We start from the raw sequence: 72,089 nt of genomic DNA on the forward strand, positions 1-72,089 counted from the left end.
GTAAGTTTTTTTTCACAAATACACATGCATAATACTTATGTTGAAGGTATACATGTCTCTTTTTGGCATGGCTATTTTCTTGTGTATGTTTTAAATAACCTTGATTGTTAAAAGAACCGAGAGAATAATCCTTCGGTAAAAGAATATGACCTCTAAAGACAAAATAATTGAAATGATCCTTCGATAAGAAAGGTGATCGACAAACTTTTGGGATAAGAACCTTTAGTAAAAAAGAGGACTCCCACCACTTTGTACCGGTTTGAACTCAATACCTTTTATAAAAGCTACGAAAAAAGTAATGAATAGTACAAAGAAAAATATAATTATATTTTTGTTTTTTTTTTGGCATGATTGAATGTGGTAATGTTACCGTTATTTTCTTTAAAATTTCTCTTTTCTATGTTGACTAAAAAGGATTATAGTACATGCTATGCTTTTCTTTTTAAAATCTCACAAATAGGTTGGAGATAGATATAAAGGTGTTTAATAGCACTCCTACTGAGACTTTTGAGTTATCACCCCTTCTTTTTTCGATACTATCTCTAGAGGACTATGGCGCATCAGGTGGAGATGACACAGCGCACTAAGGGTGACGTCTGAATATGACCCTTCAAAGCACACGTGGGTAGTTACGACCACTACTACCGTACTCCAGACCATCTATTTAGATCGTAATAGTGTGGAAGAAAGCCCCAACTATCTGTCATCACTTTCCTAGATACGAACATTCCAGTGTCCAAGAAAGAGTCGCCAAAGCGGTCTACCTTAATTCGGATTCTGAGACAGAAGAGGACGAGCCTAACAATGTTAGCCAAGAATTAGGAGAGGAGGATGACCCAATGGAGGAGTATTCAGAGGAAAAAATCTTTTTCTATGAGCCTAAGAATTGAGTACGTGTCATATTCTCCAGTTTTGGCGTGATATTTCACCACAGACGGTATATCAGGGTCTTTACCCCTCAAAAAGGTGTTAGAGGAGGATTACTGGTGCCCAGATTTGTGGAGTACAATAAGATGATGGGAGTTTCTTTAAAAAATTTAGTCTATGGCACATTCTATTTTTCCTAGTTATTTCTCTTTGGGATATTTGACTGCGTTATATAATTTTATTTGACTCTCCTTACGTACTCATCTCTTTTTTTCTTAAAGCTTAAGGGAGATTTTCTTCCCAATAAGTGACACCCTATCCAAAGACTTTTTAAGGATATGTTTGATTTTTAGGGTGTTATATTATTGGAATTGGAGCAAATTTATTTCTTAGGAACCCTATTATAGGATTATGACTAACAAAATCTCTTTCTATGGCTATCCATAAATAGGAAATTATGGAAAGTCATAGACACCCATGTGTCTCAAACTCTAGCTCTTCAAACTTGGCAAAGTACATGAAGGATATGACAAAAGCGATAAAAGAGAAAGCCCGTGCTACAACCTTGATGTCCCAACAACTATCCAATGTTAATGGGGACACTAATACTCATAGATTGGACATGGGACAAGTACAACATTCATTGACTTCAAGAAAATAGGCTCGCTCGAGTTTCGTAGAACTCTCGAACCTGATATGGCAAAAAAGGCTAATAGAAATAGAAAAGATGTTCATAATTTTTCCATGCACTGAAGGGCAGAAGGTTAGTAACGCTACTTTCATGCTCAAAGTTGATACCGAATTCTAGTGGGATGGAACAAAACAGTTGTTAGAGAATGTTGGGACAGATATTAGTTGGGCTACCTTCAGGAGGCTTTCTACAAGAAATAGTTTTCTCTTTCTATTTGAGAGTCCAAGGAGATGAAATTTCTGCAGCTGAGGCAAGAAAGGATGAGTGTTGTGGAGTACACAAAAAAATTTGAAAGACTGTGTAAGTTTTTCTGCCATGTATACGACTAATCCAGATGAAAAATAAAATGCATAAAATATCAAGGAGGGCTTAGAGAAGAGGGTTTGACTACAATAGCCCCACTAGAGATTCGGCATTGTTGCTCCCTTTTTAGCAAGTGCTAAGTGATCAAAGAGTGCACTAAAAAGCTAGCGTCAAAAAGAGCGAAGCTTTTTAGAAGAGGCAGTTGAACCAAAGACTTTCTCAACAACCACCACAAGAAAAAGTATTTCTTGGGAAACCTACAAGAAGGCAAACTCAACAGGATACGGATTACGAAAAAACTTCCACCGACATCCCACAAAAGGCCAACGAGCTTAAGGATTGTGCTTCATGTGGAAAGCAACACAAGGGTAGATGCCTCGTTGGGCAAAACATTTACTTTCAATGTTTCCTGCTGGGGCATGTTTTCAGGAAATGCGTTGTAGTTCCTTCACTCTCCATGCTCTGCTACAATGCCAAGGGTGAGTCTTTGTCCTCAGCAGTGAGGAAACCCACAAATCAGAAGATCAACTTGAGGGTAAGTGCGAAATTAATGGGGCCTCCTTAGCTATTCTATATGATACTGATTCTTTTCATTTATTTATATCTCTCTCCATTGCTAGTAGAATTAGCTTACCTATAACCAAATTACCATATGTTCTACTAGTATCCACCCCAGCCAGTAAGAATGTCAAGACTCAGCAGGTCTATCTGAAAATTTCTATACTCATTTTGGGTAGGTCGTACCTTACTAACATCGTATGCCTCCCTTTAATAGGACTGGACATCATTTTAACAATTGATTGACTCAATAAAAATCGAGTCTTGTTAGATTGTTTTGAAAGAAAAATCATCTTTCCCCTGGACCTATGCAAATCACAATACCAATAAACCTTATGTTGTTTTTTTAAGATCTTCAAAGGGTACGGATAAAAGGAAATAATGTACCTTGCTAACTTTGATAAAAGTAGACTCTATTTAGAACTTGTATGAGATACCGGTTGTAAGAGACTTTCCAGATGTCTTTCCCGAAGATATACCCACCTTTTTCCCTAAACATGAAGTTGATTTTTCCATAGAAATGGTACCCGGAACAGGGCCAATCTCCATAGCCCCTTACTAAAAATGGTCTCTTTGGAACTTGTTAAACTAAAGAACCAATCAGAAGAACTGCTGCAAGAAGAATTTATCATAACAAGGGCCTCTTTCTAGGGAGATCTAGTACTATTTCGAAAGAAGAAGGATGGTAGTATGCGCCTCTATATGGACTATATACAACTTAATAAAGTCACCATGAAGAACAAGTATCCCTTTTGATGGACCAATTATAGGGTGCAATAGTATTCTCTATGATTGAATTGAGATCAAGGTACCATCAAGTAAGGGTAAAGGAGGCAGACATTCCAAAGATAGCATTTTGAACGAGGTACTGGCATTATGAATTTACAGTAATGTCTTTTGGACTGGCCAATGCTCCTGCCATTTTTATGGACTACATGAACATGATTTTTTAATACTATCTAGACAATTTTGTAGTGGTATTCATAGTCGATATATTGATCTATTCCATGAGAGAAGAAGAGCATAATAGCACATGCGTATAATACTGAAGACCTTTCGAGAAAAGAAGTTGTACGCCAAACTATCCAAGTGAGAATTCTGGATGGAGGATATTTAGTTTCTTGGACACATGGTTTCTCGCAACGGGATATCGATAGACCCGAATAAGATAGAGTATATGTTAAATTGGGAGATACCAACATCATTTTTTAGGATTGGCAGGTTACTACAAAAAGTTCATAAAAGGATTTTCTCAACTAGCACTACCTTTGACTCGCTTAACCAGGAAGGACACCATTTTATTTGGACACCAGATTGTGAAAGTAGCTTTCAAGAGTTAAGGATTGCTTGACATCTGCCCCAGTGTTGGTCTTACCTAACCCTGACATAGTTTTTGAGGTTTATTATGATGCCTCTGGACAAGGGCTGGGTTGCGAACTGATGCAAGACAAGAAGGTGGTTGCATGTGCATCAAGACAACTGGTGTAGATTTTGAATATCCACAAACTAACCGGCAAGTGCACCGGGTCGTACAAGTAATACCTCAAGTAAGTGAGGGTCGATCCCACAAGGACTGAGGAACTGAGCAACAATGGTCAACTGATTGGCTTAGTCAGGCGAACAAAAAGGTTGATTGTGTGGCTTTTTAAAAGCATAAAACAATAAAACAAGAGTAAAGAGAGCAAGTATGCGTTTGGTGTAGAATTCAGTAAGAGAAACAGTTAAGGTATCAGAGATGTTACTTTTCCGGATTTAGGTTTCTTACCAACTATTTTAATTATGCAAGATTTATTTCATGGCAAACCGTAATTGACTAAACCCTAATCTCTTAGTGATTTAGTCTCCTCTAACCTTCATCAGCCGCCAATCTCTTGGTCTCTTGATTCTGATTAGAGGGTTAAGTGCAAATCTAGTTTATGGCCACAAAAACCCTAATTACCCGAAGCTAAAGGGATTATATGTCACGTATCCAGATTAGTTCAATTAATTAACAATTTAGGAGGAGTTTATTTTCAAGTTGTTATTCATGTGAGAGACTTCTCTCGAGGATCACAAGAGCGCATCTAGAATAAGGGTCATACCCTCGTTCCACCCAAATTCATAAAATTAAGAACGAAAGTAATCATTGAAATTGAATCAGTACATTAATTAAAATAGAAAAGTAATATTCTTAATCCATAGAAATAAACAGAGCTCCTAACCTTAACCAAAGAGGTTTGGTGGCTCATGACTTATAGAGAAAAACTAGGGTTCTGAAAAATGTGGAAGAGAGAAGATTCCAAAGCTTTCTCTAAAGGATGAATATTTTCCCTTTTATACTAACCTAATTTGATTTGAAAATAAAATAAAATAATAAACCTAAAACTAAAAGATATTGTTTGTAAATAATAATTACAAAAATAAAATATAAGATAACTGATAAAAGGTAAATCCAACTAGAGATGCTCCAAGAGTGGGACTTCAACTTGGACTGCCTGGCGCTAAACGCCAGTTGGGCGTTTAGCACCCAAAAGGGGGCAGGGACGTTGTTGTTTGTGAAGCTTGCCGCTGGCGTTTAGCGCCAGAGGGAATGCTTCAACTTTTCTCCTTTTAGCTTAAAACTCTGCCAACTTGCTCCGAATTTCACTTGAAATCATAAAAACACTAAAACAACTTAAAGTAGTATCCAAAGAGGATTTTTGTACTAAAACATAATAAAATTTAATAAAACCATTAGAAAATAGAGGGAAAAAGGGTACAAGATGCTCACGCATCAACAACTTAATACTCATGGAGTCAACTATCCACCGCACAACCTTGAGCTAGCCGCAATATTATTTACGCTAAAAATATGGAGGCATCACTTATATAGAGTTGGGTTTAAGGTGTTCTCCAATAAAAAAAATTTAAAATACTTGTTTACCCAGAAGGAGCTTAACATGTGTCAGAGGAGATGGATGGAGTTTCTTAAAGACTATGACTTTGTTCTAAACTATCAGCCAAAAAAGCTAATATGGTGGCTAACGCTTTGAGTAAAAAAGTACTCAATGCATCATGGCTGATGATAAAGGAAGCAGAATTAGTAAAGATCTTCAAAGACATGAATCTATAAGTCACCCTCGCCCTAAATAGCGTACGTTTGGGTCACCTGGTGATGACAAGTCAATTCAAAGAACAAATAACCAAGACACAGGACTCCAACCCAGAATTTAAAAAAACCATACGCCTTATCAAGGAAGGAAAGATGAAGGGCTTTGCCAAGGGAGAGGACAAGATGTGGAGGTACCAAGGTTGAATTTGTGTACTAAGAGAAGGCGATCTTCAGAAAAAGATTGTGGAAGGTCATAAGAAAAATTTCACCATTCATCCTAGTATGACGAAGATGTACCATGATTTGAAAAAGATATTCTGGTGCGGAAGGTCATAAGAAAAATTTCACCATTCATCCTAGTATGACGAAGATGTACCATGATTTGAAAAAGATATTCTGGTAGCTAGGGATGAAAAAGAATTTGGCTAAAGGATTTGGCAACAATGGTGAATAAATGTCTGGTTTGTCAGAAGGTAAAAATTGAGCACCAAAAGCCCTCAGGAGTATTGCAATCCCTTAGCATCTCAAAATAGAAATGGGGGGATATATTGATGGACTTTGTTATGGGACTACCTCGTACTTGAACTGGATGCGACGCCATATGGGTTATTGTAGATCGGCTGATAAAGACTGCCCATTTTTTGCCCGTCAAGACGACCGACTCATTGGAAAAGTTAGCCATGCTCTATATCAAAGTGATCGTAAGGTTACACAGAGTGCCATCAACCATAGTCTCGAATAGGTATTCAAGGTTTACATCAAGGTTTTGGAGTACTTTGCAGAAAGCATTTGGAAACGTCATATCACCCCCAATCAAATAGATAGACAGAAAGGACCATCTAGACATTAGAAGATATGTTGAGGACTTGTGTTCTAAATATATAAACCAGAAAAATAGAAAAGTCACCTACCACTAATTGAGTTTACTTATAACAACAGTTATCATGCTAGCATCAGAATGACACATATGAGGCTCTTTACAAATGAAAATGCCAATCTCCTTTGTGCTGGTATGGACCAGAAGAGAAAGGACACTTAGGGCCAAAACTAGTAAGACAGACCATAGCAGATATTAGGAAGATAAGGGAAAGAATACGTACAGCTCAAGTCGACAAAAGAGTTATACAGACCAATGGAGGAAACTCTTTGAGTTTTAAGAAGGTGATCATGTGTTATTGAAAATCACCCCACCACAGGGGTGGGAAGGGCTTTTAAGGTGAGAAAATTGAGCCCTCGATACTTGGGTCCTTTTTAAGTCCTCTGACGCATAGAAAAGTTGGCATACTAGATCGCCTACGTCCGAATTTATCAAGACTGCATAGTGTGTTCCACGTGTCTCAATTCCAAAAATACCAGCATGACCCAATGTGTTACAGTAAGAGGATGTAGCCCTTAAAGACGATCTAAGTTTTAACTTACCAGCCGAAAAGATCTTAGATAAAAGCATGAAGCGATTGAGGAACAAATCTGTACGACTTGTAAAAGTAGCATAGGATAGTGATGGCTCAAGGGATTACACGTGGGAACTGGAGGCAAATATGAGACAAATGTTTCCAAAATTGTTTATAGGTAACGATGATGAGAAAATTTTTTCTCTCCCTATGATAAGGGTTTACAAACATAATACTTAGATTACCTAGTAATCTTTATCGACCATTTTAGGACATGGAATTTGGGAGCAATTTTTTTTACGAGGATGGAAAATATAATAACCATCCCTACTTCATTACCTTCTTCAAAACTATAATTTGAAATTTAAAAAGTCAGTTAGAAGATAGACTTAGAATTTTAAAATTTGAATAAAGGTCTAACCACCACCCCAAACCCTTTTTTTTTTAATTTAAAATACCTTAGTTACACATGCTACTAAAAATATATAAATAGAGGTAGACCAAAAAGTGAAGGCTCATCTCTCTCAACACTAATCTTCTCCTTCATTCTTCTACAAAAATATTCTGTGTGCAAATACAAGAGTCAATCCTATAAATTAATCAAGAGACGTTAGAAAAAGTAGGGATTCTTTGTTTTTTTTTTTAATTTTATATTGGCATGGATTATATTTCTCTTGTCATTGTTATGCCAAATTCTTATCATCTATGCTTTACTATACATCCAATGCTTTATTTTTTCATCTCTGATATATTTTTTTATGGCACTTATCCTTTCTCTTTTTGCACACATATGTACGAAGCTACTCGATTCATCATCCAAATTTCTATCACATACAAACTTATCATTATATAAGACTTTTTAATTAGGAGTACAGGCATATTTTTATGATTTTTTTATTGATACCATTTTTATAAGGTGAGCTCTAAGGTGTAGAAAGAACATTCTTTCTATACTTGTATATTTTTGTTGGCAATACCATTTTTAGACAAATTTCAGAGAGAGAAAGTGGCTAAAGACAATTTGTGCCACTTGCAGCTTACAGACATGTAGTTTGTGTTTAAGGCCACGGCACGTGATTCTTGAGTATTTTAACTAATTAACTTTATTTATTAAGACTAATTAATAAAGATAATATTGGGACTATTTTTTTTTTTTGGATTGGTCTTGTTTGAGTAGGTGAAGATGAATTTTAAATTTGAATATTGTAATACCCGGTCTAACCGAAATTTAGTAAATAATAAGTTAAATAGGAGTGAATATGGTTGGAAGATTTGGCAATTGGAATTTGATAATTTAAATATGATATTTGGATTCAGTGAATTTTTCCGAGTCGGAAAATATAGTTTTCTGCGTAAAAGTGCGCAGTGAAATTTTGACCGGCAGTACCGGCTGAGATCTGTCTGGTACTACAACTGAGAAAATTGATTATGGGTAAATAAGATTAAGAAATGAGGAATTATAATTAGGGAAGGTAGAAATATTTAAAGTGCGATTTAGAGCGCTAATCTTAAAGGTTTTGGCCCAAAATTGGGCCAATGGGCAAAAATAAGTGAACCGGACCTAAGTGGGCCCAAGACCCAACATATATAAACATTAGTTGTGAGTATTTCAGCTCATTTTACCCTAAAAAGAAGGGTTGGGGCGCTGATTTGAGAAGAGAGAAGAGAAGAGAGAAAACCTAACTCTCTTTGATCTTCAAACCACCATAACTTGAGCTACGGAGCTCTGATTGACGAGCCGTTTGCGGCCACGCGTTGCTCTTCTCATCCTCCGATCTCACCTCTTATGTATTAAATCATTCTGATATGCCTAGCAATGAGCTAGGGGATGTGGTAACTTGCGAGTGAAGCAAGGTGAAAAGTTATGATCAATGATGATCAAAGATGATTATATGAGATATGGAGGATGACGGTGGAAGTACCGTGTATGCCATGAGCCGGAGGGCTATATTTATTGATAAATGGCCCGTTCTTGATTGGACCATGAGCCGGATGGCTGAGTTATTGCCGGGTTACGGCAAAGCCATTATTGTTTATGGCTGAGTATAAATGCATATATGATTAATGAATGTATATGTTAAATGGATAATAATGAAAAAATATTGAAATGTGATGTGCGACCCCGGGTAGTAGGCAGTGGCGTTGTCTACTTGCTCCGGGTATGAGACGGGAAAGGAGGATTATGATAAACGAGTTTAATCGTGGGGTTTTGAATAAATGTGTATTTGTGATACCTGGGTAGTAGATGGGGTCGTGGTTCGTCCCGCTTGCTCCGGGTCATTGTCTGAGGATTGATAATAATGAAGGGTGATTATGAATAAATGTTTATTTGTGATACTTGGGTAGTAGCAAGGGTTGTGGTTCGTCCCACTTGCTCCAAGTTAATGTTTGAGATTTGGTAACAATGAATGTTGATAATATGAATTGAGATTGAATGAATATATGTTTGAGATGCCTGGGCAGTAGCAAGGGTTGTGGTTCGTCCCACTTGCTCCGGGCCAATGCTTGAGATACCTGGGTAGTAGCAAGGGTTGTGGTTCGTCCCACTTGCTCCAGGTCAGAGATTGCGACGCCTGGGTAGTAGCGGCAGTAGTGGTGAATCCACTCGCTCCAGGTTGAGCTTTTAGACACCCGCCTGGGTAGTAGCCGCAGTAGTTATTATTTCACTGGCTCTGGGTTGAGCGGGCAGTAGCAAGGGGGTTGTAGCTCAAACCTACTTGCTCCGCAAGGGGTGTTTCTGTCCAATAGTTAGCTACCAGGACATGTCGGGTTGGCTATATAACCGACAGATGATATCATCAGCCATAGGGCAGGCATTCATCATTTGCATATGTTTGAATTATTTGGGTTTGCCATTTGTCTTGGATTTCTACATCATATATGTCATGTTACCTGACTATATGCTACTTGTTCTACTTGTATCATGTTTGTGTATTACTTGCTTGTATTGCTTGTGTTTGTACAACTGAGAGGCCCCTCATGCTGGTGTCGGTGGGTGTGAGGGCTGTTCTTGATGGGATGAATTGATGATGCGATTGCATGATGATGTATTGATATAGAACTGCTGAGGCAGAACAACTGGTGATGGTTTTGCTTATGATTCTGAGTCTGATTCGTGGAAGAGTCAGCGAGTTGGGAAACATGTGAAACATGAATTGAATTTAGCACTCCCTTATGATAGTTGCTTATTCATGGATTAGCGAGAACCTAGGATGAATAATTGGTGAAGAAGTTTAGGATGCTTAGTGAGTTTTTGTTGCAGTACATTGAATTTATTTGGCACTTTTACCGTACTGGGAACCCATGGGCCCGGTGTTCTCATTCCGTATATATCTCTTATTTTTTCAGATACAGGTCCAGGTGCTCAGAAGTGAGTTGTGGGTCGTCTGAGAGACGACGAAGATCTTTATTTCCTCTACTTTGTGTTTTGATTAGAATCTCTCCACCTTTGTTTTGGAAAGTTTATATTATGTATTGAACTCTTTGAATTTGCCTATAGAGGCTCTCATGTTTCCTTCGGGAGAGATTAGGATATACTGTTGTCAACTAATTTCATAATGTACTCTAGCCGACCTAAACTTCGTGGGTCGCGATTAGTAGCTATTTACTTATGTTATATATATATATCTGTTATCTATCTCTTAATCTCCTCTACGCCTTGTCCGTATATCGTTTTCGGCTTCACGGTTTATCTTTTGTTGTCGAAACGTGAGAGATACGTCTTCGTGATTTTATTTCTACTCTTTTCAGGCTTCTCGATTAATACTCCTTTCGAAATTACCTATATTTATTTATTAAAAATCCACCTGAGAGTCGTACCACCGTAATATCATTGACTTATGACTCGAGCATAAGGATTTGAATATTAGGGTGTTACGTTATGGTATTAGAGCAGTTCGTCCTCGTGAGCCTGAGGGATGGAACTGCTTATGCTTCAATGTATACTCTGAGTCTGTGCCTGTGCTAGTTAGGGTATCTAATCGATACATCTAGCATGAAGTCCATGAGTGTACATTTTGTACTTTGAAGCACTATACTTCCGATATTGAGACTGATCAACTTGATATCGATTGTTTGGTGTGTATAGGAACCAGATGGCACCTCGTGGACCCGGTCAGGGACGTGAAAGAGATCATACTAATACGCAGGAACCGGAAATCAACCCGAATAACCCGGTAAACCTTATGGCGGCGTTGGAGAATATGGCTGCTGCTATGCAGGACACTACGGAGGCTCTTGGGCAACAGATGAACAATAATGGCAATGGCGGAAGGGAAGCTCAGGGCCCGATGACACTGGCAACCTTCTTAAAGGTTAATCCACCTAAGTTCAAGGGAACCACCAATCCGACTGAAGCTGATACTTGGTTTCAGGCCATGGAGCGAGCACTGCAAGCGCAGTTGGTGCCTGAAGAGCAGCGTGTTGAATTCGCTACCTATCTACTCACGGGGGAAGCATCGCATTGGTGGCAAGGGGCTCGACGTCTCCTGCAACAGGGGAATGATCATATCACTTGGGATGCCTTCCAGGTGGAATTCTATAAGAAGTACTTTCTGAATTCTACCAGGACAGCCAAGGAATTGGAGTTACTGCAGCTAAAGCAAGGTGCTATGTCCATATCTGAGTATACAAACAAATTTGAGGAGCTATTCAGGTTTTCCCGCATGTGTCAAGGAGCTCCGGGAGACTTCGAGGAATGGAAATGCATTAAGTATGAAGGAGGGCTCCGGAGCGACATCTTAAGTTCAGTGGGACCAATGGAGATCCGAACTTTTTCAGAGTTAGTGAATAAGAGCAGAATTGCTGAAGAGTGTGTGAAAAGGAGGGTTGCAGAGAAGGGAAGTCATAGAGAGCACAACCAAGGATTCGCACCAAGGGGTCGAGAGTTTAAGGAGAGAGGATACGTACAACACTTTCCCCAAGGACAGAATAACTTTGCGACGAGTAAGGAGTCCCAAAGGAATGGTAAGGGAAAACGGGCAGCGGCTACTTCTGATGTTTCAAGCTGTCAGAGATGTGGAAGTCATCACCCAAATAGGCCGTGCCGATTGGGGTTAGGTGTATGTTACAAGTGCGGGTTACCAGGGCATGTATCAAGAAATTGCCAACAAGGAGAGAGTCAGGATGCGGGCCGATTGTGACAGTAAGATTGAGGTAATTGCCTTAATACAAATGGATAAATGCCTGTGATGTAAATGACTTTCTGTTGAGAATGATGTGTTGTGTTTGTTATGTAGTTGGTTGATTTTTGGATTTTTGGTGAAATGGATTGAACTCGTGACTTTTAGTTCCTTTGATTTAAATAGATAAGGGATGGTCCTAAATGATGGATTTGGAAACGTTAATTTGAATTGTCGGTCAAGTTAAGTGGTGGTTTAGTACTTGAGGAAATAAGTGATGGAACTAATACTTGACGAGAAATCAAGGTGGCATAGCGGAAGCTTGCTAAAGCGTTAGCATAGTATGGTAATAATAAGGAAAAGTAGAGCATGATTGGAAATGCTTTATGCTTTGAGTACTTAAAAGTTTAGTGAGCTTATGCAGATAATGATTCTAGGTAATTAGAATTAATTGCGGCTGTGCGCCTTGATGGTTCTGAAACAGATGAGGAAATTATCATTGATGCATAATTGGATTTAGATGATGAGAGAGTGCGAGTTGTCGTGTTTGAGAGATGAGTACCATGATGTTTGGTCATAGTGACCTTGGAATTAGATTGAGATTTATAATGATTGGTTTTGAAAGATGAATGTGAAAGCCACTAAATTGAAATACAGATGCAGTACTGAGATTGGTTTGAGGGAGCCCGTGACGGGTGGTAAACTCCAATTTTTGGGGAGATACTGTTGAAAATTTTTCTCCAAAAAATTTGAAAGAGTGCTGGTTATGGTTTTGAGGATAATTTTTTATATGAGTAACTTTAACGAAAGAGATGTGTCTCGAATGCTTTTATAGATTATTAAAGGAAAGCGGATTCTCATGATTTTTGTTAAATTGTTATTTCAAACTCATTTGCTATCTAGAAATAAAAGGGGTTTTTGATTGATGAGTCAGAGACTTTATAACAGCAAGTCATGTAGAAATTCGAAGGTTTGAGAATAAGAAAGTAAGTTTGGAGGTTATGCTTGGAGTTGAGCTGTGATTAGTGGTAATTGGCTTGGCAGAGGGAGAGGATAGTGATGGATGGAATTTTCGAGGGCGAAAATTTCTGTTAGGGGGGTAGAATGTAATACCCGGTCTAACCAAAATTTAGTAAATAATAAGTTAAATAGGAGCGAATATGGTTGGAAGATTTTGCAATTGGAATTTGATAATTTAAATATGATATTTGGATTCAGTGAATTTTTCCGAGTTGGAAAATATAGTTTTCTGCGTAAAAGTGCGCAGTGGAATTTTGACCGGCAGTACCGGCTGAGATCTGTCTGGTACTACAACTGAGGAAATTGATTATGGGTAAATAAGATTAAGAAATGAGGAATTATAATTAGGGAAGGTAGAAATATTTAAAGTGCGATTTAGAGCGCTAATCTTAAAGGTTTTAGCCCAAAATTGGGCCAATGGGCAAAAATAAGTGAACCGGGCCTAAGTGGGCCCAAGACCCAACATATATAAACATTAGTTGTGAGCATTTCAGCTCATTTTACCCTAAAAAGAAGGGTTGGGGCGCTGATTTGAGAAGAGAGAAGAGAAGAGAGAAAACTTAACTCTCTTTGATCTTCAAACCACCATAACTTGAGCTACGGAGCTCTGATTGACGAGCCGTTTGCGGTCACGCGTTGCTCTTCTCATCCTCTACAATTATATCTAAGTTTGGTAGTGAGTATTTTATTCATCTCTGCCCAGTTTTCGAAATTCCCCACTGTTACACGTTTTTGGGTAGTTAGTGTTGAAATATTGTGATTTTTGGTGTTTAGGGATACTCCAACATGGATTCTAAGTGGGTTCTATCCCTACTTCATATGGGCTAAGGTAAGAAGTGCTCAAATTCTTGTGATTTGTCATTTTAATGAGCCCTAGGTTGATGTATGTATGTGACATTGGTTATGTTAGTGTATTTGGTGATGTTGGTGCACAATTGGGAGATTGGTATTGCTTGAGGAGCTTTGGTAAGGCTTGGAGCTAAGGTTGGTGAAGAATTCCAAAGAAGAGGCTCAATTGGTTTGGCTACAAGAGGTACGGTTTAAGTTTCATTTAAATACCGTGTGTTGTGATGAGAATTCCTAGGCTAGATGCCCCTAGGATTAAGTTTGGATTGTGTAAATGGTTGGTGCTAATATGCATAGTTGATATGTAATGTGAATTAATGATTGGGTTGAGAATTGTGTGACCTTGTATGCTTGGTGTATTGAGAATTTGATGTACTGGGTAATGAGTATTGATTTGTGGTTTATGCATTTAAATTGTGAAAATTGGGCCGGAGGCCGTGAATTTTGGGCCGGAGGCCGGAAAGAGACAAGAAAGGTAAGTCGATGTGTGCATTGTATGACGGCACAAGTGATTGGATGAATTTCAGATAATGAATATATGAATGATTAGGTTGGTTATTGAATAATAAGGTTTGAGAAGTTGAAGTGTAGAATTTGATAATTTTGGGTGAAATTATGTAGACGAGGTATGTTTGGTTCGGTTGAGATATATTATGTGATCATATATGTGATTATGATTATTGATGCCTTGATGGTATGATGATGCATTAGAGATATGTATGTTGTGATATATGCTTGGGGAATGATTAAGGTTGATTTGTGGGTGAAATCACGTGATAGTGAGTATGATATTGATTACGTATAATGATGGTTGATTGGAAATGGTATTATTGGAAATTGGGATGAGGAAGGATGTATGACATGATATTGTATTTGTCCTTTAGCCATTTGATTGAGAAGTGTTAAAATGGTTAGATGTGGTTTTGGGAATTTTTGGTAAAGTGTCAATGTGTGAGTTGAGGATGGCTTGATGTAGATTTTGGTACATTTTGATTGATTTCAAAAAGGGTTGAAATTGGCATGTTTTGGTTGATTTTGAAAAGAGTTGAAAATGGCTTGTTTTGAAAATGGCACCTAGTGGTTTTGTATGAAAACATGGTTTTTGGGCATACTTTGACGGGACATAACTTGGAATACGGATCTCTGTTTTGTGCCAAATCTATTTAGAAATGAAATTGGATCCGGGATGTCCATGCCGTTTGAAGAACGGGTGAAAAATGATTTAAAATGAGAAAGTTATGTCCGTCGGAAGATTGGGGGTTGAATCTGTAAATTCTGCAGCTTTTAACTTAGAAAATTTTTAGCAGAATGACCCTCCATGCGTAGGCGCACTTGGCGCGTACGCGTCGTTCTTCAAGAAGGCACTATCTACGCGTGCTCGTGGTGTGCGCGGGCGCATCGATGCGCTGCACCAAATGCCCAGCTATTTTCCCGAGAGTTGTGCCAGAGTTGTGCCAGTTTTGTGCCTGGGGGCGCAAGAGCACCCACGCGTACGCGTGGCTGACGCTTGCGCGTCGTTTGGCTATTTTTCAACCCGCGCGTCCGCGCGTATGACGCTTGCGCGTTGATGAGTTTTGTGGCCATCCACGCGTGCGCGTAGAGTGCGCGTACGCGTGGCCCTGTTTTCATGCCAAAGTTGATTTTTGAGTTTTAAAAGCCAAATCTCATACTTCTAAGCCTCCGATCTCACCTCTTATGTATTAAATCATTCTGATATGCCTAGCAATGAGCTAGGGGATGTGGTAACTTGCGAGTGAAGCAAGGTGAAAAGTTATGATCAATGATGATCAAAGATGATTATATGAGATATGGAGGATGACGGTGGAAGTACCGTATATGCCATGAGTCGGAGGGCTATATTTATTGATAAATGGCCCGTTTTTGATTGGACCATGAGCCGGATGGCTGAGTTATTGCCGGGTTACGGCAAAGCCATTATTGTTTATGGCTGAGTATAAATGCATATATGATTAATGAATGAATATGTTAAATGGATAATAATGAAAAAATATTGAAATGTGATGTGCGACCCCGGGTAGTAGGCAGTGGCGTTGTCCACTTGCTCCGGGTATGAGACGGGAAAGGAGGATTATGATAAACGAGTTTAATCGTGGGGTTTTGAATAAATGTGTATTTGTGATACCTGGGTAGTAGCAAGGGTCGTGGTTCGTCCCGCTTGCTCCGGGTCATTGTCTGAGGATTGATAATAATGAAGGGTGATTATGAATAAATGTTTATTTGTGATACTTGGGTAGTAGCAAGGGTTGTGGTTTGTCCCACTTGCTCCAAGTTAATGTTTGAGATTTGGTAACAATGAATGTTGATAATATGAATTGAGATTGAATGAATATATGTTTGAGATGCCTGGGCAGTAGCAAGGGTTGTGGTTCGTCCCACTTGCTCCGGGCCAATGCTTGAGATACTTGGGTAGTAGCAAGGGTTGTGGTTCGTCCCACTTGCTCCAGGTCAGAGATTGCGACGCCTGGGTAGTAGCGGCAGTAGTGGTGAATCCACTCGCTCCAGGTTGAGCTTTTAGACACCTGCCTGGGTAGTAGCCGCAGTAGTGATTATTTCACTGGCTCTGGGTTGAGCGGGCAGTAGCAAGGGGGTTGTAGCTCAAACCTACTTGCTCCACAAGGGGTGTTTCTGTCCAATGGTTAGCTACCAGGACATGTCGGGTTGGCTATATAACCGACAGATGATATCATCAGCCATAGGGCAGGCATTCATCATTTGCATATGTTTGAATTGTTTGGGTTTGCCATTTGTCTTGGATTTCTACATCATATATGCCATGTTACCTGACTATATGCTACTTGTTCTACTTGTATCATGTTTGTGTATTACTTGCTTGTATTGCTTGTGTTTGTACAACTGAGAGGCCCCTCATGCTGGTGTCGGTGGGTGTGAGGGCTGTTCTTGATGGGATGAATTGATGATGCGATTGCATGATGATGTATTGATATAGAACTACTGAGGCAGAACAACTGGTGATGGTTTTGCTTATGATTCTGAGTCTGATTCGTGGAAGAGTCAGCGAGTTGGGAAACATGTGAAACATGAATTGAATTTAGCACTCCCTTATGATAGTTGCCTATTCATGGATTAGCGAGAACCTAGGATGAATAATTGGTGAAGAAGTTTAGGATGCTTAGTGAGTTTTTGTTGCAGTACATTGAATTTATTTGGTACTTTTACCGTACTGGGAACCCATGGGCCCGGGGTTCTCATTCCGTATATATCTCTTGTTTTTTCAGATACAGGTCCAGGTGCTCAGAAGTGAGTTGTGGGTCGTCTGAGAGACGACGAAGATCTTTATTTCCTCTACTTTGTGTTTTGATTAGAATCTCTCCACCTTTGTTTTGGAAAGTTTATATTATGTATTGAACTCTTTGAATTTGCCTATAGAGGCTCTCATGTTTCCTTCGGGAGAGATTAGGATATACTGTTGTCAACTAATTTCATAATGTACTCTAGCCGACCTAAACTTCGTGGGTCGCGATTAGTAGCTATTTACTTATGTTATATATATCTATCTGTTATCTATCTCTTAATCTCCTCTACGCCTTGTCCGTATATCGTTTTCGGCTTCACGGTTTATCTTTTGTTGTCGAAACGTGAGAGATACGTCTTCGTGATTTTATTTCTACTCTTTTCAGGCTTCTCGATTAATACTCCTTTCGAAATTACCTATATTTATTTATTAAAAATCCACCTGAGAGTCGTACCACCGTAATATCATTGACTTATGACTCGAGCATAAGGATTTGAATATTAGGGTATTACAAATATGACCTGACTTGATGCCCTGAATCCTTATCCTAAACCTTAATGTGTTGTTACCCATTGGGTTTGGTCTAGTGTGTCCAGTAAGAAAGAAAAGATGAGTGATTGTCTTGAATGTTCCTGTTGTCCATTCTATCATTCATTTACAATGGTTGCATTAGAAAAATATTATCATTTACTAAAATATGATCAATTTTTTTAATTTAAATAAATCCTAAAATCCTAATCCTTCCAATCTTAAAACTAAAATAATAAACCATCAAATTCTAAATGATAAATCATTATATCCAAACAACTCTAATCCTAAACAATAAATTACAAATCCTAATTCTTTAACTATAAATCCTAAACCAACCTTAAAGGCTTAAACTCTAAACCATCCATGACTAAACCCTACCGTTTAAACAATATAACTTTAAACTTTGAAACATAAACTATCTTACCACTACAAAAGAAACTTAATAATTACGGTAATTTTTTAGGGTTATTACGACAGTTTAAATTGTCATTATTACCTTAAATAGTGGTTAAGAAAAACCGCCATAATTCTAAGCGCCATTTGGTTATTACGATAGTTTTTAAAAAATCGACACAATTTTCATGGTTAAAACAACGATTTTTTAACATGTTAAAACAGCGGTTCAAATCGCCATTATTTCCATATAAAATAGTATTTTTTGTTGGTTAAAACGGCGATTCAAACCACCGTTATTTCTAAATAAAATGAAATTTTTTAGTTAGTTAAAACGGTATTTTTTAGTTGGTTAAAACGGCATTTATGAACTGCCATTTTTACCCTGATAAAGTAGCGTATTTATTGTTTAAAAATGGCAGTTTGAAACTGCCATTTTTACCGAGTTAAAATAGTGTTTTAATTGTTTAAAATGATAGTTACAAATCGCCTTTTTACTGGATAAAAGTGATATTTTTTATCATTTAAAATGGTATTTTTAACCATCATTTTTAACGCGTTAAACAAATAATTTTTTGTTTAAAATTTCACAATAACAAAAAATCATAACTCATAAACAAAATATTACGTAACTCGTAAATAAAACATTAAACATAATATATAATTTTAGTATTAAAAATTAAAAGTAATAACTTCTGTACAAATAATTAAGCAAATCATATCCACTAATTATTAGTTTGAGAAGTACTAAGAGCATAGACATGCAAAAAAAAAGCTCAAAGGACATGAGACGTGAGCTAAAATGTCCACTTTGGCATAATAACATTCTGGTAGGTGGTAGCATCCTTGAGGCTTCCTTCATCTCATCCATATGCATGTTTAAACTTTTCTCAGGTTCTAAATTATTTCTCTTGTATTTAAAAAATCAATAAAAATTGCCATTTTATGTAAATTAATTATGAGAACACCATAAAACGTGATAATACTTGAATATTATGGCGGTTCTTTAAAATTACTGTAATATAAATATTATTTTAAATCTTTTTTTGTAATATACATTAAATTTTAAACCAACAAATACGATATCTTAAACCATCTTATCCTAAATACCAAAATCTAAATCTTAAACTTTAAATTTAACCCAAATTTCTAAACCATAAATCTCAATTTATAAATTCTAACAATTAAATCTTAAATCCTAAAATATAAATCTCGAATCATACTCATTAACCATAAAGATTAAACCCTCCATCCATAAATCTTGAAAAAATATATATTCTTTAATTATGTAATCCTAAATCCTAATTACTAAACAACCTTTTTTTAAAATAAAATAAATTAATTATTTACTCAATTAAATAAAATTTTAAAATTTTGTAGTTTTAAATATTTATGTATGATTTCAGCACAAACAGCAAAATAAGAGATTACAAAGTTTGCACAATTATTGACAACAAAATCCACAAATAATAGAAAGTGCACGATTGCACTTTCATTGCTAGCAAATTGAGTACATGTACTCGAGAGACATATATTATTGTAACGATTTAAATACATTATATATTCGTATGGTTAATTAAATAATTGATTTAAAAAATAACAATTTAAATTTTTTAAATTAAAAAATTAACATTAAAATTATGCAAAATATTTTTAAATAATTAATTTATTTTATTTAAATAAAAAAATCAACTACTAAATTTTAAATCTCAAACACTAAATTTTAAATATTCAATTTTAAATTTTAAATTCTAAACTCTAACTCCGCAATCCTAAATCTTAAACCCTATATTTAAAATAAAAAACTGTTTATTTTTGTATTATAAACATAAAAAATACTCATATTTTTAGTATATATTCTAACATATATAATGCTAGCCATCAAGTAATTATTGCTTTTATATTTTTTTGGATCAAAAGTAATCAAGCTTTCTACACACGTATTTGGGCCGCATATTAGATAAGGGCATTTTTTTGAAGTCCATAACAAAAATCAGACATCCCATTATATTTACGATCTAATTTCCTTTTTTTTTTTTGCAATATAAAACTCTCTCACGACCCATATTTACACATACAAATTAAACTAACATGGTTTGGCCTATAAAGAATGGTTTCTATCCACGAAAATAAAAACGTCTATCATCATCTTTCATAAATAATAGGCTAAAGCATAATTAGCATATTAATTGTTGCAACTTAGACAACCTTCACGTGCTCTGAGGGGAACAGCCAGTTGAACACACCTGCAACATGTACTTATAGTAACCTCTCTTTGGACACTTGTCTTACAATAATATTGACAGTCAAAACTCTACACTGTAAAATTCATCTTCCTATAATTATTGTTATTATATTATTACAAGTCATTTAGGCATAGAATACCTATATTTTATGATTCTATATGATTATTTGATTTGCATTATTACTATTATTAGTATATATCCTAAAAGTATTATCTTACATTATTATTTATTTGTGCCATTATTATTATTATTATTATTATTATTATTATTATTATTATTATTATTATTACAAATCTTTAAATCAGTGAATACATATATATTTTATGTGATTTGTGTTACTAATTTTTATTATTACATTTTCTCTTTATTAATACATATAAAATTTGGTATTTGCTTCGATATAATGATAAATTCATACGTATCGGTACAATAAAAATATAGATAAATTAAAATATGACATCTATGTAAATAATTAATTTTTCTATTTTTAAATATATATCAATATTTTTACTAAACTACTCTTATATTTTAATAAAAATTTAAAAAATATTTTTTATTTAATTTTACAAAAAAACTTAAATATCTTTTTTTATATTGAACAAAAACTATCCTAATCTTTTTTATTTAGTGAAAATTCAATTAACTTTAGTTTTATAGTTTTAAATTTGAAACAATTTAACAATTAAAACAAAAACATATATAAAAAATAAAAAAATAAAAAAAGCTTTTGATCTTGTTTAAGGTTCAGTGTTCTTTTTCTTTGGAAAAAGAAAAAAGATGAAGGTGTCTTCATCTCCTCTTTGTTCTTATTTCTTTAAAGCTATCTTCGTCTCATCTTCACTCTGCTATTCTTTCTCTCAAACTCTATTTGTCTCGTCTCTAGTGAAGAAGAAGACGAAGCTCTGTTCGAATCATCTCCCCTATGTGCTTATTTGTCTCTGGCAAAGAAGAAGAAGAACTTAGTTCCTCCACGACCTTTCTGTCAATTTTCTGTTCCTCCACGACTCCCCGTGTACGCACTCAGCAACCTGTCAGAGGAGTACTTGCAAGTTGCCGAAGCCTCCATCGGCAAGAACCTCGGCCTCTTCTGCTTCAACGAAGACGACGCCCAAGCCTTGCTCCGCCAAATTCTCTACATTGATCTAAACTCATTGTAGTTATACCTCTGGTGTGCAATGAATAATTGACTTTATTGAAAAATCCAATAATAAATTAGCATTTAAAAAATTGGTGGCTTTTGAATCCAAATCATGCTCCTGTTAGGATAGTGAAATAGTTTTATATGCTTATAGAACATATGCTTATTTGGGATGTTTTGTTTATTATCAAGATTTGTCTAAAATAATTTTTGTAAGTGTTTGAATGTTATATTTACTGCTTTGAAAGTTTTGTTATAGAGTAACACATAATTCGGTGATAATAATAGTAATGCAAGAAAATAATTGAAGGACACTCCTTTAAATTTTAGTTTATATGCACCCGTCTGAATTATTTTATATATGCAATTTTAACACCCCCTAATTTAGATGACTGAATGAAGTAAAATATAAATGGATGTGCTAAAGAGTTTTGCACATATTCTCTGCCCCTACAAATTCGTTTAGAATAAGCATTTTGCTAAAGACTAAATTTACTTATATGAAAATACTAAAATTTTCAATGTCCTTTGTATTAAAAAAGTGTAGAAGCAACTTAAATGGAAGTTTTTAATAATTAAGAAGAAGCTAAGAAGTTACAAGTTTTCATTTTTGTCGAAATATGTCCAGGAGTGTGTGAACAGCTTCTTGAAAAGCATATGTATATAGAATTTAGTGACTAAGTAGATGTCAAATTCTATGAAATTCTTAAATTAAAGTACTTAGTAATTAATTTATGTATGTTAGTTTCATATCTTTCACTTAAAAGGTTATTATGCATTATATTTTCTATGGACCTTTCTGTCGACATTATATGAATAATTTACAAAACTAAAAGTTAGAATTTTAATTTGCATTTTTGTGGGCTTGTGTTTGCAAAATATTTCACATAGATAAATTGCAAGACAACATCCAACCAACTATTTTTCAATTACAAATTTGGATATTAGAATGCTAACCGTAATGGTGGCTGCAACAATAGTTAACTGATGAGCGGATAATTTATATCTTTTTTGGCATTGTTTTTACATAGTTTTCAGTATGTTTTAGTTACTTTTTATTATATTTTTATTAGTTTTTATGCAAAAATTATATTTCTGGACTCTAAACTATGAGTTTGTGTATTTTTCTGTAATTTCAGGTATTTTCTGACTGAAATTGAGAGACCTGAGCAAAAGTCTGATTCAGAGGCTGAGAAAGGACTGCAGATGCTGTTGGATTCTGACCCTCCTGCACGTGAAGTGGATTTTCTGGAGTTACAGAAGCCCAATTGGCGCGCTCTCAAATGAGTTAGAAAGTAGACATCTTGGGCTTTTCAGAAATATATAATAGTCCATACTTTGCCCGAGATTTGATGGCCCAAACTGGCGTTTAAACGCCCACTAGAGACCCTTTTCTAGCGTAAAATACCAGAACTGGCACCAGAACTGGAGTTAAACGCCCAAACTGGTATCCAAGCTGGCGTTTAACTCTAGAAAAGGCTTATGCACGTGTAAATCTCAATGCTCAGCCCAAGCACACACCAAGTGGGCCCCGGAAGTAGATTTCTGCACTATTTGCACTTAGTTACTTATTTTCTGTAATCCTTAGTAACTAGTTTAGTATAAATAGCACTTTTTACTATTGTATTCGGATAACCTTTGGACTGGGAGGCTGGCCACACGGCCATGCCTAGACTTTTTTCTCTTATGTATTTTCTACGTGGAGTTTCTACACCTCATAGATTAAGGTGCGGAGCTCTGCTGTTCTTCATGAATTAATGCAAGTACTATTGTTTCTCTTTCAATTCACGCTTACTTTTTCTCCAAGATATACTCTTGTACTTAATTCAGCTAAGTCAGAATGAAGGGTGACCCGTGACAATCACCCACTATCTTCGTTACTCGCTTAGCCAAAATCCCCGTGCCTGACAACCACAAGCGGTCTACATGATGTTCAACGTAGTCATTGGACGACAGCTGGAGTATAGTCTCTTGGGTCTCTGATTCACGAACCGAGTCTGTGAGATTAGAACCTTCGTGGTAGAGGCTAGAACTAATTGGCAGCATTCATGAGATCCGGAAAGTCTAAACCTTGTCTGTGGTATTCCGAGTAGGATCTGGGAAGGGATGACTGTGACGAGCTTCAAACTCGCGAATGTTGGATGCAGTGACGGTGTGCAAAAGGATAGAGAGATCCTATTCCGACATAAGTGAGAACCGACGGATGATTATCCGTGTGGTAGCTGTACCTGGTATTTTTCATCCGAGATGAGAAATCTGACAGTTGATTAGCCGTGCAGAAACCGTACTTGGACCATTTTTACTGAGAGGATCATACAGCTTGCCATGGAAGGGAGCACGCATGATTGGAAGAAGACAATAGGAAAGCAGAGGTTCAGAAGCAACAAAGCATCTCCATACGCTTATCTGAAATTTCCACCAATGAATTACATAAGTATCTTTATTTTAATTTACGTTTTATTTATCTTTCAATCATCAAAACTCATAACCAATTGAATCCGCCTGACTAAGATTTACAGGATGACCATAGCTTTCTTCAAGCCGACAATCTCCGTGGGATCGACCCTTACTCACGTAAGGTATTACTTGGACGACCCAGGGCACTTGCTGGTTAGTTGTGCGGAGTTGCAAAGGTGTGATTGCAATTCTGTGCACCAAGTTTTTGGCGCCGTTGCCGGAAATTGTTCGAGTTTGGACAACTGACGATTCATCTTGTTGATTAGATTGGGTAATTTTATTTTATGTTTAAGCTTTTTATTTTTATATACAAAAAAAAAGTTTTCGAAAAAAAATGTTCTTCAGAATTTTTAAGAATGAATTCTAGAGCTTCATGATATATGCTGAAGCCTGGCTAGCTGTTAAGCCATGTCTAATCTTTTGGACTGAGGTTTCCACTTTCCATTGTAGAAAGGACATGTCTGTATTTGTTATGCTAAAGCTTGGCTAGCCATTTGGCCATGTCTAATTCTTTTGGACCGAAGCTTTAGACTAACATTGCATGAATCCTGGAATTCTTATTAAAAATCTTTGAATTTTTTTATTTTCTTTTTCCAAAATTTTTTTTTCGAAAAATATACAAAAAAATTAATAAAATCATAAAACCAAAAAAGAATTTTGTGTTTCTTGTTTGAGTCTAGTGTCAAATTTTAAGTTTGGTGTCAACTGCATATTTTTAATCTTTCTTAGATTTTCGAAAATTCATGCATTGTGTTCTTCTTTGATCTTCAAGTTGTTCTTGATGATTTTCCTTGTTTTATCTTTACAATTTCTTGTTTTGTGTCTTTTCTTATTTTTCATATGCATTTTCGAATTAGTAGTATCTAAAGTTTAAAAATTTTTATGTTTGGTGTCTTGCATGCCTTTCTTTTCTTAAAAATTTTTAAAAATATGTTCTTGATGTTCATCTTGATCTTCAAAGTGTTCTTGGTGTTCATTTTGACATTCAAAGTGTTCTTGCATGCATTATTTGTTTTTATCTTAAATTTTTATGTTTTGTTTCATTTTGTTGTTTTTTATCTCTCCTCATTGAAAATTCAAAAGTAAAAAAAAATATCTTTTCCTTATTCTTCTCATAATTTTCGAAATTTTGAGTTGACTTGGTCAAAAAATTTTTAAAATTTAGTTGTTTCTTATTAGTCAAGTCAAAATTTCAATTTAAAAACTTTATCTTTTCAAATCTTTTTTCAAAATCAATACTTTTTCATTTTTTCTATGATTTTCGAATTTCATTCTTAAAATTTTTCAAAATATTTTTCATTTTTCTTTTAATGTTTTTAAAAATTTTAAACTAAATTTTCAAAATCTTTTTCTTATTTTTATTTCACATTTTCAAAAACTTAACTAACAATTAATGTTTTGATTCAAAAATTTCAAGTTTGTTACTTTCTTGTTAAGAAAGGTTCAATCTCTAAGTTCTAGAATCATACCTTTTAGTTTCTTGTTAATCAAGTCATCAACTTTAATTTTAAAAATCAAATCTTTTTAATTTCTTTTTCAAAATAAATTTCAATAATATCTTTTTAAAAAATTTTAATTTCAAAATCCTTTTCTAACTTCTTATCTTTTCAAAATTTATTTTCAAATATTTTTTAACTATCTACTTGACTTGTTTGTTTTAATTTTAAAAAAATTTACTATTTCTTGTCTTTTTCAAAACCACCTAACTACTTTTTCACTTCTCATTTTTGAAAACAACTAACCACTTTTTCAAAATTCTTTTTAATTAATTAATTATTTTAAATTCTAATTTTATTTTATTTATTTTAATATTTTCGAACACTAACTAAATAATTAAAATAAAAACAAAAATATTTTTCTTTTATTTTACTTAAAAAAATTCGAATACTCTCTCATCTCTTTCTATTTATTTTATTTAATTACTAACACTTCTCTTTTACTCATAATTCGAATCCCTCTCTCTTCTCTCTGCTCGAATTACTCATCTCCTCTCTCTTCTCATTCTTTTATTCTTATACTCACATAAAGGAATCTCTATACTGTGACATAGAGGATTTCCATTCTCTCTTTGTTCTCTTCTTTTTCATATGAGCAGGAACATGGATAAGGACTTTCTTGTTGAAGCTGATCTTGAACCTGAAAGGACTCTGAAGAGGAAGCTAAGAGAAGCTAAAGCATAACACTCCGGAGAGGACCTTACAGAAAATTTCGAAAAAGAAGCAGACATGGCAGCCGAACCTGAGAACAATGGTGGAGATGTAAGGAAGGTGCTTGGTGACTTTATTGCACCAACTTCCAACTTCTATGGAAGAAACATCTCAATTCCTGCAATTGGAGCAAACAACTTTGAGCTTAAGCCTTGATTAGTTTCTCTAATGCAGCAGAATTGCAAGTTTCATGGACTTCCATTGGAAGATCCTCATCAGTTCTTAGCTAAATTTTTGCAAATCTATGACACTGTTAAGACCAATGGGGTTGATCCCGAGGTCTACAGACTTATGCTTTTTCCTTTTGCTGTAAAAGACAGAGCTAGGATATGGTTAGACTCACAACCTAGAGAAAATCTGAACTCTTGGGAAAAGTTGGTCAATGCTTTCTTGGCTAAATTCTTTCCACCTCAAAAGATGAGCAAGCTTAGAGTGGAAGTCCAAACCTTCAGACCGAAGGAAGGTGAATCCCTCTATGAAGCTTGGGAAAGATACAAGCAATTGATCAGAAGGTGTCCTTCTGACATGCTTTCATAATGGAGCATCTTAAGTATATTCTATGATGGTCTGTCTGAATTATCCAAGATGTCATTGGACCACTCTGCTGGTGGATCTCTTCATCTGAAGAAAACCCCTGCAGAAGCCCAGGAACTCATTGAGATAGTTGCAAATAACCAGTCCATGTACACTTCTGAAAGAAATCCTGTGAATAATGGGATGACTCAGAATAAAGGAGTTCTTGAGATTGATACTCTGAATGCCATATTGGCTCAGAACAAAATATTGACTCAGCAAGTCAATATGATTTCTCAGAATCTGACTAGATTGCAAGATGCATCCGGCAGTACTAAAGAAGCCTCCTCTGAAGGAGAAGCTTATGACCCTGAGAATCTTGCAATGGAAAAGGTGAATTACATGGGAGAATCCTATGGAAACACCTATAATCCTTCATGGAGAAATCTTCCAAATTTCTCATGGAAGGATCAACAGAAGCCTCAACAAGGCTTCAATAATAATAATGGTGGGAGAAATAGGTTTGGCAATAGCAAGCCTTTTCCATCATCTTCTCAGCAACAGACAGAGAATTCTAAGCAGAGCCTCTCTGACTTAGCAACCATAGTCTCTGATCTATCTAAGACCACTCTCAGTTTCATGACTGAAACAAGATCCTCCGTCAGAAATTTGGAGGCACAAGTGGGTTAGCTGAGTAAAAGAATTACTGAAATCCCTCCTAGTACTCTCCCAAGCAATACAGAAGAGAATCCAAAGAGAGAATGCAAGGCCATCAATATATCCAAAGTGGCCGAACCTATAGAGGAGGAAGAGGCAGTGATTTCCAGTGAGGAAGACCTCAATGGACTTCCACTGACCACTAAGGAGTTCCCTAATGAGGAACCAAAGGAATCTGAGGCTCATACAGAGACCATAGAGATTCAATGGAACTTAATGCTGCAGTTCATGAGCTCTGATGAAGATTCTTCCTCTGATGAGGATGAAGATATTGTTGAAGAGCAAGTTGCTCGGTATCTATGAGCAATCATGAAGCTGAATGCCAAGTTATTTGGTAATGAGACTTTGGAGGATGAACCTCCATTGCTCATCAATGAACTGAATGCCTTGGCTCAGCAGATATTACCTCAGAAGAAACCGGATCCCGGAAGGTTCTTACTACCTTGTACCATAGGCACCATGACCTTTGAGAAGGCTCTGTGTGACCTGGGGTCAGGAATAAACCTCATGCCACTCTCTATAATGGAGAAACTAGGGATCTTTGAGGTACAAGCTGCAAGAATCTCACTAGAGATGGCAGACAAATCAATGAAACAGGCTTATGGACTTGTAGAGGATGTCTTAGTAAAGGTTGAAGGCTTGTACATCCCTGCTGACTTCATAATCCTAGACACTGGGAAGGATGGGGATGAATCCATTATCCTTGGAAGACCCTTCCTAGCCACAGCAAGGGCTGTGATTAATGTGGACAGAGGAGAGTTAGTCCTTCAATTGAATGAGGATTACCTTGTGTTTAAGGCTCAAGGATCTTCTTCTGTAACCATGGAGAGGAAGCATGAAAAGCTTCTCTCAATACAGAGTCAAATAGAGCCCTCACACTCAACTTCTAAGTTTGGTGTTGGAAGGCCACCATTAAGCTCTGAGCCTTTGTGAAGCTCTCTAAGAGCTCACTGTCAAGCTATTGACATTAAAGAAGCGCTTATTGGGAGGCAACCCAATGTTATTTAATTATATTTATTTTTTATAGACATTTGATTTCCATTGCCATGTTATGTTTTCTTTAGGTTGATGATCATGTGGAGTCACAAAAACAGCTGCAGAATTAAAGCGGAATAAAAAATAGCATAAAAAATAGCACACCCTGGAGGACAAGCTTACTGGCGTTTAAACGCCAATAAGGATAGCAGAATGGGCATTTAATGCCCATGCAGGCAGCATTCTGGGCGTTCAAAAAAAAACGCTCAGTAGAGAAGGATTCTTGGCGTTTAATGCCAGCCAGGGTATTTGGCTGGGCGTTAAACGCCCAAAGAGGCAGTCAAGTGGGCGTTTAACGCCAGGATGACACAACAGAGGTAATTTTGTTTCCAACTCAATTTTTTTCAATTTTTCATATTTTAATTCATAATTTTTTGCATCAAACATATTTTAAACGTTCATCTTTCAATTTTTATTTTCAAATATTAATAATCTTTCCAATTCTTTTTAAATTCTTTTTTTTTTCTTTTCAATTCCTTCCAAAACGTTTTCAAAACTTACATATCTTTTCAAATTCTTTTCAACTCTTTTTAATTTTTCTTGTATACAGTAATAAGTTTTCAAAATTAATTGCATCATTCTTCTTCTACTCCCTTCTATCTTATTTTGCTCGAGGACGAGCAAACCTTTTAAGTTTGGTGTGAAAAAAAGGCTCTGCTTTTTATTTTTTTTTCCATAACCATTAATGGCACCTAAGGCCGGAGAAACCTCTAGGAAGAGGAAAGGGAAGGCAGTTGCTTCCAACTTCGAGTCATGGGAGATGGAGAGATTCATCTCAAAAGTCCATCACTAGAAAGAGGATGGAGCAAACAAGAGAGCCCACTCATGGACCTCAACAAGAGCATGAGGAAGTCCCTTATCAAGAAATCCCTGAGATACCTCAAGGGATGCATTTCCCTCCACACAACTATTGGGAGCAACTCAACACCTCTTTAGGAGAATTGAGTTCTAACATGAAAAAACTAAGGATGGAGCACCAAGAGCACTCCATTATCCTCCATGAAATCAGAGAGGACCAAAGAGCCATGAGAGAGAAACAACAAAGGCAAGGAAGAGATATTGAGAAGCTCAAGCACTCCATAAGATCTTCAAAAGGAAGAACTAGCCGCCGTCACTTAGGTGGACCCATTCTTTAATTTCCTTGTTCTTATTTTTCTATTTTCGGTTTTTTATGCTTTATGTTTTGTCTATTTTTTTGTCTTTATTACATGATCATTAGTGTTTAGTGTCTATGTCTTAAAGCTATGAATGTTCCATGAATCCTTCACCTTTCTTAAAATGAAAAATGTTTTCTGAAAAAGAAAAAAAAAGTACATGAATTTCGTATTCTATCTTGAAAATAGTTTTAATTATTTTGATGTGGCGGCAATACTTTTTGTTTTCTGAATGAATGCTTGAACAGTGCATATTTTTTGATAGTGAAGTTTATGAATGTTAAAATTGTTGGCTCTTAAAAGAATAATGAAAAACGAGAAATGTTATTGATAATCTAAAAAATCATAAAATTGATTCTTGAAGCAAGAAAAAGCAGTGAAAAGCAAAAGCTTGCGAAAAAAAAATGGCGAAAAATAAAGAAAAAGAAAGAAAAAGAAAAAGCAAGCAGGAAAAGCCAATAGCTCTTTTAACCAAAAGGCAAGAGCAAAAAGCCAGTAACCCGTTAAACTAAAAGGCAAGGGTAAAGAGGATCTAAGGCTTTGAGCATCAGTGGATAGGAGGGCCCAAAAGGAATAAAATCCTGGCCTAAGCGGCTAAATCAAGCTGTCCCTAACCATGTGCTTGTGGCGTGAAGGTGTCAAGTTAAAAGCTTGAGACTGAGCAGTTAAAGTCGTGATCAAAAGCAAAAAGAGTGTGCTTAAGAACTCTGGGCACCTCTAACTGGGGACTCTAGCAAAGCTGAGTCGCAATCTGAAAAGGTTCACCCAGTTATGTGTCTGTAGCATTTATGTATCTGGTGGTAATACTGGAAAATAAAATGCTTAGGGCCACGACCAAGATTCATAAAGTAGCTGTGTTCAAGAATCAATATACTAAACTAGGAGAATCAATAACACTATCTGAATTCTAAGTTCCTATGGATGCCAATCATTCTGAACTTCAAAGGATAGAGTGAGATGCCAAAACTGTTCAGAAGCAAAAAGCTACTAGTCCCGCTCATCATCTAATTGGAACTAATCTTCATTGATATTTTTGAAATTTATTGTATTTTCTCTTATTTTTATCCTATTTTTTTAGTTGCTTGGGGACAAGCAACAATTTAAGTTTGGTGTTGTGATGAGCGGATAATTTATACCTTTTTGGCATTGTTTTTACATAGTTTTTAGTATGTTTTAGTTACTTTTTATTATATTTTTATTATTTTTTATGCAAAAATCACATTTCTAGACTCTACTATGAGTTTGTGTATTTTTTTGTAATTTCAGGTATTTTCTGGCTGAAATTGAGGGATCTGAGCAAAAATCTGATTCAGAGGCTGAGAAAGGACTGCAGATGCTGTTAGATTCTGACCCTCCTGCACGCGAAGTGGATTTTCCGGAGCTACAGAAGCCCAATTAGCATGCTCTCAATTGTGTTAGAAAGTAGACATCTTGGGCTTTCCAGCAATGTATAATAGTCCAACTTTGCCCGAGATGTGATGGCCCAAACTGGCGTTTAAACGCCCACTAGAGACCCTTTTCTGGCGTAAAACGCCAGAACTGGCACCAGAACTAGAGTTAAACACCCAAATTGGCATCCAAGCTGACGTTTAACTCTAGAAAAGGCCTATGCATGTGTAAAGCTCAATTCTCAGCCCAAGCACACACCAAGTGGGCCCCGGAAGTGAATTTCTGCACTATCTGCACTTAGTTACTTATTTTCTGTAATCCTTAGTAACTAGTTTAGTATAAATAGCACTTTTTACTATTGTATTCGGATAACCTTTGGACTGGGAGGCTGGCCACACGGCCATGCCTAGACCTTTTTCTCTTATGTATTTTCTACGGTGAAGTTTCTACACCTCATAGATTAAGGTGCGGAGCTCTGCTATTCTTCATGAATTAATGCAAGTACTATTGTTTCTCTTTCAATTCACGCTTACTTCTTCTGCAAGATATACTCTCGTACTTAATTCAGTTAAGTTAGAATGAAGGGGTGACCCGTGACAATCACCCACTATCTTTGTTACTCGCTTAGCCAAGATCCGCGTGCCAGACAACCACAAGCGGTCTACATGATGTTCAACGTAGTCATTGGACGACAGCCGGAGTATAGTCTCTTGGGTCTCTGATTCACGGACCGAGTCCGTGAGATTAAAACCTTCGTGGTAGAGGCTAGAACTAATTGGCAGCATTCATGAGATCCGGAAAGTCTAAACCTTGTCTGTGGTATTCCGAGTAGGATCTGGGAAGGGATGACTGTGACGAGCTTCAAACTCGCGAATGTTGGATGCAGTGACAGTGTGCAAAAGGATAGAGAGATCCTATTCCGACATAAGTGAGAACCGACAGATGATTATCCGTGTGGTAGCTGTACCTGGTATTTTTCATCCGAGATGAGAAATCCGACAGTTGATTAGCCGTGCAGAAACCGTACTTGGACCATTTTCACTGAGAGGATCATACAGCTTGCCATGGAAGGGAGCACGCATGATTGGAAGAAGACAATAGGAAAGCAGAGGTTCAGAAGCAACAAAGCATCTCCATACGCTTATCTGAAATTTCCACCAATGAATTACATAAGTATCTTTATTTTAATTTACGTTTTATTTATCTTTCAATCATCAAAACTCATAACCAATTGAATCCGCCTGACTAAGATTTACAGGATGACCATAGCTTTCTTCAAGCCGACAATCTCCGTGGGATCGACCCTTACTCACGTAAGGTATTACTTAGACGACCCAGTGCACTTGTTGGTTAGCTGTGCAGAGTTGCAAAGGTGTGATTGTAATTTCGTGCACCATTAACACATCTTAGATATTTATGTGTTAGTTTCATTATTGCTATAATCAAAATAGTTACAATAATTTTAATTTTTAAGCAGACTGAGCTCAGTTGAACAATGTCTTATTTGGCAAATTAAATTGCATGTGAATAGATTCGGCCTTCAACATATAGAAACTTTAAAGTTTGAGCATGTATTTAGCACTGAAAACTAAAATTGCAATTAGATATGTATAATTTATAATCTTTTTTCTTATTGAAATTAAAATTGAAAACTATTTTTTATTTATCTAAAATATGAAATAAACCATATTATATATTAAGATAAACAGTGCAAAATTGAGAAGAATGGGGCTCAAGTACCATTTTATTATATCTCAATCGTACTTTTATATTTTGGTCTTCTTTTTTACTTTATTTGATTAATTAGTATCTTAAAAGAAATTTGTGAGCTATTTCTTAAATAAACTATTAAAGTTTACGTGTTTTGTACTGATGATTATTAAATAAGATGTAAAATTTTTCAATTGAGAGAATAACTGTTGAAAAGTACAGATGATTAAAATCCTCTAAACCAACCAAGCAACAAGAAAATGGAAAAAACTTCAAAAATAAATTTGGAAACACAATATATAATAGTACATTTATTGGAGTTTTAATCGGTCTAGCATTAGTAACCTTATAAACGAAACAATACGGAAGAACATCTAAGTATGTAATCCCAACTCACAACAAACAACTGGCTAACCAAAAGTGATTCACTCCCTTCTACAACTTGAAATAAATTTGGTCACAAAGGTCGAGTATTAATTAATAATTACGCATCAGCAGGCAGGGACGGATCCAGAAATGTTATTGTGGGGGGCCAATAACATATATAATATTAAAAAAAATATGTAAATAAATTATAATGTAAGATGCATTACAAAAATATAACGACAGAGACTATATATTTAAAGTACAAAAAAACATGTGTACTTGTTACTAACGAAGTGGTACACGTCGATTCTTCATATCATAAAATTCGTCTATAATAGAATCGGTGTCAAATCTTTCAGCAATCTTCTTCTCAATATAAATCAAAAGACAATTAGCAAGAAATTCATCTTCCATTTTGTTTCTGAGTCTATTCTTCACAATATTCATAGCTGAAAAAGATCTCTCAGTTGTAGCAGTTGAAACAGGGAGAGTTAATACCAAGCGAACCAAACGATCAATCAAAGGATATGTTAAAGACTTTCCTGTCTTCGTTAATCCTTGACATAACTCCGAAATTGTGCACAAGTTAGTTAACTCAACATGATTAGGAACATCAAGTTCATAATGTTGAGCTTGCATTCTAATGTGAAATTTCTCTTGGTCAGTGAAGTCACTTGGATAAAACCGTTCTACTAATTCACATACTTTGTTGATACTGAAGAGCTTATAATTTTCTCTGGGATCTAAAGTTGAACTTAAAGTAAGCAATTCCACCATATTATCATTGAATCTTCCATTAATCTCTTGCAACTGTGTATCAATTACAGCCAGAAATAAATTAACACGGTAATGATGCTCCACTGAAATTTGGTCAACAATTTTGCGAGTTCGGCCTCTTCTAGGAATATGCATTGCATTCAAATCAGGAACTTCAACTTCATGTTTCTCACAAAATAATATAACTTCTTTTATGAAAGCCTCCCAACTTGATTCTCTCATTCGTTGGATTAAAGTCTTGGTAGTAGAAACCAGAGTTAAAGCATTTAATATGTCTTGATTTTTTCGTTGCAAAGCTTGACAAAGATCATGACTAACTTCCAAAATATTTCTCATCAAATGCAAAACAAAGACAAATTCAAAGGATGTGATAGCATCATAAGCAGCACTAGCATCACCACGAGTGGAGAAATTACCTTCTTCAGTGCTTTTTTCAAGAACTTCACAAGTAGCATCAAACATGCATAGCAAGCTACGTACAGAATTCAAATGAGACCCACATCTAGTATCTCCAGCTCTTTGCAAAGTACCAATTTGATTAAGTCCACTACCTGTCACAATTTGATCATTGGCAATTAAGTTTGCAACATTATTTGCTTGAGCAACCCTTAACTGATCATGACGTTTAGGAGAAACAGTCACAACATTCACAATTAGGGTAAGTTTTGAAAAGAATTGATGAACATAACAAACTTCTTTGGCTGCAGAAACAAGTGCTAATTGTAATCGATGAGCAAGACAATGAATGTAATAAGCAAAAGGGCAATCTTTCAAAAATAGAGCTTGCAATCCATTCCATTCACCACGCATATTACTAGCTCCATCATACCCTTGTCCCCTAAGATTTTGAACATCAAGATTATGACGAGAAAGAACTGATGAAATTTCTGTTTTCAATGTCAAAGAACACGTATTAGAAACATGTATAAGATCAAAAAATCTTTCTTGAACACAACCGTGCTTGTCTACAAATCTCAAAATCACAGCCATTTGTTCTCGCTTTGACTCATCTCTTGCTTCATCAATAATTATACAAAATTTAGAATCACCAATTTCTTCTCGAATTGTTGCACGCACTTTTCTAGCAAAGATATGCAATATATCTTTTTGAACACCGAGAGATATATATTGAGCATTTCCAGGAGCATTTTCAAGGACAACATTATTAACATTCTGATTACATGAAGCTAAAAGCTTAATTAACTCAATAAAATTTCCCCTATTCAAAGATTCAGGACTTTCATCGTCGCCTCTAAATGCACATGCTTGAAATGCAAGCCATCGAATAGCATCAATAGATGTCTTCAACCTTAATCGGTTATTTGCAATAGTTTCATCACTATGCCTATCAAGAACTTTGTCTATATGCTTAGAATGAGCCATTAAATCATCACAAGATTTCACACATAAATTATGAGGAGAATTAGGAATAGAACCCTCGTGACATACAAATGCACAATTCACTCCATTGTTTACTTTCTTCCAATTACTAAATCCTAACTCTGAAAATGCATTTTTTCCATCATTGCGAGCACCATAATGTTTACTAAACAAGTAGCAAGGCAAACAATAAGCAGCATCTTTTTCTGGTGAATATTCTAACCAACTTGAAAATTTCTTAAACCAAGAAGATTGAAAATATCGACGGTGATTATTATTACCAGAAGCTGGATAGCTAATATTTGTTGGTTGGTATGGCCCAGCTATTATGTATGCTCTACGAATCTTGTCACGTTCATTGACATTATACTGTCAAATTGGACGTCGCTTTCCTGGATCCCTTTCTAGTAAAGAGATATCAACATCTCTTTCTAATCTTGAAACTTTGGCTTCATGTTCATGTGTATTTTGAGTAAGATTAGAGAGTTCACTTACTTGAACTTCTTGTGAAATAAGATTAGAGGGTCGACTTGTTTGAACTCCAACATTATCAGCAGCTTTTCTCTTAAAAATTGCATCAATTTTACTTTGCTTTCTCATCATAAAATATTCTAATTTTTTTTTACCTGAAAAAAAAAATCAAATAATTATATACTCACATGAATAAATAAAGTCTAAATATTTTTTATTAATTAAACATCAATAATAAATTAATAATATTTTTTTACTATATCATTATCAATTTTACTAAAAATAAAAAATAAAAAAACCACTAGACAAATTAATAATATACACTAATACACAGTCACACAGTACACAGTATATCAACAAGAACAATAAAATCTGCATTATAGTAATTGTTTAAGATATATAATAAAAAATTTAAAATTTAAAATATATAATAAAATGTACCTTGTCTTGTATATAGTTGTACCGTTGTTGTGAGAGTAAGATAGTGGTCAATGATTAAGTAGAGTGGAGGGCATCGTGCGTCAGTGCGTGGCTTTGGACTATGGCTGCAGAAGGAATCCTAAACGTCAAAGAAAAAAGGTAATCTAGTCACTAGTATTTCTGTTAGCCAATTTAGGGATTTAAAAAATTTAAAAATTATTACAGTTTATGGATTGGGCTTAAATTTTACTACTAATGTTTTTTTTTTTTAAAAGCTGGGGGGGGGGGCCAGGCCTCCACTTGCCCCCCATGTATCCGTCCCTGTCAGCAGGTTCAACAATGGGTGTTTTCATTGTGGCGTAAGCAGCATACTCCTAATGAGAATTATGTTTTATTCTCTGACCTCCGAAATCAATAGATGCAGAGGTGAATGCCTGCTGACCCAGCCTGAATTGCAGTTTTGATGCTCCTACCTAAAATAGAACGGCAAGAACACAAAACTAATTAAAAAAATAATAAGATCCAAGTTGAGTAATTTAGATAATAAAAAATGTAACTCTGGTCTGCTAATCTGCATTACTTAAATTATATCCAATGCAGTTCACAACAAAACAAAAATGTTCTCAGTTTGCAAGATAGTTGATGGTGAATTTACAATAATAGGGGCTTATCAAATAAGGGAATACAACTAAATGTCAATAGAAAAAATAACAAATGGCAACAAACTCTGGAATTTAGTTTCTATATAAAGAAAAATAAAGTTCAAGTTCACATAACATCAGCTATCAACCAAGTATTTTTGTTGTTGTAACTTTTAAAATCAAACATATTACAACACTGCAAACAAAAACTCAAATGAGATATCCAGATTTGAGCAGTTAAGAGAAAAACCTGGAAAATAGGAACACCAGAAAAGCTATTGGTAGCAGAGCCAGATTTCTCATTTAAGAGTCTTTCAGTCATAACTTTTAGATGTTCCATCACACTATCTGTTGTCCCTACCTGCATATTAATATTTCTAAGAATTAGAAGTATTTTTCAATTAGAAGAGGAGAATAATTTATGGAGTTTAAGCGTTATGCTTATGTACACTGTCATACAATTGGATGCTTAATTTGTATAACTTCTAAGATAGCTAGTGTATGAGTTAAATACTTATACTAATGTGACAATAAATGATTTAATATCTTTGTACTACTTTTTTAACATTGACAATTCATACAAATTAAATCCTATTTTTTCTTATTTAACATAAATTTTGTGAAGAAATAAACCTACCACTTCTCTGACAGATGGCAATATAAGAGGATGCTCTATTAGCAGCCCACCAACAATGTGAGAGTAACTCCCTCATCAACCTAAATGGCAAGAAAAAGGATAAAAGCTTATCAAACACCCCCCAAATAGAGAATTTAAGATAGCTTTGTAGAATAAAGTGATCATCCATGAGATAATCAATTCAAAGAAACAACATATACCAGCTTTTCAATGATTTCATCAGGTATTTCGTTGAAATAAAACTGTAAAACATCATAAAATTAATCAAATGAGAGAGAGAGAGAGAGAGAGAGAGAGAGAGAGAGAGAGAGAGAGGCAACTTAGGGAACCTTGTTCAGTGCACGGGAACAACTTTGGAGCCGTCACGCAAGCGACGGTCGACCGTGGAAACCTGGTAAAGCAGGGCTTAGGCATTGTCTTCGTTGAAGCAGAAGAGACCGAGGTTCATGCTGGTGGAGGCTATGTAGGGGTGTCAAAAATTCCCAGGAGGCAGGAATCCCCGCGGGAACTGCTCCGAATGGGGTCCCAATGGTGGGAAATTTCTCCCGTGGGGATGGGATGGGGAGCGAAATTCTCCTGAGACAGGCGCGGGGACCCGAGCGGGGATCCCCGCTCCATCCCTTATAATTCCTCGAATTTTTGAACTTACTTAATAACCCTTACTTTATTTCTAATATAGAGATTTTTTAGTAATTTCACTCATTGAAAAATCCTAACCCTATTATTCAAAATTTTATTTTATGGACTATGATTTGCTATATTTGTGTGTTTGTAATAATATTTTGTAGTTTGTTTTTTTTATTTTTTTTTGATATTTTTATTATAATTTTCATATGAATGTTAAACATAGGGAGATAGGGAATGGGGCCCCACGGGAAACGCGAAAAATGGGGATGGGGACAATTATTCCCCATGACGGGAAACGGGGTAGGGACAGAGATTAATTTTGGGGGCGGAGACGGGGAGCAGGGAGGCATCCCCCACCCCGCCCCACCCCATTGACATCCCTAAGGTTATGGCAAGTAGTAAGAACTCCTCCGACGGGTTGCTGAGCTCGTACACGGAGAGGTCGTGGAGGAAAAGAAAATCGACAGGGAGGTCGTGAAGGATCTAGGTTCTTCTTTTTCTTTGCCAGAGACAAACAAGCGCAGAGGGGAGACGATTCGAGCAGAGATTTATCTTCTTCTTGGCTAGAGATGAGACACACAGAGCTTGAGAGAAAGAAGAGTAGAGTGAAGACGAGACGAAGAGAGCTTTTAGTGAAGGCCGCGAGGACTGACCTTGCTCTGATACAAAACTAACATCGGGATGTTGTTTGTCTCATCAATCTTGGCGAGGATAGCAACCTCACTATAATGAAAATAGCCATGAACCCACATTACAAGATTTCTGCTTGTTTATGGGATTTTTTTCGTGGAAGTTTTAGAAAACCTCCATAACATATTTTATTTATGGCAAAATATGAAACCCCCATTGATTAATACTAGTTTAAATTTCTGAGCTCATTTGTCCAAATAGATAATGAGTCCCTAATCTATTCAAATCAAATCCAAACAAATTTCAGTCTAAACAAAACTTGTCCAAAAAATTAAAAGAGGAAGAAGAGTGACATCTAATGAAACCCTAGATCTACTTGCCGCATCTCTTCGCCATTGTCACCATCAAGCTCGCCGTGGTGTTTGAGATCAGAGGGATAGTAAGCTCATCGCTGCTGCCATTCATCGTCGTTGCTCCCATTCATGTCCTCGTCGTTGTCGCCATCAAGCTTCTACATCAATGTGTTGTCTCCTTCATCTACGTGCAATAACTTCATCAATGCATACTTTCCAATTCTTTCAACTCTTCAACTACATTAACACTTAATTTCCATGTTTTCAATTGCAGCACATGAATCTCACCACAGTCAAAGACACCGACGAAGTCGTGGAGAGGTACGTCGAGGAATCACTTGCGATCCTCCCTCCTCTTAGGGATTGCTACCGCACGTGCTGCGGCGGCGCACCGTCACATGAGAAGCTTGGCCTCGTGGACGTTGAAACAGGTGCTGGTCTTCCCGGAGTTGTTTTTGCCATAGCTTGTCCAGGTGAATTTTTCACTGCTTTTTTCCCTGTGTAATTAGATTCAGTTCCTTTTTTCTCTCAGATCTAAAGCTTGAGTCTAATATGGCTTTCGTTGGTAGGCTGCATCTGTGGATGATCGGGGTTTGTCAGCCTGTTCCCTGTCCAATGGCACCATCTTCTCCTTCTTTTTCTCTTGCTTCTTCTTTGCTGCATGTCTTTTGTGCTTCTTTACCGCCTCTTAACACTGTCTCCATTGGTATGCGCCGATACTTTTCTCCTAATTTTGCTTTGTGCTAGGTTGTTGCTTTGATTATTTTTTATTCATGATCTTTGTTTGGTAGATTTTTTGTTCCATTAAGATCTGTTATTGAGTTCTAAGTTTGTTGATCTTTGTTTGGGTTCTTTTGATTGCGAATCCACTTGATTTAAAAACTCTGACATTTTCTTGATTGTTTTTTATCTTGGAAGATTTATTATACAGAGGTGCTCTCCATTGAAAAATATTGTTAACATCTTTGATAGAAATCTAGGGATTTCTAGTTAAATTATTTGGTGTGGTTTATTTGGTTTGGGGTTTGTGCTGTGATAATTAGGAATTGAGATAGATTAATGGTAACTGATTAATGTTGGTGCATCTGTATTTTTGGATTTCCTAAAATTGTATGATAAGATCATTGTCCCTTATTTATCATTTATTCTGAATTCATCGTGCTCGATTTTCATCTTTCATTGGAGCATTTGAGTTTTCTTTCGTTGAAATATTCCAATGAGTCCAAACATGAAATGCTAGAAGCATCAATGCCATTGCAATGAGTCCAAACATGAATGCTAAGCCACCAAATAGGGTACGGAGTTGGAGATGAAACGTTTCTCAAACTTGTTGCACCTTCTCCTACTGCTCCATTATGGAGTACTTTAATTTCCTGCAAATTGCAATTAAAGATTTTAATTATACGAATTTATTTCATTAAAGAGCATATAATTTTAGTGCTCTGTTGCTTTGCTTTGAGGATGGGTTTTAGTTACTTGTAGTCATTTTATTGGGATATGGCATAGAAGTGATGAGCGGATAATTTATACGCTTTTTGGCATTGTTTTTACATAGTTTTTAGTATGATTTGATTAGTTTTTAATATATTTTTATTAGTTTTTAAATAAAAATCACATTTCTGGACTTTACTATGAGTTTGTGTATTTTTTTATGATTTCAGGTAATTTCTGGCTGAAATTGAGGGACTTGAGCAAAAAGCAGATTCAGAGGCTGAAGAAAGACTGCAGATACTGTTGGATTCTGACCTCCCTGCACTCAAAGTGGATTTTCTAGAGATACAAGGGTCCAAATGGCACACTCTCAATTGCTTTGGAAAGTAGACATCCAGGGCTTTCCAGCAATATATAATAGTCCATACTTTGCTCGAGTTTAGATGACGCAAACTGGCATTCAATGCTAGCTTTCCGCCCTATTCTGGAGTGAAACACCAGAAACAAGTTGCAAAGCAGAGTTAAACGCCAGAAACAAGTTACAAACTGGCGTTTAACTCCAAGGAAGACCTCTACACATGAAAGCTTTAATGCTCAGCCCAAGCACACAACAAGTGGGCCCGTAAGTGGATTTCTGGATCATTTACTCATTTCTGTAAACCCTAGTTACTAGTTTAGTATAAAAACTACTTTTAGTGATTTATTTCATATCGCTGGAACACATTATGTAACTTTGACGTTCTGAGACCTCCATGGGAGGCTGGCCACTCGGCCATGTCTACCATATTTTCACTTATGTATTTTCAACAGTAGAGTTTCTACACACCATAGATTAAGGTGTGGAGCTCTGCTGTTCCTCATGAATTAATGCAAAGTACTATTGTTTTTCTATTCAATTCGAGCCTATTTCTTCTCTAAGATATTCATTCACACACAAGAACATGATGAATGTGATGATTATGTGACGCTCATCATCATTCTCACTTACGAATGCGTGCCTGACAAACACTTCCATTCTACATGCAAACAAGCTTGAATGCATATCTCTTAGCCTCCTGATCTACGATCAGTCTTCGTGGTATAGGCTAGAATTATTGGCGGCCATTCTTGAGATCCGAAAAGTATAAACCTTGTCTGTGGTATTCCGAGTAGGATCTGGGAAGGGATGGCTGTGACGAGCTTCAAATTCGCGAGTGCTGGGCGTAGTGACAGACGCAAAAGGATTACTGAATCCTATTCCAGTATGATCGAGAACCGACAGATGATTAGCCGTGCGGTGACAGCGCATCTTGGACCATTTTCATTGAGAGAACGGGAAGTAGCCATTGACAATGGTGATGCCCTACATAAAGCTTGCCATGAAAAGGAGTAGGAATGATTGGATGAAGACAGCAGGAAGCAGAGGTTTAGGAGGAACAAAAGCATCTCTATACGCTTATCTGAAATTCTCACCAATGACTTACATAAGTATTTCTATCCTATTTTATATTTTAATTATATTTTAATTATCAATTCACCATAACCATTTGAAATCCGCCTGAATGAGATTTACAGGGTGACCATAGATTGCTTCAAGCTGACAATCTCCGTGGGATCGACCCTTACTCACGTAAGGTTTATTACTTGGACGACCCAGTGCACTTGCTGGTTAGTTGTGCGAAGTTGTGACAAAGAATTAAGATTATGAACGTGCGTATAAAGTTTTTGACGCCGTTACCAAGGAATGAACGATCACGATTTTGCATACCAAGTTTTTGGCGCCGTTGCCGGGGATTGTTCGAGTTTGGACAACTGACGGTTCATCTTGTTGCTCAGATTAGATAATTTTCTTCTTGTTTCAACTTTTATTTTGTTTTCAAAATTTTTTTCTTTGTTTTCGTTTTTCTAAAAATAAATTTTCGAAAATCCAAAAAAAATTATAAAATCATAAAATAAAAAATAATTTGTGTTTCTTGTTTGAGTCTTGTGTCAATTTTTAAGTTTGGTGTCAATTGCATGTCTTTAGTCTTCTTGCATTCTTTGAAAATGTGTTTATGTGTTCTTCATAATCTTCAAGTTGTTCTTGATGATCTCCTTTGTTTGATCTTTGTATTTTTATGTTTGGTGTCTTTTCCTGTTTTTCATATGCATTTTCAATTTGTTAGTATCTAAAGTTTGAAAATTTCTAAGTTTGGTGTCTTGCATATTTTTCTTTTCTTAAAAATTTTCAAAAATAAGTTCTTGGTGTTCATCTTGACATTCAAAGTGTTCTTGGTGTTCATCTTGACATTCAAAGTGTTCTTGCATGCATTGTGTGTTTTGATTCATAATTTTCATGTTTGGAGTCTTTTTGTTGTTTTTCTCTTTCTTCATTAAAAATTCAAAAATAAAAAAAATATCTTTCCCTTATTTCACTTATAATTTTCGAAAATTTGATTTGATTTAGTCAAAAGTTTTAAAAATTTAGTTGTTTCTTATGAGTCAAATCAAATTTTCAATTTAAAAAATTATATCTTTTTCAAATCTTTTTCAAAAATCAAATCTTTTTTTTTATTTTTTCTTTCATATTTTCGAAAATTTCAAATTGATTTTCAAAATCTTTTTCTTATTTTATTTTATAATTTCAAAATCTTTACTAACAATTAATGTGATTGATTCAAAAAAGTTTTTTTAAAGATTGTTACTTGCCTATTAAGTAAGGTTCAATCTTTAAATTTTAAAATCATATCTTTTTGTTTCTTGTTAGTCAAGTAATCAACTTTAATTTTTAAAATCAAATCTTTTTAATTTCCTTTTCAAATCTTTTTCAAATTAAATTTTCAATCATATCTTTCAATCATATCTTTTTCAAAACTTAATTTCAAGATCTCTTCTAACTTCTTATCTTTTCAAATTTGATTTTCAAATCTTTTTCAATTAACCAGTTAACTTTTTGTTTGATTTTAAAAGTTTACTATTTCAATCATATCTTTTTCAAAACCACCTAACTACTTTTCTCTCTCTAATTTTCGAAAATCACTCCCCTCTTTTTCAAAATTCCTTTTTAATTAACTATTTGTTTTAAAATTTAATTTAATTTAATTTCATTTGTCTTTTTTAAAAATTTTCGAATTTTAACTTTATATTTAAATTAAAAACAAAAATATTTTTATTTTATTTTATTTAATTTTCGAATTCTTCCCTCTCTAATCTCCTTCTAATTATTTATTTATTTACTAACACTTCTCTTCTACTCAAAAATTTGAACCAACTCTTCTCCTCTGTGTTCGAATTCTTATCTTTTCTTTCTTATTCTCGTTCTCTTCTACTCACATAAAGGGGTCTCTGTACTGTGACAAAGAGGATCCCTATTATTTTCTGTTCTCTTCTTTTTCATATGAGCAGGAGCAAGGACAAGAACATTCTTGTTGAAGCTGATCCGGAACCTGAAAGGACCCTGAAGAGGAAGCTAAGAGAAGCTAAAACACAACACTCTGAAGAGGACTTTACAAAAATTTTCAAAAAAGAAGGAGACATGGTCGAAAATAATAATAATGGTGGAGATGCAAGGAAGATGCTTGGTGACTTTACTGCACCAAATTCCAATTTACATAGAAGAAGCATCTCAATCCCTGCCATTGGAGCAAACAATTTTGAGCTAAAGCCTCAATTAGTTTCTCTGATGCAACAGAATTACAAGTTTCATGGACTTGCATCAGAAGATCCTTTTCAGTTCTTAACTAAATTCTTGCAAATTTGTGATACTGTTAAGACCAATGGGGTTGATCCCGAGGTCTACAGGCTTAGGCTTTTCCTGTTTGCTGTAAGAGATAGATCTAGAATATGGTTGGACTCTCAACCTAAAGATAGCCTGAACTCTTGGGATAAGCTGGTCACGGCTTTCTTGGCCAAGTTCTTTCCTCCTCAAAAGCTTAGCAAGCTTAGAGTGGATGTTCAAACCTTCAAACAGAAAGAAGGTGAATCCCTCTATAAAGCTTGGGAGAGATACAAGCAACTGACCAAAAAGTGTCCTTCTGACATGCTTTCAGAATGGACCATCCTGGATATATTCTATGATGGTCTGTCTGAATTATCAAAGATGTCATTGGACCATTTTGCAGGTGGATCCATTCACCTAAAGAAAATGCCTGCAGAATCTCAGGAACTCATTGACATGGTTGCAAATAACCAGTTCATGTACACTTCTGAAAGGAATCCTGTGAGTAATGGGACGCCTCAGAGGAAGGTAGTTCTTGAAATTGATAATCTGAATGCCATATTGGCTCAAAATAAAATATTGACTCAGCAAGTCAATATGATTTCTTAGAGTCTGAATGGATTGCAAGCTGCATCCAACAGTACTAAAGAAGCATCTTTTGAAGAAGAAGCTTATGATCCTGAGAACCCTGCAATAGCAGAGGTAAATTACATGGGTAAAGCCTATGGAAACACCTATAATCTCTCATAGAGAAATCATCCAAATCTCTCATGGAAGGATCAACAAGAGCCTCAACAAGGTTTTAATAATGGTGGAAGAAACAGGTTTAGCAATAGCAAGCCTTTTCCATCATCCTCTCAGCAACAGGCAGAGAATTTTGAGCAGAATCCATCTAGCTTAGCAAATATAGTCTCTGATCTATCTAAGGCCACTCTAAGTTTCATGAATGAAACAAGGTCCTCCATTAGATATTTGGAGGCACAAGTGGGCCAGCTGAGTAAAAGAGTCACCGAAACTCCTCCTAGTACTCTCCAAAGCAATACAGAAGAGAATCCAAAAAGAGAGTGCAAGGCCATAACCTTACTTGGTGTGGCCGAACCCAGAGAGGAGGAGAAGGACGTGACTCCTAGTGAGGAAGACCTCCTGGGACGTTCACTGACCAATAAGGAGTTTTCCTTTGAGGAACCAAAGGAATCTGAGGCTCAACTAGAGACCATAGAGATTCCATTCAACCTGCTTCTGCCCTTCATGAGCTCTGATGAGTATTCTTCCTCTGAAGAGGATGAAGACATTACTGAAGAGCAAGTTGCTAAGTACCTTGGTGTAATCATAAAGCTGAATGCCAAATTATTTGGTAATGAGACTTGGGAAGATGAACCTCCCTTGCTCACCAATGAACTAAATGCATTGGATAGGCAGAAATTACCTCAAAAGAAACAGGATCCTGGTAAATTCTTAATACCCTGTACCATAGGCACCATAACCTTTGAGAAGGCTATGTGTGACCTGGGGTCAGGCATTAACCTTATGCCAATCTCTATAATGGAGAAACTTGGGATCTTTGAGGTGCAAGCTGCCAGAATCTCATTAGAGATGGCAGACAATTCAAGAAAACAGGCTTATAGACTAGTAGAGGACGTGCTAGTAAAGGTTGAAGGCCTTTACATCCCTGCTGATTTCATAATCCTAGACACTGGGAAGGATGAGGATGAATCCATCATCCTTGGAAGACCCTTCCTAGCCACACCAAGAGCTGTGATTGATGTGGACAGAGGAGAGTTGGTCCTTCAACTGAATGAGGACTACCTTGTATTTAAAACTCAAGGTTCTCCTTCTGTAACCATGGAGAGGAAGCATGAAAAGCTTCTCTCACTGCAGAGTCAACCAAAGCCCCTACAGTCAAACTCTAAGCTTGGTGTTGGGAGGCCACAACCAAACTCTAAGTTTGGTGTTGAACCCCCACATTCAAACTCTAAGTTTGGTGTTGGGAGGTCCCAACAATGCTCTGAATATCTGTGAGGCTCCATGAGAGCTCACTGTCAAACTATTGACGTTAAAGAAGCGCTTGTTGGGAGGCAACCCAATGTTATTTAACTATATTTAATTATTTTCCATTTCTATTTTATGTTTCTTTAGGTTGATGATCATGTGAAGTCACAAAAACTACTGAATAATCAAAAACAGAATGAAAAAATAGCATTAAAAATAGCTCACCCTGGAGGAAGAACTTAAACGCCAGTAAGAAGCATCAAACTGGCGTTTAACGCCAGAAAGAAGCATCAAGCTGGCGTTAAACGCCAGAAACAAGCACCAGACTGGCGTTTAACGCCAGAACAGAGCATGGAAGTGGCGTTAAACGCCAGAAATAAGCAGCAAGTTGGCGTTTAACGCCAGACATGCACTCTAAGGGAATTTTGCATGCCTAATTGGAGCAGGGATGCTAAGTCCTTGACCCCACTGGATCTGTAGACCCCACAGGATCCCCACCTACCCCACCTCTTCTTCTCTCCTCTTTACACATTTTCATAACACTCTTCCCCAAAATAACCTCCACCAGTCACCTCCATTACTCCTCCAAAACCATCATACAACCCACCTACACCCACCCACTCAAATTCAAACCATCAGTCTTTCCTTTTCACATATCATAACCACCTAAACCCCTTGGCCAAACCATTCACACACCTCCATCTTCTCCATCTCTTCTTTTTCTCATCCTTTCTTTCTTTTTTTGCTCGAGGACGAGCAAACTTTTTAATTTTGGTGTGGTAAAAGCATTGCTTTTTATTTTTCCATAACCATTAATGGCACCTAAGGCTGGAGAAACCTCTAGAAAGAGGAAAGGAAAGGCAGTTACTTCCAACTCTGAGTCATGAGAGATGGAGAGATTCATCTCAAAAGCCCATCACTAATAAAAGGATGGAGCAAACAAGAGATCATGGACTTCAACAAGAGCATGAGGAAATTCCTCACCATGAAATGCCTGAGATGCCTCAAGGGATGCACTTTCCTCCACAAAACTATTTGGAGCAAATCAACACCTCCCTAGGAGAATTAAGTTCCAACATGGGACAACTAAGGATGGAACACCAAGAGCACTCCATCATTCTCCATGAGATTAGAGAAGATCAAAGAGCTATGAGGGAGGAGCAGCAAAGACAAGGAAGAGACATAGAGGAGCTCAAGAGCACCATTGGTTCTTCAAGAAGAGGAAGACGTCACCCTCACTAAGGTGGACCCGTTCCTTAATCTCCTTGTTCTTATTTTCCTATTTTTCATTTACTATGCTTCATGTTTAATTATGTTTGTGTATTTACTATATGATCATTAGTGTTTAAGTGTCCATGTCTTAAAGCTATGAATGTCCTATGAATCCATCACCTCTCTTAAATGAAAAAAGCTTTTAATCACAAAAGAACAAGAAGTACATGATTTCGAATTTATCCTTGAAATTAGTTTAATTATTTTGATGTGGTCACAATACTTTTTGTTTTCTGAATGAATGCTTGAACAGTGCATATATCTTTTGAATTTGTTGTTTATGAATGTTAAAATTGTTGGCTCTTGAAGAATGATAAAAAAGGAGAAATGTTATTTGATAATCTGAAAAATCATAAAATTGATTCTTGAAGCAAGAAAAAGCAGTGAATACAAAAGCTTGCGAAAAAAAAAGAAAAGAAAATTGGCGAAAAAAAATGAAAGAAAGAAAAAGAAAAAAGCAAGCAGAAAAAGCCAAGAGCTCTTTAAACCAAAAGGCAAGAGCAAAAAGCCAGTAACCCTTTAAACCAAAAGGCAAGGGTAATAAAAAGGATCCAAGGCTTTGAGCATCAGTGGATAGGAGGGCCTAAAGGAATAAAATCCTGGCCTAAGCGGCTAAACCAAGCTGTCCCTAACCATGTGCTTGTGGCGTGAAGGTGTCAAGTAAAAACTTGAGATTGAGCGATTAAAGTCGAGGTCCAAAGCAAAAAAAGGGTGTGCTTAAGAACCCTGGACACCTCTAATTGGGGACTCTAGCAAAGCTGAGTCACAATCTGAAAAGGTTCATCTAGTTATGTGTCTGTGGCATTTATGTATCCGGTGGTAATACTGGAAAACAAAGTGCTTAGGGCCACAGCCAAGACTCATAAAGTAGCTGTGTTCAAGAATCAACATACTGAACTAGAAGAATCAATAACACTATCTAAATTCTAAGTTCCTATAGATGCCAATCATTCTGAACTTCAATGGATTAAGTGAGATGCCAAAACTATTCAGAGGCAAAAAGCTACTAGTCCCGCTCATCTAATTGGAGCTAAGTTTCATTGATACTTTGGGATTTATAATATATTCTCTTCTTTTTATCCTATTTTATTTCCAGTTGCTTGGGGACAAGCAACAATTTAAGTTTGGTGTTGTGATGAGCGGATAATTTATACGCTTTTTGGCATTGTTTTTGCATAGTTTTTAGTATGATTTGATTAGTTTTTAATATATTTTTATTAGTTTTTAAATAAAAATCACATTTCTGTATTTTACTATGAGTTTGTGTATTTTTCTGTGATTTCAGGTAATTTCTGGCTGAAATTGAGGGACTTGAGCAAAAAGCAGATTCAGAGGCTGAAGAAAGACTGCAGATGCTGTTGGATTCTGACCTCCCTGCACTCAAAGTGGATTTCCTGGAGCTACAAAAGTCCAAATGGCACGTTCTCAATTGCTTTGGAAAGTAGACGTCCAGGGCTTTCCAGTAATATATAATAGTCCATACTTTGCCCGAGTTTAGACGACGCAAACTGGTGTTCAACGCCAGCTTTCCGCCCTATTCTGGAGTTAAAACGCCAGAAACAGGTTGCAAAGCAGAGTTAAACGCCAGAAACAGGTTACAAACTGGTGTGCAACTCCAAGGAAGACCTCTACACGTGAAAGCTTCAATGCTCAGCCCAAGCACACACCAAGTGGGTCCGGAAGTGGATTTCTGCATCATTTACTCATTTCTGTAAACCCTAGTTACTACTTTAGTATAAAAACTACTTTTACTGATTTATTTCATATCGCTGGAACACATTATGTAACTTTGACGTTCTAAGACCTCCATGGGAGGATGGCCACTCGGCCATGTCTACCCTATTTTCACTTATGTGTTTTCAACGGTAGAGTTTCTACACACCATAGATTAAGGTGTGGAGCTCTGCTGTTCCTCATGAATTAATGTAAAGTACTATTGTTTTTCTATTCAATTCGAGCCTATTTCTTTTCTAAGATATTCATTCGCACACAAGAACATGATGAATGTGATGATTATGTGACGCTCATCATCATTCTCACTTACGAACGCGTGCCTGACAAACACTTCCGTTCTACATGCAAACAAGCTTGAATGCATATCTCTTAGCTTCCTGATCTACAATCAGAGTCTTCGTGGTATAGGCTAGAATTATTGGCGGCCATTCTTAAGATCCGAAAAGTCTAAACCTTGTCTGTGGTATTCCGAGTAGGATCTGGGAAGGGATGGCTGTGACGAGCTTCAAACTCGCGAGTGCTGGGCGTAGTGACAGACGCAAAAGGATTACTGAATCCTATTCCAGTATGATCGAGAACTGACAGATGATTAGCCGTGCGGTGACAGCGCATCTTGGACCATTTTCACTGAGAGGACGAGAAGTAGCTATTGACAATGGTGATGCCCTACATAAAGCTTGCCATGGAAAGGAGTAGGAATGATTGGATGAAGACAGCAGGAAGCAGAGGTTCAGGAGGAACAAAAGCATCTCTATACGCTTATCTGAAATTCTCACCAATGAATTACATACGTATTTCTATCCTATTTTATATTTTAATTATATTTTAATTATCAATTCACCATAACCATTTGAAATCCGCCTGAATGAGATTTACAGGGTGACCATAGATTGCTTCAAGCTGACAATCTCCGTGGGATCGACCCTTACTCACATAAAGTTTATTACTTGGATGACCCAGTGCACTTGCTGGTTAGTTGTGCGAAGTTGTGACAAAGAATTAAGATTATGAACGTGCGTATAAAGTTTTTGACGCCGTTATCAAGGAATGAACGATCACGATTTTGCATACCAAGAAGCAAAAGGATTTATTTATTTATATATTAATTATTGAATTATAAGGTGACTCACATTCACATTAATGGACTCACTCTTGTTGAAATTAATATTGTGATGAATGAAATTTTTGTTGTTGTTATTCATTTCTTTGGATAACATAGGCTAATGATTTAACTGGTTCATGAATTTTTCTTGTTATTCTGTTATTCAGTTCTAGGTTTCTCAATCTCTGTTTGGGTTCCTTGGATTGCCTATCTACTTGAATTTAATAGTTTGAAGTTTTATAGTTATTTGATTATGATATTTATATCTCTCTTTTTGCGTTCTTTTTCAGCTTTTTATGATTGTTGTTACTGATGGGAGCAGAGTTTTGGGACTTGGTGATCTTTAGAGTTCATGGAATTGGCATCTTCATTAGGATGCTTGATCTGTATATTGCTTTTTTTTCTTTTTTTTTACTACTTGGTCTTTGTATATATTATTGGCTGCATTAAGTTCTGTTATTCAGTTCTGGGTTTCCTGATCTTTGTTTTGTTACCTTCGATTGCCTGTCCATTTGAGTTTAATAGTTTGGAGTTTTATAGTTAATTGATTATGATATTTAGAGCTCTTCTTTTACGTTCTTTTCTAGGTTTTTATGATTTTTGTTACTGATGGCAAGAAAGTTTCACGCCAAGACATTGAGCTTGTAAGCAAATCCTACTAGCTTGCCAGGAAGCTAATTTATATATATATATATATATATATATATATATATATAATCTTAAAAATAAAATTTGTTTACAGATGTAGAATTTGATAGAAAGGTGCCTACAATTATATATGAACAAAGATGAAGTTGTGAAAACATTTTTTACCAGAGCAAGGATAGATCCTGGATTTACAACTATAGGTATCCATCTTGAAATTCTCTATCATGCAAGTTATGGTTTTCATCCTTTTAGTAATATAAATAATTGATTGTATGAGTTATTCAATTTTTATTTGAACAGAATGGTTATTTGTTACCTAAATTATTGATGTAATTTGTTTGATTTCTCCACCCTGTATTTAGTATGGCAGAAGCTGGAAGAAGAGAATGATGATTTGTTCAATTATTTCTACCCCTGTAAACACATTTTCACTCTCATTTTCTGGTATTTTTTTTAAGTCTACCTTTTGCTGTGATTGATGTCATAACCTGTATTGTTCAATTTTCTTTGAAGTGGTATCTTCCTTACTAGCAATAGTTGTGAAGAATATTTTCCTTATTTGGTTTTGATCAACACAATGTAGCAAATACTATCTAAATTATTCCTAATATTCTGTTAGCTCTACCGTGTACTTTCAGAAGAAGGTGGTTTAAGAAAATGGTTAGTTCTGCTTTTCTAATACTTCCTACAAATTCCTATTATTAGGGTAAAAAAATATGAATTTTCTTAAACCTACTTAAATACTAATGAATTTTATATTTTTGAAATTCTAGCACGTTTAAAGACACCCGAACAAGAGGTGCTCTTGTATTTATTCTTGGGTTCTGGATGCTGGATCTTGCCAACAATACTTTGCAAGTAAGGTCAAAGAATTAGAATGTGCTTCTTTCTATTATCTTTATACTGATGAAAGAAAGTAAGTTTTCTAAAAAAAATCTTAGTCATGGCATGTAATTCTAGCAATTAAAGCCATCTAGCAGATTTCCTTATGAAATCAATTTGTTTGAAACAAGTCACAATAATTTGTTCTATTTTTTTATGCTGAAGAGTTATAATAGGAGAAGGGATCCTTAGGATGGTGTAGAACAACTCATGTGAAGGGTCTCTCAGAAGAATGAGGATTCTATCTTTTACAGAAGCATGCTTTTTTTTTACCATATTTGTATTTTGTATAGGTTTTACTTGAAGTTAATGCTTATTTTCTGCTCATTGGTATTATTTATTTCTTACATGAGCAGATGGTTCCCTTTCCTGACAAATAGAGCTTGTTGCGAAGCCTGTGCAATCTTAAGGCCGCATTTCTTGTTGCTGTGGTCGGTTACTATCTGATATCATTTTATATATTGTCAGATCATATAAAATATGTAAAATTTGATTGATCTAAGTTGTTTATTTCATACCAATTTGATTTATGTAATTTGTTTAAATTTCTGTTAATTCTATACTAATTACAAATTTTTTTAAAGTTAAATAATTTTTAGTTTAATTGATGTGATTTTTTCAATCAATAATAGTAGTTTATAGCTTTCAAATAGGTTTAGTTTCAATTTTAAATTATTTGCAACCATTCAGTTTGAAGCATTTTTTTTGAAAATTCAGTTTTTGTGGGAGTTTTAAACCGCCACAAAAATTTCAAAAAACCGCCAAAATATTCAACTCAAAACCCCCACAAAGTAGACAAAGAACTGGCACTAAATTATGTCCTGTGGGTTCTGCAAAACCGCCACAGATAAACTCGTGGCAAATCAGAAAAAAATCGCCACAAATCGACTTGAATATTGTAGTGCCACCATGGTTGACCAAGCTGGTAGCACAAATTGCGAATCACACTTTTCACAACTCGTACCACTAACCAGCAAGTGCACTGGGTCGTCCAAGTAATACCTTACGTGAGTAAGGGTCGAATCCCACGGAGATTGTTGGTTTGAAGCAATCTATGGTTATCTTGTAAATCTTAGTCAGGAAGTCAATTATGTTTATCAGTTGAATTATGAATAACCAGTAGAGCATAAATTAAAAGTTACTTGTTGTGTAGTAATGGAGAATATGTTGGAGTTTTGGAGATGCTTTGTCTTTTGAATCTCTGCTTTCCTCTGTCTTCTGATTCACGCACGCACGTCCTCCTATGGCAAGCTGTGTGTTGGTGGATCACCGTTGTCAATGGCTACCTTCCATCCTTCCAGTGAAAACTACGCTCACGCGCTCTGTCACAGCACGGCTAATCACCGGTTGGTTCTCGATCCGGTTGGAATAGGATTTACTATCCTTTTGCATCTGTCACTAACGCCCAGCCTTCAGGAGTTTGAAGCTCGTCACAGTCATTCAATCCTTGAATCCTACTCGGAATGCCACAGACAAGGCTTAGACTTTCCGGATTCTCATGAATGCCGCCATCAGTTCTAGCTTATACCACGGAGATTCTGATTAAAGAATCTAAGAGACACTCATTCAATCGGATATAGAACGGAGGTGGTTGTCAGGCACACGTTCGTGGGTTGAGGAAGGTGATGAATGTCACAGATCATCACCTTCATCACAGTTAAGCGCGAATGAACATCTTAGATAGGAACAAGCGTGTTTGAATGGAAAACAGAAATACTTGCATTAATTCATTGAGACACAGCAGAGCTCCTCACCCCCAACAATGGGGTTTAGAGACTCATGCCGTCAGAGAATACAAAGTTTAGATCTGAAATGTCATGAGATGCAAAATAAGTCTCTAAAAGTTGTTTAAATACTAAACCAGTAGCCTAGGGTTACAAAATATGAGTGGACTATGATGGATGATGCAGAGATCCACTTCTGGGGCCCACTTGGTGTGTGCTGGGGCTGAGACTTTAAGCAATTCACGTGCAGAGGCCATTTGTGGAGTTGAACGCCAGTTTTTGTGCCAGTTTGGGCGTTCAACTCCAGTTTTTGATCCTTTTCTGGCGCTGGACGCCAGATTTGGGCAGAAGGCTGGCGTTGAACGCCAGTTTACGTCGTCAATTCTTGTGCAAAGTATGAACTATTATATATTGTTGGAAAGCTCTGGATGTCTACTTTCCAACGCAATTGGAAGCACGCCATTTCGAGTTCTGTAGCTCCAGAAGATCCACTTTGAGTGCAGGGAGGTCAGAATCCAACAGCATCAGCAGTCCTTTTTCAGCCTGAATCAGATTTTTGCTCAGCTCCTTCAATTTCAGCCAGAAAAATACCTGAAATTACAGAAAAACACACAACTCATAGTAAAGTCCAGAAATATGAATTTTTCCTAAAAACTACTAGAAATAGACTAAAAACTAACTAAAACATACTCAAAACTATATGAAATTATCCCCAAAAAGCGTATAAAATATCCGCTCATCACAACACCAAACTTAAACTGTTGCTTGTCCTCAAGCAAATAGACAAATAAAATAGAAGACTAATAGGTTGAGAAGCAATAATATCTCAGAGTTTTTGAATGAAGCTCAGATTCTAATTAGATGAGCGGGACTAGTAGCTTTTTGCTTCTGAACAGTTTTGGCATCTCACTTTATCCATTGAAGCTCAGAGTGATTGGCATCTATAGGAACTCAGAATTCAGATAGTGTTATTGATTCTCTTAGTTCAGTGTGATGATTCTTGAACACAGCTTCTTTATGAGTCTTGGCCGTGGCCCTAAGCACTTTGTTTTCCAGTATTACTACCGGATACATAAATGCCACAGACACATAACTGGGTGAACCTTTTCAGATTGTGACTCAGCTTTGCTAAAGTCCCCAATTAGAGGTGTCCAGAGTTCTTAAGCACACTCTTCTTTTTGCTTTGGACTTTGACTTTAACCGCTCAGTCTCAAGTTTTCACTTGACACCTTCACGCCACAAGCACATGGTTAGGGACAGCTTGATTTGGCCGCTTAGGCCAGGATTTTATTCCTTTTTGGCCCTCCTATCCACTGATGCTCAAAGCCTTGGGATCCTTTTTATTACCCTTGCCTTTTGATTTTAAGGGCTTTGGCTTTTTCTGCTTGCTTTCTCTTTTTTTTTTTCCTGCAAGCTTTGTTCTTTGCTGCTTTTTCTTGCTTCAAGAATCATTTTTATGATTTTTCAGATTATCAATAACATGTTTCATGTTTATTATTCTTTCAAGAGCCAACATATTTAACAGTCTTAAACAACAAATTCAAAAGATATATGCACTGTTCAAGCATTCATTCAGAAGACAGAAAGCATTGCCACCACATTTAACTAATTAGAATTTCTCTTATTAAAACTCGAAATTTTATTGCTTCTTATTTAAAAGATCTACTATTTTATTCATGTTTGCTGATGATGAGAAAAATAAACTATAGCTTAATTGGAGATAAAATCAAAATAGACTAATTACTACTATACGACTCCTAAGGTAAAATTAAAATAAGAACAGTTATCACAGAGTTAAGGCTAAGATTAGAACTTAACAACCTTGAGGTTTGGGAAGTGGATGTTCCTCTAGTCTGTGAGGTGCTTGGTCCTTCAAGAGAGAATTTCTGGCGCTTCAGTTCCTTTAAATCACACCGTTGCTCCTCTTGGAGTGGGTTGTTTTCCTTTAGGGGCCATGATCTTAGTGATCACGGCTAAGCATACCAAACTTAGAGCTTTGCTTGTCTTCAAGCAAAAGAAAAAGAAGGAGATGGGTAGAAGGAGAGCTCCTCCCCACCATCCTGGCGTTTGAACGCCCAAACACTGCCTGTTTTGGGCGTTCAATGCCCAAATGCTGCTATCCTGGGCGTTCAACGCCCAGTTGTTGCCCTTTTCTGGCGTTGAACGCCAGATAGCTATCCTTACTGGCGTTCAGCGCCCACTGGATGCCCATTTTGGGCGCTGAACGCCCAAAATGGCCTTCACTGGCGTTTTCTTGCCAGTAAGCTCCCTAGCTCTGTTTTGTGTGTAGATTCCTTCTGTAACCCTGTAAACTTATGCAAATGATTCTTTACCTTAGTGTCAGTGAACTTTATATAAACAAATAAAAATAGGGCAAAATGCTTAGAGGATTGTTGCCCCATGGCTGGGTTGCCTCCCAGCAAGCGCTTCTTTATTGTCTTTAGCTGGACCTTGCTGAGCTTTTAATCTAGCGTCAGCCTTGAGCATTCTTGCTCAGTGTTGCCTTCAAGATAATGCTTGATTCTCTGTCCATTGACAATGAACTTCTTATCAGAATCAATATCTTGAAGCTCCACATAGCCATATGGTGACACACTTGTAATCACGTATGGTCCCCTCCACCGGGATTTCAGTTTCCCGGGGAATAGCCTGAGTCTAGAGTTAAACAACAGGACCTTCTGTCCTGGTTCAAAGATTCTAGATGACAGCTTTCTGTCATGCCATTTTTTTTTATTTTTCTTTATAAAGCTTGGCATTTTCGAAAGCTGTGAATCTGAATTCCTCTAGCTCATTTAGCTGGAGCAATCGTTTTTCTCCTGCTAATTTGGCATCTAAGTTTAGGAATCTGGTTGCCCAGTAGGCCTTATGTTCCAGTTCCACGGGCAAGTGGCATGCCTTACCATACACGAGTTGGTATGGAGAGGTCCCTATAGGGGTCTTGAATGCTGTTCTGTAAGCCCACAGAGCATCATCCAAGCTTCTTGCCCAATCCTTTCTACGGGTATTTACTGTCCGTTCCAGGATTCTCTTTAATTCTCTGTTAGAGACTTCAGCTTGCCCGTTGGTTTGTGGATGATATGGAGTGGCCACTTTGTGGCGAATTCCATACCGAACCATGGCAGAGTAAAGCTGTTTATTGCAGAAGTGAGTGCCCCCATCACTGATTAACACTCTAGGGACACCAAACCTGCTAAAGATATGTTTCTGGAGGAACTTCAGCACTGTTTTAGTATCATTGGTGGGTGTGGCAATAGCCTCAACCCATTTTGATACATAGTCAACTGCCACCAGAATATAAGTGTTTGAGTATGATGGTGGGAAAGGTCCCATGAAGTCAATTCCCCATACATCAAACAACTCTATTTCCCAGATTCCTTGTTGAGGCATGGCGTAACCATGAGACAGATTACCAGCTCTTTGGCAACTGTCACAATTACGTACAAACTCTCGGGAATCTTTATAGAGTGTGGGCCAATAGAAGCCACATTGGAGGACCTTGGTGGCTGTTCGCTCACCTCCGAAATGGCCTCCATATTGAGATCCATGGCAATTCCATAGGATTCTCTGTGCTTCCTCTCTGGGGACACACCTACGGATAATTCCGTCTGCACATCTCTTAAAGAGATAGGGCTCATCCCACAAGTAGTACTTTGCATCAGTAATTAGTTTCTTTTTTTGTATTCTATTGTACTCCTTGGGTATGAACCTTGCAGCTTTATAGTTTGCAATATCGGCAAACCATGGTGCTTCCTGAATGGCAAATAGATGCTCATCAGGGAACGTCTCAGAGATCTCAAGGAAGGGGAGGGACGTCACTTCCACTGGCTCTATCCGGGACAGATGATCAGCTACTTGGTTTTCTGTCCCTTTTCTGTCTCTTATTTCTATATCAAACTCTTGCAGAAGCAATACCCATCTGATGAGCCTGGGTTTTGAATCCTGCTTTGTGAGTAGATACTTAAGAGCAGCATGGTCAGTGTACACAATCACCTTTGATCCTACTAAGTAGGATCTGAACTTGTCAATGGCGTAAACCACTGCAAGTAATTCCTTTTCTGTGGTTGTGTAATTTTTCTGGGCATCATTTAAAACGCGACTGGCATAATAAATGACATGCAGAAGCTTATCATGCCTCTGTCCCAATACTGCACCAATGGCATGATCACTGGCATCACACATTAGCTCAAATGGTAATGTCCAGTCTGGTGCAGAAATGACTGGTGCTGTGACCAGCTTAGCTTTCAGCGTTTCAAACGCCTGCAGCCATTTTGTGTCAAACACAAATGGCGTGTCAGCATCTAGCAGATTGCTTAGAGGTTTTGCGATTTTTGAAAAATCCTTTATAAACCTCCTATAGAATCCTGCATGCCCCAGAAAGCTTCTGATTGCCTTAACATTGGCAGGTGGTGGTAATTTTTCAATTACCTCTATTTTTGCTTGATCCACCTCTATTCCCTTGTTTGAGATTTTATGCCCAAGAACAATTCCTTCAGTCACCATGAAGTGACACTTTTTCCAGTTTAAAACTAGGTTGGTTTCTTGGCATCTTTTCAGAACAAGTTTTAGGTGATCAAGACAGGAGCTGAATGAGTCTCCATATACTGAGAAGTCATCCATGAAGACTTCCAGAAATTTTTCCACCATATCAGAGAAAATAGAGAGCATGCATCTCTGGAAGGTTGCAGGTGCATTGCATAGCCCAAAGGGCATCCTTCTATAAGCAAACACTCCGGATGGACATGTGAATGCTGTTTTCTCTTGATCCTGGGGATCTACTGTAATCTGGTTATAGCCTGAGTAGCCATCCAAAAAGCAGTAATAATCATGACCTGCTAGTCTCTCTAGCATCTGGTCTATGAATGGTAAAGGAAAATGATCCTTTCTGGTGGCTGTATTGAGCCTTCTGTAGTCAATACACATGCGCCACCCTGTAACTGTTCTTGTAGGAACCAGTTCATTTTTTTCATTATGAATCACTGTCATGCCTCCCTTTTTTGGGACAACTTGAACAGGGCTCACCCAGGGGCTGTCAGAAATGGGATAAATAATCCCAGCCTCTAGTAATTTGGTGACCTCTTTCTGCACCACTTCCTTCATGGATGGATTTAACCGCCTCTGTGGTTGAACCACTGGTTTGGCATTATCCTCCAATAGGATTTTGTGCATGCATCTAGCTGGGCTTATGCCCTTAAGGTCACCTATGGACCACCCAAGAGCTGTCTTGTGTGTCCTTAGCACTTGAATAAGTGCTTCCTCTTCCTGTGAATTTAAAGCAGAGCTTATGATCACGGGAAAAGTGTCACCTTCTCCTAGAAATGCATATTTCAAGGATGGTGGCAGTGGCTTGAGCTCTGGTTTAGGAGGTTTTTCCTCTTTCAGAAGAAAGTTCAGAGGCTCTTTCATGTCCCCTGAATCCTCCAAATCAGGCTGAACATCTTTAAAGATGTCTTCCAACTCTGATTCGAGACTCTCAGCCATGTTGATCTCTTCTACCAAAGAGTCAATAAGGTCAATTTTCATGCAGTCTGTTGATGTGTCTGGATGCTGCATGGCTTTGACAGCGTTCAACTTGAACTCGTCATCGTTGACTCTCAGGGTTATTTTCCCCTGTTGGACGTCAATGAGGGATCGTCCAGTTGCTAGGAAGGGTCTTCCTAGAATGAGAGTGGCACTCTTGTGCTCCTCCATTTCCAGCACAACAAAGTCAGTGGGAAAGGCGAATGGCCCAACTCTGACAATCATGTCCTCAATCACGCCTGATGGGTATTTAGTGGAACCATCAGCAAGTTGGAGACATATCCGGGTTGGTTTAACTTCATTAGTTAAGCCAAGCTTCCTGATAGTGGATGCAGGTATCAGGTTAATGCTTGCCCCAAGATCGCATAAAGCTGTCTTGGTGCAATCACCTTCTAATATGCATGGTATCAGAAAACTCCCGGGGTCTTTAAGCTTTTCAGGAAAGCTTTTAAGAATGACTGCACTGCATTCTTCAGTGAGGAGAACTCTTTCTGTTTCTCTCCACTCCTTTTTATGACTCAAGATCTCTTTCATGAACTTGGCATAAGAAGGTATTTGCTCAAGTGCCTCTGCAAATGGAATCTTTATCTCAAGAGTCCTTAGATAATCTGCAAAGCGAGCAAATTGCTTATCCTGCTCCTCTTTCCGGAGTTTTTGAGGATAAGGTATCTTGGCTTTATATTCCTCAACCTTAGTGGTTAAAGAAGCCTTTTTAGAGGGGTTGTTATCAGCACTTGTGTGTGTCTGATCCCTCACTGGCAATTGCGTACCAGAGTCAGAAGCTGGAGTGACGTTAGACGCCAACTCACTGTCTGTTCCTGGCGCCTGAACGCCAGAAATGTGCCCCTGTTGGGCGTTCAACGCTGGATTCTGCCCCATTTCTGGCGTTGAACGCCAATCCTGCCTTGTTTCTGGCGCTGAACGCCAGTTTTGGGCATGGTCTGGGCGTTCAGCGCCAGCCTTCCACCCATTTTCTGGCGTTTTAGTGCCAGAATTATTTTTCCCTGGGCTCTTACTGTCCTCAGGGGAATCTTTGGTGGGTTGCTCATTTCTTGAATTTTTGATGCCTTGAGGTGGGGTATTTAATGTTTTCCCACTTCTTAATTGAACTGCTTGGCATTCTTCTGCTATTTGCTTTGATAGTTGCTGCTTTGTTTGCTTAAACTGTTCTTCCATATGTATATTAGCTATCCTTGTCTCCTGTAACCTGTCTTTGAATTCAGCTAGCTGCTTTGTTAGAAAATCTAATTGCTGATTGAATTCAGCAGCTTGTTTTACAGTACTGAATTCAGCAGTTACTGTTTTAACCTCTTCATTCATGGAAGGGTTGCTGCTTAGATACAGATGCTGATTCCTGGCAACTGTATCAATGAGCTCTTGAGCTTCTTCAATTGTCTTTCTCATATGGATAGATCCACCAGCTGAGTAATCTAAAGACATCTGAGCTCCTTCTGCAAGCCCATAGTAGAAGATGTCTAACTGAACCCACTCTGAAAATATTTCAGAGGGGCATTTTCGTAGCATCTCTCTGTATCTCTCCCAGGCATCATAAAGAGATTCATTATCTCCTTGTTTAAAGCCTTGGATGTCCAGCCTTAGCTGTGTCATCCTTTTTGGAGGGAAATATTGATTCAGGAATTTTTCTGTCAGCTGTTTCCATGTTCTTATGCTGGCCTTAGGTTGGTTATTTAACCACCTCTTAGCTTGATCTTTTACAGCAAATGGAAACAGTAATAGTCTGTAGACATCCTGATCTATTTCCTTATCATGTACTGTGTCAGCAATTTGTAAAAATTGTGCCAGAAACTCTGTAGGTTCTTCCTGTGGAAGACCGGAATACTGGCAGCTTTGCTGCACCATGATAATGAGCTGAGGATTCAACTCAAAGCTACTAACTCCAATGGAGGGTATGCATATGCTACTCCCATATGAAGCAGTAGAGGGGTTAGAATATGACCCCAAAGTCCTCCTGGACTGTCCATCTCCACTTATGTCCATGATGGATCTATGGATATAACTTTGACTGATTTATCTTTTTATTTATTTTATTTTATAAGAAGTAAATACTTAAATAAAATAAAATAACTAAAAAGAATTTGAATTTTGAAATAAATTTTTTTTTCGTAAAAAAATTAAAATTAATTAGATAATAAAAAAAGAAATTTTTGAAAAGGAGGGGAGATATTTTCGAAAATTAGAGAGAGAGAGAGAGTTAGTTAGGTAGTTTTGAAAAAGTTAAGAAACAAACAAAAAGTTAGTTAGTAAGTTGAAACAAATTTTGAAAAGATAAGAAGTTAGGAAGTTAGAAGAGATATTTTGAAAAGATATTTTTGAATTTAGTGAGGAGAGAGAAAAACAATAAGATAGTACAAGATTTAAAATTTTTAGATCTAATGCTCCTTGTTTTCGAAAAATTTGGAGGGAAAACACCAAGGAACACCAAACTTAAAAATTTTAAGATCAAGGCACAAGGAAAACTCAAGAACACTTTGAAGACTCACAAGAACACAAGAACATGAAGGAAGAACACCAAACTTAAAATTTTTAGAAAACCAAACCAAAATTTTCGAAAATCAAAGGGAAATCAACAAGAAAACACCAAACTTAAAGTTTGGCACAAGATTTAATAGAAAAAAATATTTTTGAAAAAGAAGGTTTTGAAAAGAGTATAAAAGATTCTAACCCAATCAAATTAATGCTCTACCCAAATGAGTTATGGGACCTTAGGATGAAATTTTAAGAAAGATTATTTTTGAAAACACCAAACTTAAAGTTTGGCACAGGATTTAATAGAAAAATTATTTTTGAAAAAGATTTTTTAAAAAATATGATAGCCAATTATCATGAACATAAACACCACGTTCTAAATAACTGAGCTATAAGTTTAAAGTATTTTAACAAGGGATAAATAATAAAAGACTCTAAACCAAAAAAGAAAGATTTTTCCTAATCTAAGCAACAAAATAATCCGTCAGTTGTTCAAACACGAACAATCCCCGGCAACGGCGCCAAAAACTTGGTAGCACAAATTGCGAATCACACTTTTCACAACTCGTACCACTAACCAGCAAGTGCACTGGGTCGTCCAAGTAATACCTTACGTGAGTAAGGGTCGAATCCCACGGAGATTGTTGGTTTGAAGCAATCTATGGTTATCTTGTAAATCTTAGTCAGGAAGTCAATTATGTTTATCAGTTGAATTATGAATAACCAGTAGAGCATAAATTAAAAGTTACTTGTTGTGTAGTAATGGAGAATATGTTGGAGTTTTGGAGATGCTTTGTCTTTTGAATCTCTGCTTTCCTCTGTCTTCTGATTCACGCACGCACGTCCTCCTATGGCAAGCTGTGTGTTGGTGGATCACCGTTGTCAATGGCTACCTTCCATCCTTCCAGTAAAAACTACGCTCACGCGCTCTGTCACAGCACGGCTAATCACCGGTTGGTTCTCGATCCGGTTGGAATAGGATTTACTATCCTTTTGCATCTGTCACTAACGCCCAGCCTTCAGGAGTTTGAAGCTCGTCACAGTCATTCAATCCTTGAATCCTACTCGGAATGCCACAGACAAGGCTTAGACTTTCCGGATTCTCATGAATGCCGCCATCAGTTCTAGCTTATACCACGGAGATTCTGATTAAAGAATCTAAGAGACACTCATTCAATCGGATATAGAACGGAGGTGGTTGTCAGGCACACGTTCGTGGGTTGAGAAAGGTGATGAATGTCACAGATCATCACCTTCATCACAGTTAAGCGCGAATGAACATCTTAGATAGGAACAAGCGTGTTTGAATGGAAAACAGAAATACTTGCATTAATTCATTGAGACACAGCAGAGCTCCTCACCCCCCAACAATGGGGTTTAGAGACTCATGCCGTCAGAGAATACAAAGTTTAGATCTGAAATGTCATGAGATGCAAAATAAGTCTCTAAAAGTTGTTTAAATACTAAACCAGTAGCCTAGGGTTACAAAATATGAGTGGACTATGATGGATGATGCAGAGATCCACTTCTGGGGCTCACTTGGTGTGCTGGGGCCCACTTGGTGTGTGCTGGGGCTGAGACTTTAAGCAATTCATGTGCAGAGGCCATTTGTGGAGTTGAACGCCAGTTTTTGTGCCAGTTTGGGCGTTCAACTCCAGTTTTTGATCCTTTTCTGGCGCTGGACGCCAGATTTGGGCAGAAGGCTGGCTTTGAACGCCAGTTTACGTCGTCAATTCTTGTGAAAAGTATGAACTATTATATATTGTTGGAAAGCCCTGGATGTCTACTTTCCAACGCAATTAGAAGCACGCCATTTCGAGTTCTGTAGCTCCAGAAGATCCACTTTGAGTGCAGGGAGGTCAGAATCCAACAGCATCAGCAGTCCTTTTTCAGCCTGAATCAGATTTTTGCTCAGCTCCTTCAATTTCAGCCAGAAAAATACCTGAAATTACAGAAAAACACACAAGTCATAGTAAAGTCCAGAAATATGAATTTTTCCTAAAAACTACTAGAAATAGACTAAAAACTAACTAAAACATACTCAAAACTATATGAAATTATCCCCAAAAAGCGTATAAAATATCCGCTCATCACAAGCCAATGATGCACAACTTACTCTCAAAGAGTCTAGAGAAAAATAAGCACACAACTTATTTCATATTCAAATTAACTTCAACTTCATTTCATAAACAAATGGTACATGCGTTATTTATACTAGTGAGAAAAGGAAAAACCTTTATGACTTAAGAAATGTGGGAGTAATAGATAACACAAAGTTCACTATCCTAAGCAATATGTGACTTGTATTCCCTTATTATAACTAACTAATATAATTAACCTATAAACTCTACTTGCTCCCACGTCATTCTTGGGTTGGAAAGAACTCATGAGTGAAAACATTTGTGACAGCAGATGATCTCATTGGTGAATCCACACCAAAGATCCGCACTCACAAATTAGATAAAATTTTACAAGACTCGTGGCAGCAGACGATCTCATTGACGAATCCACACCAAAAAATCCCATTAACGAATCCACGCCAAAAACCTGTACCAACAAATCAAATAAAATTCTACTAAAGCAAGGTGAAGGTCTCGAGAACCAATCTTGCTCTGATACCAAACTGATGCCGGGACATTGTTTGTCTCACCAATCTTGGCGAGGTTAGCAACCCCAGTATGGCGGAAATATCCTGAACCCACCCTGGTTGGCCAAGCCAAGGATGCATCTCTTACTCTCAAAGAACCTAGAGGAAAATAAACACACAGCTTATTTTATACTCAAATTAACTTCAACTTTATTTTGTAAACAAATGGTACATGAGTTATTTATACTAGTGAGAAAAGGAAAAACCTTCATGACTTAAGCAATGCGGGACTAATAAATAACACAAAGTTCACTATCCTAAGCAATATGGGACTTGTATTCCCTTATTACAAGTAACTAATATAATTAACCTACTAACTCTACTTGCTCCCGCGTCATTCAGAGAAAGAAGAGCAGAGAAGAGACGAAAACACCTTCTTCTTCTTTTTCCAAAGAGGAAGAACTCTAAACCCTAAACAAGATAAAAAAAAACTTTTTATTTTTTCATATATATATTTTTTTAATTTTTAAATTGTTTTAAATTTAAAAATATAAAACTAAAGTTAATTAAATTTTGACTAAATTATAAGGATTATGGTAGTTTTTGTTCAATATAAAAAAAGAAATTTAAGTTTTCTTGTAAAATTATAATAAAAAATATTTTTATTTTTATTAAAATATAAGAGTGGTTTAGTGGTGCACGAATTGTGAATCAAACTTTTCACAATGCGTACCACTAACCAGCAAGTGCACTGGGTCGTCCAAGTAATACCTTACGTGAGTAAGGGTCGAATCCCACAGAGATTGTTGCTTTGAAGCAATCTATGGTTATCTTGTAAATCTTAGTCAGGAAGTCAATTATGTTTATCAGTTGAATTATGAATAACCAGTAGAGCATAAATTAAAAGTTACTTGTTGTGCAGTAATGGAGAATATGTTGGAGTTTTGGAGATGCTTTGTCCTTTGAATCTCTGCTTTCCTCTGTCTTCTGATTCACGCACGCACGTCCTCCTATGGCAAGCTGTATGTTGGTGGATCACCGTTGTCAATGGCTACCATCCATCCTTCCAGTGAAAACTACGCTCACGCGCTCTGTCACAGCACGGCTAATCACCGGTTGGTTCTCGATCCGGTTGGAATAGGATTTACTATCCTTTTGCGTCTGTCACTAACGCCCAGCCTTCAGGAGTTTGAAGCTCGTCACAGTCATTCAATCATTGAATCCTACTCGGAATACCACAGACAAGGTTTAGACTTTCCGGATTCTCATGAATGCCGCCATCAGTTCTAGCTTATACCACGGAGATTCTGACTAAGGAATCTAAGAGATACTCATTCAGTCGGATATAGAACGGAGGTGGTTGTCAGGCACACGTTCATGGTTTGAGGAAGGTGATGAATGTCACGGATCATCACCTTCATCACAGTTAAGCGCGAATGAACATCTTAGATAGGAACAAGCGTGTTTGAATGGAAAACAGAAATACTTGCATTAATTCATTGAGACACAGCAGAGCTCCTCACCCCCAACAATGGGGTTTAGAGACTCATGCCGTCAGAGAATACAAAGTTTTGATCTGAAATGTCATGAGATACAAAATAAGTCTCTAAAAGTTGTTTAAATACTAAACTAGTAGCCTAGGGTTACAAAATATGAGTGGACTATGATGGATGATGCAGAGATCCACTTATGGGGCCCACTTGGTGTGCTGGGGCCCACTTGGTATGTGCTGGGGCTGAGACTTTAAGAAATCCACGTGCAGAGGCCATTTGTGGAGTTGAACGCCAGTTTTTGTGCCAGTTTGGGCGTTCAACTCCAGTTTTTGATCCTTTTTTGGCGCTGGACGCCAGAATTGGGCAGAGGACTGGCGTTGAACACCAGTTTATGTCATCTATTCTTGTGCAAAGTATGGACTATTATATATTGCTGGAAAGCCCTAGATGGCTACTTTCCAACGCAATTGGAAGCACGCCATTTCGAGTTCTGTAGCTCCAGAAAATCCACTTTGAGTGCAGGGAGGTCAGAATCCAACAGCATCAGCAGTCCTTTTTCAGCCTGAATCAGATTTTTGCTCAGCTCCTTCAATTTCAGCCAGAAAAATACCTGAAATTACAGAAAAACACACAACTCATAGTAAAGTCCAGAAATATGAATTTTTCCTAAAAACTACTAGAAATAGACTAAAAACTAACTAAAACATACTCAAAACTATATGAAATTATCCCCAAAAAGCGTATAAAATATCCGCTCATCACAACACCAAACTTAAACTGTTGCTTGTCCTCAAGCAACTAGACAAATAAAATAGAAGACTAATAGGTTGAGAAGCAATAATATCTCAGAGTTTTTGAATGAAGCTCAAATTCTAATTAGATGAGCGGGACTAGTAGCTTTTTGCTTCTGAACAGTTTTGGCATCTCACTTTATCCATTGAAGCTCAGAGTGATTGGCATCTATAGGAACTCAGAATTCAGATAGTGTTATTGATTCTCTTAGTTCAGTGTGATGATTCTTGAACACAGCTTCTTTATGAGTCTTGGCCGTGGCCCTAAGCACTTTGTTTTCCAGTATTACTACCGGATACATAAATGCCACAGACACATAATTGGGTGAACCTTTTAGATTGTGACTCAGCTTTGCTAAAGTCCCCAATTAGAGGTGTCCAGAGTTCTTAAGCACACTCTTCTTTTTGCTTTGGACCTTGACTTTAACCGCTCAGTCTCAAGTTTTCACTTGACACCTTCACGTCACAAGCACATGGTTAGGGACAGCTTGATTTAGCCGCTTAGGCCAGGATTTTATTCCTTTTTGGCCCTCCTATCCACTGATGCTCAAAGCCTTGGGATCCTTTTTATTACCCTTGCCTTTTGGTTTTAAGGGCTTTGGCTTTTTGCTCTTGCCTTTTGGTTTTAAGAGCTTTGGCTTTTTCTGCTTGCTTTCTCTTTTTTCTTTCTCTTTTTTTTTTTTTCTGCAACCTTTGTTCTTTGCTGCTTTTTCTTGCTTCAAGAATCATTTTTATGATTTTTCAGATTCTCAATAACATGTCTCATGTTCATCATTCTTTCAAGAGCCAACATATTTAACAGTCTTAAACAACAAATTCAAAAGATATATGCACTGTTCAAGCATTCATTCAGAAGACAGAAAGCATTGCCACCACATTTAACTAATTAGAATTTCTCTTATTAAAACTCGAAATTTTATTGCTTCTTATTCAAAAGATCTACTACTTTATTCATGTTTGCTGATGATGAGAAAAATAAACTATAGCTTAATTGGAGATAAAATCAAAATAGATACTAATTACTACTATATGACTCCTAAGGTAAAATTAAAATAAGAGCAGTTATCACAGAGTTAAGGCTAAGATTAGAACTCAACAACCTTGAGGTTTGGGAAGTGGATGTTCCTCTAGTCTGTGAGGTGCTTGGTCCTTCAAGAGAGAATTTCTGGCGCTTCGGTTCCTTTAAATCACGCCCTTGCTCCTCTTGGAGTGGGTTGTTTTCCTTTAGGGGCCATGATCTTAGTGATCACGGATAAGCACACCAAACTTAGAGCTTTGCTTGTCCTCAAGCAAAAAGAAAAAGAAGGAGATGGGTAGAAGGAGAGCTCCTCCCCACCATCCTGGCATTTGAACGCCCAAACACTGCCTGTTTTGGGCGTTCAACGCCCAAATGTTGCTCTCCTGGGCGTTCAACGCCCAGTTGTTGCCCTTTTCTGGCGTTGAACGCCAGATAGCTATCCTTACTGGCGTTCAGTGCCCACTGGATGCCCATTTTGGGCGCTGAACGCCCAAAATGGCCTTCACTGGCGTTTTCTTGCCAGTAAGCTCCCTATCTCTGTTTTGTGTGTAGATTCCTTCTGTAACCCTGTAAACTTATGCAAATGATTCTTTACCTTAGTGTCAGTGAATTTTATATAAACAAATAAAAATAAAAATAGGGCAAAATGCTTAGAGGATTGTTGCCCCATGGCTGGGTTGCCTCCCAACAAGCGCTTCTTTATTGTCTTTAGCTGGACTTTGCTGAGCTTTCAATCTAGCTTCAGCCTTGAGCATTCTTGCTCAGTGTTGCCTTCAAGATAATGCTTGATTCTCTGTCCATTGACAATGAACTTCTTATCAGAATCAATATCTTGAAGCTCCACATAACCATATGGTGACACACTTGTAATCACGTATGGTCCCCTCCACCGGGATTTCAGTTTCCCGGGGAATAGCCTGAGTCTAGAGTTAAACAACAGGACCTTCTGTCCTGGTTCAAAGATTCTAGATGACAGCTGTCTGTCATGCCATTTTTTTTATTTTTCTTTATAAAGCTTGGCATTTTCGAAAGCTATGAATCTGAATTCCTCTAGCTCATTTAGCTGGAGCAATCGTTTTTCTCCTGCTAATTTGGCATCTAAGTTTAGGAATCTGGTTGCCCAGTAGGCCTTATGTTCCAGTTTCACGAGCAAGTGGCATGCCTTACCATACACGAGTTGGTATGGAGAGGTCCCTATAGGGGTCTTGAATGCTGTTCTGTAAGCCCACAGAGCATCATCCAAGCTCCTTGCCCAATCCTTTCTACGGGTATTTACTGTCCGTTCCAGGATTCTCTTTAATTCTCTGTTAGAGACTTCAGCCTGCCCATTGGTTTGTGGATGATATGGAGTGGCCACCTTGTGGCGAATTCCGTACCGAACCATGGCAGAGTAAAGCTGTTTATTGCAGAAGTGAGTGCCCCCATCACTGATTAACACTCTAGGGACACCAAACCTGCTAAAGATATGTTTCTGGAGGAACTTCAGCACTGTTTTAGTATCATTGGTGGGTGTGGCAATAGCCTCAACCCATTTTGATACATAGTCAACTGCCACCAGAATATAAGTGTTTGAGTATGATGGTGGGAAAGGTCCCATGAAGTCAATTCCCCAAACATCAAACAACTCTATTTCCAAGATTCCTTGTTGAGGCATGGCGTAACCATGAGGCAGATTACCAGCTCTTTGGCAACTGTCACAATTACGTACAAACTCTCGGGAATCTTTATAGAGTGTGGGCCAATAGAAGCCACATTGGAGGACCTTGGTGGCTGTTCGCTCACCTCCGAAATGACCTCCATATTGAGATCCATGGCAATGCCATAAGATTTTCTGTGCTTCCTCTCTGGGGACACACCTACGGATAATTCCGTCTGCACATCTCTTAAAGAGATAGGGCTCATCCCACAAGTAGTACTTTGCATCAGTAATTAGTTTCTTTTTTTGTATTCTATTGTACTCCTTGGGTATGAACCTTGCAGCTTTATAGTTTGCAATATCGGCAAACCATGGTGCTTTCTGAATGGCAAATAGATGCTCATCAGGGAATGTCTCAGAGATCTCAAGGAAGGGGAGGGACGTCCCTTCCACTGGCTCTATCCGGGACAGATGATCAGCTACTTGGTTCTCTGTCCCTTTTCTGTCTCTTATTTCTATATCAAACTCTTGCAGAAGCAATACCCATCTGATGAGCCTGGGTTTTGAATCCTGCTTTGTGAGTAGATACTTAAGAGCAGCATGGTCAGTGTACACAATCACCTTTGATCCTACTAAGTAGGATCTAAACTTGTCAATGGCGTAAACCACTGCAAGTAATTCCTTTTCTGTGGTTGTGTAATTTTTTTGGGCATCATTTAAAACGCGACTGGCATAATAAATGACATGCAGAAGCTTGTCATGCCTCTGTCCCAGTACTGCACCAATGGCATGATCACTGGCATCACACATTAACTCAAATGGCAATGTCCAGTCTGGTGCAGAAATGACTGGTGCTGTGACCAGCTTAGCTTTCAGCGTTTCAAACGCCTGTAGGCATGCTGTGTCAAACACAAATGGCGTGTCAGCAGCTAGCAGATTGCTTAGGGGTTTTGCGATTTTTGAAAAATCCTTTATAAACCTCCTATAGAATCCTGCATGCCCCAGAAAGCTTCTGATTGCCTTAACATTGGCAGGTGGTGGTAATTTTTCAATTACCTCTATTTTTGCTTGATCTACCTCTATTCCCTTGTTTGAGATTTTATGCCAAAGAACAATTCCTTCAGTCACCATGAAGTGACACTTTTCCCAGTTTAAAACTAGGTTGGTTTCTTGGCATCTTTTCAGAACAAGTTTCAGGTGATCAAGACAGGAGCTGAATGAGTCTCCATATACTGAGAAGTCATCCATGAAGACTTCCAGAAATTTTTCCACCATATCAGAGAAAATAGAGAGCATGCATCTCTGAAAGGTTGCAGGTGCATTGCATAGCCCAAAGGGCATCCTTCTATAAGCAAACACCCCGGATGGACATGTGAATGCTGTTTTCTCTTGATCCTGGAGATCTACTGCAATCTGGTTATAGCCTGAGTAGCCATCCAAAAAGCAGTAATAATCATGACCTGCTAGTCTCTCTAGCATCTGGTCTATGAATGGTAAAGGAAAATGATCCTTTCTGGTGGCTGTATTGAGCCTTCTGTAGTCAATACACATGCGCCACCCTGTAACTGTTCTTGTAGGAACCAGTTCATTTTTTTCATTATGAATCACTGTCATGCCTCCCTTTTTTGGGACGACTTGAACAGGGCTCACCCAGGGGCTATCAGAAATGGGATAAATAATCCCAGCCTCTAGTAATTTGGTGACCTCTTTCTGCACCACTTCCTTCATGGCTGGATTTAGCCGCCTCTGTGGTTGAACCAATGGTTTGGCATTATCCTCCAGTAGGATTTTGTGCATGCATCTAGCTGGGCTTATGCCCTTAAGGTCACCTATGGACCACCCAAGAGCTGTCTTGTGTGTCCTTAGCACTTGAATAAGTGCTTCCTCTTCCTGTGAATTTAAAGCAGAGCTTATGATCACTGGAAAAGTGTCACCTTCTCCTAGAAATGCATATTTCAAGGATGGTGGCAGTGGCTTGAGCTCTGGTTTAGGAGGTTTTTCCTCTTTCAGAAGAAAGTTCAGAGGCTCTTTCACGTCCCCTGAATCCTCCAAATCAGGCTGAACATCTTTAAAGATGTTTTCCAACTCTGATTCGAGACTCTCAGCCATGTTGATCTCTTCTACCAAAGAGTCAATAAGGTCAACTTTCATGCAGTCTGTTGATGTGTCTGGATGCTGCATGGCTTTGACAGCGTTCAACTTGAACTCGTCATCGTTGACTCTCAGGGTTATTTTCCCCTGCTGGACGTCAATGAGGGATCGTCCAGTTGCTAGGAAGGGTCTTCCTAGAATGAGAGTAGCACTCTTGTGCTCCTCCATTTCCAGCACAACAAAGTCAGTGGGAAAGGCGAATGGCCCAACTCTGACAATCATGTCCTCAATCACGCCTGATGGGTATTTAGTGGAACCATCAGCAAGTTGGAGACATATCCGGGTTGGTTTAAATTCTTCAGTTAAGCCAAGCTTCCTGATAGTGGATGCAGGTATCAGGTTGATGCTTGCCCCAAGATCGCATAAAGCTGTCTTGGTGCAATCACCTTCTAATATGCATGGTATCAGAAAACTCCCAGGGTCTTTAAGCTTTTCAGGAAAGCTTTTCAGAATGACTGCACTGCATTCTTCAGTGAGGAGAACTCTTTCTGTTTCTCTCCACTCCTTTTTATGAATCAAGATCTCTTTCATGAACTTGGCATAAGAAGGTATTTGCTCAAGTGCCTCTGTAAATGGAATCTTTATTTCAAGAGTCCTTAGATAATCTGCAAAGCGAGCAAATTGCTTATCCTGCTCCTCTTTCCGGAGTTTTTGAGGATAAGGTATCTTGGCTTTATATTCCTCAACCTTAGTGGTTAAAGAAGCCTTTTTAGAGGGGTTGTTGTCAGCACTTGTGTGTGTCTGATCCCTCACTGGCAATTGAATGCCAGAGTTAGAAGCTGGAGTGACGTTAGACGCCAGCTCACTGTCTGTTCCTGGCGCCTGAACGCCAGAAATGTGCCCCTGTTGGGCGTTCAATGCCAGATTCTTGCCTGTTTCTGGCGTTGAACGCCAATCCTGCCTTGTTTCTGGCGCTGAACGCCAGTTTTGGGCATGGTCTGGGCGTTCAGCGCCAGCCTTCCACCCATTTTCTGGCGTTTTAGTGCCAGAATTATTTTTCCCTGGGCTCTTACTGTCCT

The 72,089-nt window shown here is 37.3% G+C and overlaps 1 protein-coding gene and 1 non-coding gene across 2 annotated transcripts; both read right to left on the reverse strand.

Moving 5' to 3' along the window:
• Positions 1–33,281: 33,281 nt before the first annotated feature.
• LOC148547563 (uncharacterized) lies at positions 33,282–39,044 on the reverse strand. Its single transcript, XM_088495498.1, has 6 exons — positions 38,956–39,044; positions 38,603–38,672; positions 36,936–37,046; positions 36,448–36,517; positions 33,495–35,359; positions 33,282–33,362 (listed from the first exon to the last, which is right to left on the reverse strand). The coding sequence occupies exons 1-6, from the start codon at positions 39,042–39,044 to the stop codon at positions 33,282–33,284; spliced, it is 2,286 nt and encodes a 761-aa protein (XP_088351624.1).
• Positions 39,045–44,258: 5,214 nt separating this feature from the next.
• LOC148547564 (small nucleolar RNA R71) lies at positions 44,259–44,366 on the reverse strand. Its single transcript, XR_015898031.1, has one exon. It is a non-coding gene; the product is annotated as a small nucleolar RNA R71 (small nucleolar RNA).
• Between the last annotated feature and the right edge of the window lie 27,723 nt (positions 44,367–72,089).

This window comes from Arachis ipaensis, chromosome B8, assembly GCF_059453495.1.
Source record: "Arachis ipaensis isolate K30076 ecotype BB chromosome B8, ASM5945349v1, whole genome shotgun sequence".
NCBI lineage: Eukaryota > Viridiplantae > Streptophyta > Magnoliopsida > Fabales > Fabaceae > Arachis > Arachis ipaensis.

Coding starts and splice junctions, on each gene's coding strand:
- LOC148547563 (XM_088495498.1), bottom strand. CDS start 39,044: ATGAATGGCAGCAGCGATGAGCTTACTATCCCTCTGATCTCAAACACC. Junction 35,360..36,447: donor TGCATCTATTGATTTCGGAG/GTCAGAGAATAA, acceptor AATATTCACCAG/AAAAAGATGCTGCTTATTGT. Junction 33,363..33,494: donor TTGATCGTTTGGTTCGCTTG/GTATTAACTCTC, acceptor TATATTGAGAAG/AAGATTGCTGAAAGATTTGA.